General features: G+C 41.2%; 1 protein-coding gene across 3 annotated transcripts; it reads right to left on the bottom strand.

Annotated features, from left to right (window-relative positions):
* Positions 1–15006: 15006 nt before the first annotated feature.
* On the bottom strand, positions 15007–48314 carry PLSCR1 (phospholipid scramblase 1). Of its 3 annotated transcripts, none has more exons than XM_081329205.1 (9): positions 47807–48314; positions 39827–39857; positions 37508–37624; positions 23784–23926; positions 20482–20524; positions 18133–18353; positions 16604–16765; positions 15963–16121; positions 15007–15396 (listed from the first exon to the last, which is right to left on the bottom strand). In XM_081329205.1, exons 2-9 carry the CDS (start codon positions 39837–39839, stop codon positions 15337–15339), a joined length of 918 nt encoding a protein of 305 aa, XP_081185331.1. In that variant the 5' UTR covers positions 39840–39857; positions 47807–48314; the 3' UTR covers positions 15007–15336. The 3 variants fall into 3 exon arrangements, with proteins under 3 accessions (XP_081185331.1, XP_081185332.1, XP_081185333.1); XM_081329206.1 differs by lacking the exon at positions 47807–48314 and adding an exon at positions 39984–39999; XM_081329207.1 differs by lacking the exons at positions 23784–23926; positions 37508–37624; positions 39827–39857; positions 47807–48314 and adding an exon at positions 21004–21204.
* Positions 48315–54793: the final 6479 nt, after the last annotated feature.

The following is a 54793-nucleotide window of genomic DNA, read 5'->3' as shown; positions in this document are numbered from 1 at the left end:
ACTGAAATGTCAATTAATTCTTTATATATAGCAATGACTGAAAAGCTAGGATTAGGATCAATAGGATCTTGGATAGCTAAAAGAGATTTTTCCAGACAAGACTCTCCAGCTATGCTGGCCAGGGACTAGAGAAAGCATAAAAGGTAAAGGTAAAGGTTCCCCCGCACACGCGTGCTAGTCGTTTCCGACTCTAGGGGCCGGTGCTCATCTCCGTTTCAAAGCCGAAGAGCCAGCGCTTGTCCGAGGACATCTCCGTGGTCATGTGGCCGGCATGACTGGACGCCAAAGGCGCACGGAACGCTGTTACCTTCCCACCGGAGTGGTCCCTATTTTTCTACTTGCATTTTTACGTGCTTCCGAACTGCTAGGTTGGCAGAAGCTGGGACGAGTAACAGGCGCTCACTCTGTTATGCGGCACTCGGGATTCAACCCGCCAAACTGCCGACCATCTGATCGACAGCATAGTCCAATATAATTAGGGGCTATTAAATAGGGGAAAGAATTAGAATCTTATAATTTTCTATACTGATCAGGTAAAAGGTGCATGGGAAAAAATACCTGGCTTAAATATTCTCATCCTGGTGGGCATTTGGGAGGAACTGGTGGGGCTGGCATCCAAATCACAGGTACAGCTGTAGCAGGCACACTGGCAACTTGGAGAGCTCCATAAGACAGTGTATTAGGTTGAACTGCCAAGTTTCAAAAGAACAATGAGTACATTGTTTAGCAAATTCTTTTCCAAAATGCAAAGAATAACCAAACATTAACAAGAATTTCAAAAGGTTTGTGTTAAAATTTCAGTTAAAATATCTGCATTGGTCTATCAAATAAGAAACATAACCTTCTATGTTATATAGTATGGCATTATGTAAATATATGATTGGAGGTTATAAATATATATATATATAAATAAACAAACTTTTGGATTTTAGTCACATTACTTTGCTTGTTCCTGGTCTGCCCCACATTCTTTTCTGGAATGTTTTAGGAAATCAGTGGTTTTACACATTATTTTCATGTCACCCTTGAACGATTCCACATCTCCTCAGGTGTGAGCTCAGGGGAGGATGAGCCAATTCCTGGCACATCAGGAACTGAGTTGATTGATGGCTCTGAACCGTCTGGAAGGGATTTGGCAGAGGTACAGCTGGGGAAAGTTTGCCATGGCAGACGGCCAGCAAAGGTGTCTTCTGCACCTCATCTGAGGACATGTAAGGCAGAGAAAAGACAGGAACAGGGAAGGTCAGCCAGACTATTCAAGAGGGGAATGCCCCACCCATCTTGATGGGCTGCATAGGAAGCTGGCTGTTTATCACAGCAGACAGAAAGAGGCATTGCTGGGAACAATGTGTTTGTTTTCTAGCTGTGTTTTTTATCATAATTCCTGCTTCACTCTGGATTGACACCGTGTTTGGAATTGTGCCTTGGAGACTCTGAACTTTTCTTGCCCTGTTGTGCCTGGTGGATTTAAGTTTCTCTGGTGGAGTTATTTTGTTTGAGCAACTCTCAAGTGCTTTGTGGACTATTAGGCCATTGCTCTGTGGATTAACCTTGGTGTACTTGTGGCTTGACTTGATTGGGACGGTTCTGGATTTTTGGTGAAGGGAATTGTTGGGGAATATTAATAAATTCACTAAACCAGAGGTCCCCAACCTTTATGGTTTGGTGGTCCGGAAAGGGAAGTAGGCACTGTTATGCGTGAGTGCGCATGCACTAATGGGCTGTGCACAAGTGCATGCACATTTGCAAATGGGCCACATGCGAGCGCATGTACATGGGCAAGTGGGGCCGTGGGAGTGGGAGTGCCAAAAATGGGGCAGCGCTAACACCAATGGAATGCTTGGTATGGAGCAGTGCTAGTGCCGGCGGGATGCTCCATGCAGGGTGGCACTAGGGCCAGCAGGACACTTGGGGTGGCTAGCGCCAGTGGGATGCTTGGGGTGGCTCTAGCACTGGTGGGATGCTCAGGGCGGCACTAGTGCTGGCAGGGTACTTCGTGTGGGGCAGTGCTAATGCCAGTGGGACGCTCGAGCTGGAGCAGCGCTAATGCTGGGGGGATGCTCAAAGTGGCACTAGTGCCAGCAGGACTCTCAGGGCCCAGTGGTCCTAGTGCTGAGGGACACCCGCAGCGGCGCTAACATGAGTGTGGGGGGAGAGTTCAAGCACACATGCACATGCATTGGCCATCCCTTCATGTGACCTAGTGACCAAGAGGCCACAGCCCAATAGTGGGCCGTGGCCCACAGGTTGGGGATCCCTGAATAAACCACAGTGAGAAGGGCAGTACAATTATTCATTTTGGTGGGAGGGAAGAATTGGTAATTTATTTTAATATGAGATGTTTAATTTCAAAGTTTAACTCTACTACTTCCACCCATATACAGTGGACTCTGACTGGTAAACCTCGGGAAGCCATCAATTTTCAGTCTATCTAATGTTGCAGATGATGTAGTAATGCCATTAAAAAGATCCTATCAAAAGAACAACTAGATAGAATGTCACAAAACATAATTTCAACAATATGAGAAAAGGCAGAAGCCCTCTGAGGCTGTGTGGGTTTTATTCTTAGAAAGAAGCAGAAACCCTGCCTTTTAACATGGAGTTATTGGTGAGGGGAAGAGAGAGGTAAAGATTTACCCTTCTAGTCAGTCTTGATTCTGGATGATATTATTCACACCTACATTAGTTTTCTTGATAATAATGGTAAGCAGTTTCCCTTTGCCTTCTTCCAGGAAGTGTTTTCAACTTCCTACTGTAACCTACAGCCTTAGTATTTCCTAAAATGCCAAAAACCTTGAGCTACTGGAAGAAAAAGTCTAGATTTGGCTTTAATGCTGAGATTTTCTGTCCTATTAAGAACTATTGACTATTAAGGCAACAATATGACCAATTTTTAGCTGTGAAATTTTGAAGGTTTTTTAAATTAAAAAAGAAAAGCCACAATGAAAGCAGGAAGTTTCGTACTGGCATACCACTGGCATTTCCACTCTCAAATCCCCAACCCTCCTGTCAAATTTGGGAAAGAATAATTCTGATGATTCCCTGGAAGGAACATATGTTCAGATAACACAGTTATCTCAGGAACCCCTCTGTTCCTGGAAAGCACCAGGGAATCACCCAAAGCCACAAAGGGCATGCTTGGCTATGTCTGTACTTCTTTATCTTATCTACTGGGTGCCAGCTCCTCTTATGGGGAAAAGTTATAGCCAGTTATAAAAGTATAAATAAATATGTGTCTCGCTCTCCATTCATGGTTCTCTCTTGCTTTAAAGGGCCTGTTGTTATTCAGCTGAATAAAAGCGCATAGCTTTTCAAGGCAAACATCAGGACTCTGTCCTTATTGCACTAAGTCACACCTGAAAACCAGCAGAACACTTAATGGAAAAGTTTTTTTGAACCAAGAAAACTGGAGATACTTCAGTAACTTACCTGGCAAAGTTGGTGGAGATCTATATTGAAGCAATCCAGAAGCCTGCTGAGGAATTCCAACTTGGACCTCGGCACCTGGATAACCTGGGACAGCATATCCCTGGCCTGGATAATCTGTAGGTGGAGGTTGTTTAGCTAGAAGAACAATAAACATTTAAGCTAACGGATGGATGAAATGCTTAATGTCAGTCTACTGCCATAAGTAATCATAACCTTATTTTTTATTTGTTATTTATGTGATAAAGCAAGTGAGTTTAATTCCAGCAAAGCTATTCTTAACAGATATATGTATTTTCCATTTTCTACATGGGGGAAAAAACTGATAGCTAATAAACTAGTAAGAAAAAAAACCTACTGTAAAATCATATCTAACTAATATTTCTCTATAGAACCCTCTGGTATAATGTAATATTTTCCAACACAATTTAAATCACATATAGTGCTTTGTTCTCCAGACACACTTAGCTAAGATAATCTAAATGTGCATTTAAATTTTTGCTATTTCTATTTCTATTTTATAACAAATTATAAAAAAAGATTTCTTCCTATATTTTTCTTATATATGTTTTGCTTGATTATCATTTTTAATTTCAACAGTAATTCGCTTTTCATAAGGGCTGCCCAGAGGTATTTAGCCAGCTGCTATGTTGCATTCAGCTGTAGCACAAACAATCTCTTTTCTCTAATTAAAGCCCAATGCAGTATTATTATTATTATTATTGCTGAAGTTTGTTATGCCATAACAAGGCTAAAATTCTTCTTATATTTTTTGAAGTTTTAGTAATTAATTGCAGAATTAATTGCACATGACCTGCTATTTTATTTAACTTATAACAGCACTCTAAAGGTACATTGATAATTCAATGCTAACTAACATGTGATAGGACAAAACAATTTGTGTTCCTCAAGTTATTTTTGGTTATAACATCAAAACTCCTTGATGGAAGTCAAAGTACAATTCTATATACTACATTCCTGGGATAAGATACTGAGAAAACATCCTACATATAAAGATGGATAAATTATATAGAAAACAATTAAACGAAATACTCCACATAAAAAGTTATTAGTATCTTAGCATAGAAATATTCTTTACTTCATATTAGAATTTATTTTATGTACATATCAATCTGTATTGCAATATATTTCAGTAGACTTTAACATACAGATCAGTACTACAATGTTTTTCTAGTCTTCTTACCATTTCAGAAATTATTATATTGTATTTTCAAACTGTAAATGAAATTGCATTTACTGGGCTTTATTGATTAGTTAAAAATGAAGCAGATGGCTACATGTAATCTATTCGTCCACATGATGGACATTGCATGATTTTGCATACTATGACACTCATTAAAAGGTTAAACTTCATAGTTTAACTAAGGTGATTTTATTGATTTTAATGATATTCAAAGCAGTGCAGACTGCATAGACTTTATAGGACTCTATTGAAGCATATGATAAGGACAGTACAGGTAATCCTTGATTTACAACCATTTGTTTAGTGATGGAAATTACAACAGCACTGAAAAAAGTGACTTATGACCAATTTTCACACCTATGAGCATGGCAGCATCCTCATGGTCACATGATTAAAATTAAGATGCTTGACAACTGGCATGTATTGTCCCAGGGTCATGTGATCACTATCGTAATCTTCCCAGCTGGCTTCCAACAAGCAGATCAATGGAGGAAGCCAGCTTCATTAAATGACTGTATGATTCACTTAACAACTGCACGGATTCACTTTTGACAAAAAAGGTCATGAACTGAGACAAACTCACTTAAGAACTGTCCTGCTTAGCAACATAAATTTTGCCCTCAATTGTTCTCATAAGTCAAAGACTACTTATAAAAGAGGATAGATACATTGATGATTTACAAAGAAAACATTTCCAATTTTAAAAGTAGTTAAATTTTATTCACACTCCATTTTTCTTGATTATGTCTTCAATTCATTCTTAAAAAAATAAAATACAAGATGCTTCCAAGAACCAGTAGCAAAATCAAGTGTTATATTTGGCAAGACATTTTGTAATGAAGGCTGATATTACTCAGATTTTTTTTTACCTTATTTAGCAGTACTGAGCTCTCTTTAAATAAATATTTCTGAACTTACACAAATACAGCATTGCTCTGCCATTCCTTAAAGCAAACACTTTTTAAAACTTCTTAAAAGACTATGCAGCTGCTTTAATTCTGTGTTTGTGTAACTTCCAACTTACTTCCACAAGATTATTTTCAAGGATGCACAGACCTATTCTTCAGTTTTTCTTCTTACACCATGAAGTATAAACCTGTCATTTTTCTACATTATAAGGAGCACTACATTTTCCCTGTGTGTATATTCTACTAATTTCTATCCATCAGAATAGTAGATCATGCTATATCATGATTTTCCAGTTTTAGAAATCCACACACATTGTCTGGATTTGCATATTGATTTTCAAACCTCAGTGGCTAAATTCTTACAACTAGAGACAAAAAAAACAGCCAAGAAAGAATCAAAATCATAATTTAGTAGCATGCTTTGCCAGTAGTAATTCATGCTCAGATCATTACTCATTGGATTACTGTAAATTGCTCTCCATGGGGAAGTTTTTGAAGCCAAACCAATGTATCTAATTTGGATTTTAAGTCGCCCTTTTTTAATTTGGTAACTTTTTACCTAACCTTATTTTTGAGAAAAAAAAATATTTAGTAGCATTCCTTGGTGAGAGGGGATGGAGTTGATAGTCCAGCATTAATTTGTATGAAGAAGTGTCATGCACTTTTCCTAGAGGTTTGCAAATCTTTCCCAAGTGAAATTAGAGGGGGATTTAATCATGAGAGTTTCACTAAGGGATCTGAACTGAAGGTGTCACTGGGCTTTTGCATCTGTGGGAATGATCATTTTCCACTGGCATGTTTTTGCCTAGGTAGAAGGCACTGTTTTCCTAATTTCTTTATATAAATTTGAGAAGAGCTGAAGGTTTTATTGTGAATTAAATATTTCTAAACATCAGATGTTATAGCCACTAAAATTTAATTTTAATTATCATTCACAGCTAAGCTTAATCCTTGAGGTAGTTTTATTTTTTTTCATTCAATTATGTCTGAGTCTTGGAGTTTGCCTGCATAAGTCCCAGCTGTTTTCTGCCAAGGTTAGGGTTTGCCACAGTTCTTAAGTAAATTACTGCAGCTGTTAAGTTAGTAATGTGGTTGTTTAGTTAGTGAATCTAGCTTCCCCACTGACTTTGCTTGACAGAAGGTGATTACATGACCCTGGAACACTGCAACCATTATAAATATGAACCAGTTGTCAAGCATCCATATGTAAATCACATGTCTATGGGGATGCTGCAATGATCATAAGTGTGAAAAATGGTCATGTCACATTTTCAGTGCTATTGTAACTTTGAATGGTCACTAAATGAAGTGTTGTAAGTCACATATATTTAGAAATTTCCATTCTTTTCTTCAAATCATGCTCAGTTTCAGACTCCTCCATGCTTCTTTAGGAGCAAATTGAGAGAATAAGAAACTCCCGTGCCTTCAATACTATTCTATTTCAGTCTGCATTTCTCTTCACCAGCTTTCTTTTTAACACCTCTCCTCAGTTTTGCTATTTAACCATTGCATCAGGGCAATAAGAGTTAAGTCTAGCATTAAAGGGCAATTGTCAGTGGGCCCCAAATGGGTCATGGGGCAAGAATGATAGGCATTCATTCTCTAAAAGGTGGGAGGCATCTGCTATTAGATGTTTTCAGAGATTCCTTTCCCAGGCTGGGGGATTCTAGAAGCATTAGAACTATCACCCCCAGCCAAGTTAGAAATAAACCAGCTTGTTCATAAGAACTCGTACAGCAGGATACACAAGGCTTAAATGTTGCTAGCTAGTTTTGTCCCATTCATGGATTACTGCCTTGTCGTGGTGAAGGGGCTTGCGTAATTCAATGAAGCTATGAGCTATGCCGTGCAGGGCCACCCAAGATGGAAAGGTCACAGCAGAGAGTTCTGACAAAATGTGATCCACTGGAGAAGAAAATGGCAACCCACTCCAGTATCTTTGCCATGAAAACCCTATGGACAGTACCAAAAGGCAAAACAATATGACACTGGAAGATGAGCCCCTCAGGTCGTAAGGTGTCCAATATGCTACTGGGGAAGAGCAGAGGGCTAGTACTAGTAGCGCCAGAAAGAATGAAGTGACTGGGCCAAAGCCAAAAGGACGCTCAGCTGTGGATGTATCTGGATGTGTCTGGTGGTGAAAGGAAAGTCCGATTCTGTAAAGATTTTTTCTCCATAGGAATCTGGAATGTAAGATCCATGAATCAAGGAAAGCTGGACGTGGTCAAACAAGAGATGACAACACTGAACATCAACATCTTAGGTATCAGCGAACTAAAATGGACAGGAATGGGTTTTGGTTTTAGCAACCAAAAACATCCCAAAGAAAAAGAAATGCAAGATAGCAAAATGGCTGTCTGAGGAAGCTTTGCAAATAGCTGAGGAAAGGAGGGAAGTGAAAGGCAAGGGAGAAAAAGAAAGATATGCCCAATTGAATGCAGAATTCCAGAGAATAGCTAGAAGAGATAAGAATGCCTTCTTAAATGAACAGTGCAAAGAAATAGAAGAAAACAATAGAATAGGGAGGACCAGAGATCTTTTCAAGAAAATTGGAGAGATGAAGGGAAAGTTTAATGCAAAAATGGGCATGATAAAGGACCAAAATGGCAGGGACCTAACAGAGGAAGAAGAGATTAAGAAGAGGTGGCAAAATTACACAGAAGAACTATACAAGAATGAGCTTAATGTCCCTGATAATCACAATGAGTTGGTCACTGACCTCGAGCCAGACATCCTAGAATGTGAAGTGGGCCTTAGAAAAGCTGAGCAACAAAAAAAGCTAGTGGAGGTGACAGTATTCCAGCTGAGCTATTCAAAATCTTAAAAGACGATGCAGTAAAAGTGCTACATTCAATTTGCCAGCAAATTTGGAAAACTCAACAGTGGCCACAGGATTGGAAAAGATCGGTTTACATTCCAATTACAAAGAAAGGCAGTGCCAAAGAATGTTCAAACTATCACACCATTGCACTCATTTCTCATGCTAGTAAAGTTATACTTGAAATCATACAAGCTAGACTCCAGCAGTATGTGGATCAAGAACTACCAGAAGTGCAGGCAGGATTCCGAAGAGGCAGAGGAACTAGAGATCAAATTGCCAACATACGCTGGATCATGGAGAAAGCTAGAGAGTTCCAGAAAAACATCTACTTCTGCTTCATTGACTATGCTAAAGCCTTTGATTGTGTGGATCATAACAAACTGTGGCAAGTTCTTAAAGAGATGGGCGTACCAGACCATCTTATTTGTCTCTTGAGAAACCTATATGTGGGCCAAGAAACAACAGTGAGAACTGGACACGGAACCACTGATTGGTTCAAAATTGGGAATTGGAGTCCGGCAAGGCTGTATACTGTCGCCCTGCCTATTTAACTTATATGCAGAGCACATCATGAGAAAGGCAGGGCTAGATGAATCAAAAGTTGGAATTAAGATTGCCGGAAGAAATATCAACAACCTAAGATATGCAGATGATACTACTCTAATGGCAGAAAGTGAAGAGGAACTAAAGAGCCTCTTGTTGTGGGTGAAGAAGGAGAGTGCAAAAGTTGGCTTGAAACTTAACATTAGAAAATCTTAGAAAACCAAGATCATGGCATCTGGCCCTCTCAATTCCTGGCAAATAGATGGGGAAGAAATGGAGGTAGTGACAGATTTTATTTTCCTGGGCTCCAAGATCACTGCAGATGGGGACTGTAGCCAAGAAATTAAAAGACGCCTGCTCCTCAGGAGGAAAGCCATGGCAAATCTAGACAGCACACTAAAAAACAGAGACATCACCCTGTCAACAAAAGTGTGTATAGTCAAGGCTATGGTCTTCCCAGTTGCAATGTATGGCAGTGAAAGTTGGACCATAAAAAAGGCTGAGTGCCAAAGAATTGAGGCCTTTGAACTATGGTGCTGGAGAAGACTCCTGCGAGTCCCTTGGACTGCAAGGCGATCAAACCAGTCAATCCTAGAGGAGATCAATCCTGACTGCTCTTTAGAAGGCCAGATCCTGAAGCTAAAACTTAAACACTTTGGCCACCGGAAGGACTCACTGGAGAAGAGCCTAATGCTGGGAAAGATTGAGGGCAATAGAACTGGGGGATGACAGAGAATGAGGTGGCTGGATGGAGTCACTGAAGCAGTAGGCGTGAACTTAAATGGACTCCAGAAGATGGTAGAGGACAGGAAGGCCTGGAGGAATGTTGTCCATAGGGTCACGATGGGTCGGACACGACTTCGCAGCTAACAACAACAACAACAGCTAGTTTTGTAGCTGTGGTATCATATAATCCCTTTCAGGTTCAATACATTGTTCAACCAAGGTGTAGCTAACCATACAAAAGGCATGGAGAAAATTAAAAGAATATGCTATCCAGCAGATAGATCCTATTCCGAACACCAGGAAAGAATCATCAACTTCAGTTATGAGTTAACAAAACAACAGTGAAAAGCTTTTCAATCTACAAAGAGCTAGTCTACTAATGTAAGGTTGAGTAAACTTTTGGTGATCATGTGCCACACTTTTTGTGGGGGAGGGGGAGAAGAAAGACCTTCTGAATATTTTACAACACAACTACAGAAAGTTGAGCATTGTCCTTTGTTGGTTTTCTAGGAACTGTAATCTAGAGGCACTAGCTGCCTCTCCTTCACTCAGTTTTATCAGTTTAGTATCCTAGTCAAGAGTTCTAACCATAAGGAAAATCAGTACAAAAGCTAATAATTCTGTGCCATTTATTAGGCAAGCAAAACATTAGGTCATAGTTTATTAGTCTGCACATCCCATTACAAAAATACAAGGGGAAAAAATTGTGATTAATTAAGGACCTGAACTGCACAAACCTGAGATGTATCAAAGGACATCCCACACACAGACCAAGAAACAGCAACTTCTCCTCCAATCCATTGACAATAATTGCAAAAGGTGGAACTGAGACTCACTAGATCAAATACAGACCAATTATTTTTTTCCTTCATGAAGTTCCTCACCAGGCAACGTTCACTTTTTCTCTTCTCAAAACAGCACACACACACACCCTCCATCCTCCACACACAGCCTTAGGGTTAAAGAGCCAAGATTCAGGTCGCGCTGTTGCGTTCAAATACACATCATCCTCATCCAATGATACACCTGCTGAGGCTGACGGATGCTGCCCCTTCACCCCCCCCCCACCCCACCCCCATCTCTGCAGTTACACAGGCTACCCTTCATCTCTGGAAATAAAACTCCACGTTTTCGTGGCCTGGGGTGGAGGAAAAAAGTGGCTCACGAATGAAGGCAAATACACGCGTCCCGAGAAAGTATGCCAGGATACCGGGACCAGAGGTTTGGCTTTCGAGCTGGTGCTGGAGTCCATCGGCAGGAATTGAGGGAAACAGAATTCTCTAGCAGAATGGGAGAAGTTCCCTAAGGATGGGCTACAGCAGGGGTAGGCAACCTCGGCTCTTTTATGACTCATGGACTTCAACTCCCAGAATTCCTGAGTCAGCTGATTCAGGAATTCTGGGAGTTGAAGTCCATGAGTCATAAAAGAGCCGAGGTTGCCTACCCCTGGGCTACAGCACCAGTCCGAAAGTTCGAAAGGCTGAACCTCTGGTCCCGGTGACCGATTGGATCCTGCAAAAAAAGGTGGCTGCGTGAGCCCCCTTCAGTGCGCTGATTTCAAGTGCCCTGCCTCCTGAAGCGAAAATAAAGATTTACTACACAGAACTATAAACGCGTTCTAGGACTAGCGTTCTACTACTCTTTCTCATTCTGGAGAGGAAGAAGCGGTTGTGCCTGGAAGTCCGCATTTTAGAGGAAGAATCCGGCTTAATTATTCCTATGAGCTAAGCTAAGCTACTTCCCCGTTTTCTTTTCCATATGATAATGACTAAGTGCCAGGGAAGTCAGAAAGGAAGAGGAAACTTATCATGTTTCGAGAGCAAGTGAAAATCCAGTTTAGATGATGAGATAATTTCGGCCGCAGGTATTTACGGGAAAGGGATGCCTACCTTGGGAGATTCCGGCTTGACTTCGGCTTCGTTTCTTTACAGCTTAAAATGCTACACAATATGAGCGACTGCAACCGCCTTTGCTTTTCACGGATGAAGGAAAAGGAGGGGCAGAGGAAGGGCGAGGACCAAGAAACCAGATATGAAAGGGAGGGAAAGCTATAGGGACAAAAGGCTGGACTCTGGCTGAGACAAGAATAGGACTTCCGGGTATGTTGTCCACCTGTGGATGGTTACCTTCGTGACCTGGAAAAGCCCCTCGTTGTCTTCTACTACCAGTACTCTTGGACATTTTGAAGACAGGGAATTTGTTATTTTTGGAAAGTTATTCGAAGCCCCTGTCATGCCCTTATTTCTTAATTCATTGCGATACGTATTTGCATATAGCTTCCAGGATTGAGTTTTGCTCATTCAAACATTAGTCATATTCTCATTCTTTGTTACATAATTTTAGATTTGCCCTTAAGATATCAGTAAGCATACAAACCAATTTATTTTGAGACAGTCTATTTCAGAAAAAATGAGATGCATTTAAGTTATAACAACCATCTCTTCAAGTCAAGATATTTCATTTTTCAATGAAAAAGGGGGAAAATTAGATTCTTGAGATTAAATATGTACCATCCTGACTTCACATGATTTTTATATGTTATCTATATGAAATTATAAACAACAGATCATGTCTGTCAGTGCTGAGTATGCTCTAGCAATCACAGATCTTACAATTTTGACTTTGCCAAAAAAGGGATTCAAGACACAAATATCTTCATTTTTGTAGACGTCCATTATCCAGTTAACATCAAATCACAACATACATTGTCTACATGTCATGATACACCATAGAGCAGACCTGACATTTTTCAGACCTGACATTTACTGTGCAACTATGGCACAGATGCTATAAAAAGGAAGATTTGTTCACTTCTTTTATGTATTTGTTTGTTTTACTTATTAATATTTGTGTGTCCAGTTTTAAAAATGTGGTGACCTGCCTTATGACCATTACAACTTAACAACGGTAATGGCCAGATTCCATATGTCATGGACTACCTGTATTTTCTCTAAGCAGTGAATTGAACTTCAATTACATAATCAGAAAAATATGATTTCTTCCATATTTGAATATTGTATTCATTCATTCATTCATTCATTTATTCCTCACATTTCTGTACTGCCCATCTCACTCAAGTGACTCTGAGCTACTTACAAGAAAAACATAAATAAGAACCAAGTTAAAAACAAAGTTAAAACATCGGATTACATTAAAAGTTAAAAAGGTGAAGAGAACACCCTCACATCACCAACCATCCCCAGGGTTACATAACACCCTTTGGTCCCCATGCCAATTGACAGGACCTGTTCTTAACACTCTTTAAGAAAGCCAGAAGAGTGGGGTTCCACATCACCTTTGGAAGTAAGCTTCTCCAAAGAGAGATTTTTAAAGGAAAGTGTATGTACAACTTTTAAATAAGCAAATCATCTTGTTTTCATGATTTTATTGATAAAGGCTGCTAGTTTCTAAACATCATCATTACTGTGTAATACTTTGTGTAAACTGACTGGTAACTCAACAGAAAATAGCATTTATTGTTGCTCTGTAGATTGTCAGGTATGACCCATGAAGTGTGGTGGGAAACAAGAATTAAAGCAATTCTTAGGAGAATTCTTTGTGATAGCCTTCTGCAGGTTGAAGTAATTACACTTTTGATAGCTTCCAAAGGAAGCCTTAATTATTTATAGTTACTATGATGTGACAGGAGAGAATAATCCTTGTGGCAACTTATCTGTAATATTGCAACATGTTGCATTTCATGAGCAAAATATACAATATCCTATTTAGAGAGGAATAGAATAATCTTCAAATATGTAACTATTGCAGTCCAGGCTTCAACAAGACCCAGTCTTGTGGGGCTAAAATGTCATTTCTTGTCAGGTACAATTAAAAGTATGAAAAAAGCCACAGTAACCAGAATTTTCTTGCTTTGTTTTGTACTTGGTGCAAACAGTGACTAGAACTCATAATTTTATTTAAAAATCCATTTTAAATAAATTGTTATAAACTTTATAGCATTAATTGTGCTGGTCCCTGTACAGTATAAATTATTAAATAGGCCTATGCTTTTTAAACATCTAAAAATAAAACTATGAATAATAAATTTATTCATATTCAACTTATTGACAATTTATAAGGGCAATCTAATAATAAACAATTGAGAAGGTATGTGGAATGTACCACAAATAATATTTAATGGTTTTATAAACAATATTTAATCCTGAAGGACACTTGATAGTCATATTGGTTGTTTCAACTCCAGTGGGAGATGATCTAACTGCAAGTTTTCTTTTAGAGCATGGGTGTCAAACTTGCCACGTCATGTGACGTGTTGCGACCTATCGAGATTTTTTTTTTGCATTGCCAGCAATGGGGTGGGCGTGGCTTTGGTATGATGAAAATGGCCGGCAGTTTGACATCCCTGTTTTAGAGTATGCCAAAAATGTACCAACTGATGAGAAAAAGGTAGGTTTATCTGTCCCTATCTGTATTTTTTTCTGAGTGATTTCAGCCATTGAGAGAGGACAGTATTTACAAAATATGGAACTTTCCTTCTCCTTTTCCAGGAATTTCTATCCTGAAGCAAAAGTTGTGCTAGTAGAGGTAGTGTCATGGTTCTGATTAATGAGACAGTTATATCAATGCTGCAAACATTGACAGGTAGTCTGCACTGACTCACTCAAAATTGGAACAGCCCATAAATCCAGTAAAATAAAGAAGTAATAATAAATAAAATTTGTGGGATCAAAAGGTGATAAACAGTAACAAAAGAGAGTGAGAAAGGGACAATGAAAGGAAGAAACATTTTGATTAAGCAACTGAGTTGGAGCTTTCCTCCTAATCTGAACAAGGGTTGCCAAAGGGTTAATTATTTTCCAGATTCCCTTAGATTACCAGAAAGGTCATTTAGAAGATGAGTTATTAAGAAGCATAATGCACATTACTTTGATTAATAATAGAATTCTCCAGAAAATGGACACAACTCTGATAACATTAGGTTAGGTAGCTACCTTTTCCTTAAAATGTTTTATCATGACCCAGTCAAAAAGCAGATACAATTTAGAGGGAGGGTGCAAAGTCCATAAAATAATCTAGATTGGATTTTAGCACACAGAGCAACAATATGGTCTTCTTTCTTAAAAAATATATCAGTCATTGGTAGACTCTACATTCATTTACTAGAAATGATTAGAACATCAATACTCCATATCTCACATGGTAGGCATTATTCATATTGATGGTCTTTAAAACCTTATTAAGGAGCAATTCATCTTTTGCTAAAATTGTTCTTGAAACCAGAAATTTACCAACTGAAGGTTATTTAATCAAGTGAATCCTGTGCATATACACCTATTTAGTCTTGGACATTCTCAGATTCGATGTGTATTGTAACGGAAATGTGATCTATCTTAAAAGATACTCAAAACACAAAAACCTTATTTTAAAAGTCCACTTTATATATTCACTATGTACAAAATATAAATTTGATTACTACTTCAAGTTACAATACAAAATTTAACATTAGCACTATTTGAAAGAATGTTGAGGATACAGGAGTAAGTTCTCACTTTTAATATAAAAATATAATCAATGAAACTATTAATTCTAAAATAGACTTCATAATTTGGAAGTAATTTGAAACCTTATGATGTTGAAGGCAAAAGAAAAATAATGTTTAATGAAAATCTCTTATAAGAGACGTCCATTGAAAATAAAAATGATGAAACTGCTTCCCTGGTAGCTCCTACAATGAAGATTATACTCTGTTACCAGACCCCAGCACGTTGTTGCCGATTTTGTCCTGTATGTTCAAAAAACATGAAATCCTATTGAGAAGAAAAACAAACAAACAGAATAATTAAGAAAATTGCTTGCTAAAATTCAGACATTCTTCTATTTTACTTAGCAGTTTTCTTTTAATGAAAAAATCCTTATGGTAGGATTCATTGAAATCAACATACCACAGGATAACTTCCTCAAACCTCATGTTCTGAGGAATTATTGGGGCTATGGATGCCAATATCTCTAATCTAATGAGTGTTGAAGTTGGAAAGTGTAGAGAAGACTACAACATGTGCTGTTTCCATCCTTAAAACTGCAACTTTGTTGGCAGCCCATTTCATAGCCTTAAGAATTTTATCTAATCCAGTGTGCTTTGGTAATTTGGAAGTTTCTTTCCAGAACTGGCTAGCAAACTTAACACTTGAGATAATTAGATTGCCTCCTCTGGCAGTCAAAAGAATTTAGCAATTCTCCTGATGGTTCAAAAACAAGCTCTGTTCAGGCTCTTATAGTAGATTCCATTAGGAATTCCACTGGTATATTACACTAAAAACCTATACCGTATTACACAATTAGTGAATAATACAGCATCTGAGAATATTATACTTACTATAAGGAAGCAAGCTCCAAGCATAACAGCTTTCATTTTTACATCAAGATCCATTGGGAACTGGATTCCAAAGTTGTCAGCATCTGTAAAAGCCTCCCTGACAAAACCAGTCCACTGCTTGGAAATTTTTCCAACATTGTTTTCATCTAAAGATAACACCTAGTTTGGGGGGAAAATAGAGAAAATGTTTTATAATATGGAAAATTCAAATATCTTGAAGCAGATATCACTATTTCAAGTCAGTAAGAAAAATAGTGCAATAATGAAATAAATGTAAAGAAATATCTTCAGAAATCAAATCAATATTCAATAGTCCTAGGAAATGTTTACAATATTATTAAAACAATACTAGTTTTAAGATATTTTAAAACAAGTTAGTCTAAAATTCAGAAAGTTTAAAATATTCCTTGCTCTTCATTCCATTTTATCAAAAAGAAGATACTTTCTGAATATAAGCCATTCTATGTATGATTTTTCCCCCTGATGCAGGAAATTTGTCAACTAGTAAATATTCCATATAGAAGAACTATAAGATTTATACTATGCCATCAAGCCATTGTTCCAAGCAATAAAACAGGCAGGGTTTTATTGATTAATGTCTTAAAAAGTAGAATATGAACTTCTAGTGTTAATTAATTCACCTCAAAATCAATATCTGAACAACAGCTGCAAACTACACAGGGCCCAACAATTTTGAGTACATCTTCTTGGGCTTCATTCTGGATTACAAATTTGGGCAAACAAGGATCCCAGGTCTGTTTAACATACCCAACTGGTGTGCCCAAGGGAGCATGAACTTCAATCTTTATAAAATATAAAAAAAGATATAAAACAGTTAGGTCTGCATAACATTCATTAAAAAGACAATACATTTATAACAAAAAGTTTGTTCTTGTTCAATACACTTGCTCATAATTCTTTCTTGAAATCTTAAGTGACATACGGTCTTGGATGCAGACTCCTTAAGAAGGTGCTACCAAGTTTTTAAAACATGAGAATACCAAAATTATTAAATATGTAAGGACTACCTTATTTTTTAATTAGTTCAGTTTAATACTATGTTTAAATTTAGTTTTTGTCCTATATCTACCTATGGTTTAGAGTACACACCTAGTAACCAATTCAAAGGCCAGTATGGAAAACAAAACAAGCAATTTTAACACACTGCTTTACAAGGTACAGAAAGTCAGACAACTCCAAAGCACTGAACAGGCTGGACTCCATTAAACTTTTAAGCACCTAAAAATGAGGCTGCATCCACTGATCATGCCAAAAATTCTCCTGTATTTTTATTTCTGTTCAGCCTGAATTCAATGCACCAAGTGACAATCAATTCGTCACATACAGGTCTCCACCCAATCCAGGAACCTGATTTATGAAAATCAAAAGGCATTTTTAAACAATCCAGATATTCAAGTAAGAAGCAGAAATAACTGCACTGATGGGAGTATCCAGACAGAAGAACAGCAGGCAATTAAGTTTCATCATCAATGGTATTTAAGGCATGCCTGTCAGATTAAAGTCTTATATGGAATGTCTGAAGTCTGCAGCCACGTAGATTGGATAAGACAGTGTAAAGTTGTCCTTCCTATATTGGGTTTCTTTCGAGGTTTTTTTTTAACTTCAAAGTAGTATTGTCTACAATTACTTGTAGAACCAATTTGGTATAGTGCTCAAGGTGCTGACCTAGGAACCAGAAGACCACAAAAATATGTCATTGTTGCTTAAATAAGATCTTTATCTTAGAGACAGCACAAGATTATACCTTCATACTTATGATACTCCACATAAATTTTCCTTTCTCCAAATTACCACTGTGGAGGAATATTGAAGTCCATGATTGCTCCATTAAAGGGCAACTTTCATATGGCATCAAAAGGTGCTGAAACGAAGTTCTTTCATAGAAAAAGGGCCCAGCAAATATAGAATTTGACATTGAAAAGTCAAAGGCAATGTGACAACATAAAAAAGAATGAAGAATCATGAAGGAAATGGTGGCTTTTGAAGTAAACTTAAGAAAAACAGGGAAGTGGCTTAAAAGTAAATACAAAGTCTGTGTAAGAACTTAAAAAAACATTATTTTATTGGCTGTGTCCCAAATTAATATCCATTATTGTGAGGGTCTTAAATTGGGTTTGCCAAAAGAGGCATATTTCATCAAGGGAGTCACCTCCTGTAAACAGCAAGGAAAGCAGCAACTAGAACACCGCAGAGGTCGTATGAGGTTTATGACTTCCCGGCCCATATTGTCCATAATTTTCATCGTAAATGGTCGTGATGGTCCACAGCAGTTCAAAGTGCAACAGTCATTTTCTTCAGCTGCAAAATACACCCTTTGTCCCAAAGCATTTTTAATTTCATATTTGTTGGCAGTCTCAAAGCCAGTAATAACTGAAACAAAGAAACATACATACATAAAGCTGTTTGGTCAATTATATTTCACTGTTAAGCTATTCCTTTTTCCAATTATACTAATGTATGTCAAGTAAATAATCTGCAAAGTTCTACTTAAAGATATGGGACAGTGAGAAGGACAAACATAAAAAGAGAAATGATACCCTGCAATCATATTTCATATGGTATTATGCATGATACTAGGATGTTTTAGCTCCTAATACAATGTCCCAAAGCACCTCCAATCCCTTCATTAGAAAGTCACAATTTAAAGCAACAGACTTGCATGTGCTCCTAAAACCTCCAACTGCCCACTTTCCCCAAAATAATTGGACTTTTAATTTCTAATTTTTGATGTGACAAAATATATGAAATATGTGATCAGAGGAAAAATCATATCAACTATAGATAATTTCATTCCATTTATCTTTAATAACAATCACATTTAGTTCATGGAGTGCTTTGTGGGACAGGCAAAAATTTAGTCTAGCTTCCCTGTGCTGAAAAGGAAGATTTGAAGAAAATTCTTATTTCCTTTCACTAAACTTTGGTTAGGAATATTTGCAGAACTGTAAAGTCTCACTGCACAAAGGTTTCCACTGGCATTCAAGAAACAGGTCAATGAGAAAGCAGCTCATGGAGAGAATAAGGATGGTCCCGAGGAGGATGTTTGGGACTGAATAAACACACACGCTTATATACATGTCCATTAGCCATGATTGTATGTCTGGCAGGCCAGATTAGAAAGTCAATTTCTGGCTCACCTTTCTGGAACCAGAGGGAATTAATGGAACAAATACTCTCAGCTTTTTCCAGGACTCAGAGAACAAGATTAGAGTTTCCCTTCCCCAAGTCAATGCTGAGGCAACTAAAATAACTTATTTCCAATCTACGGTACTGTGGGGAAATAATCACTTTTTCTTCCTTCAAAGGGAACTTCACCTTTTTTTTTTAAAGTCCCAAGTGACAATATAGAAATAAGGTTGTTTTCATTTACAACAGTATGTCCCAGGACCAAAAAAAGTAAAACAATTTCCAGTGACCATACAGCATGTAATATACAAATAATATAAAATTATTCCTTTTTGAGTTCATCTTTTGGAGATTGGAAATTCTTGATTTTCCCCCCATGGATGTGGATAGTCTTTTCATTTACACTGACCACCAATTTGACTGGATTGGAACTCTTTGGTTATATATAATTCCATACATGGGGACATGACATAATGTGCAATCAATGTATATATCTGAGAACTTAAGAAGAAGATAACTGTATATAGCATTCTAATATATCTTTTTGCAACATGACTAAACATCAGGATTTGGAGAGCTTCTATAGCTATTGAACTATATGCAGATGTCCATGAATTCAATTTTTGGTGGTAGGTATGAAGCCCACAGAATATCATCTGGCTAAACACATCTGGGGGGAAAAAGGCAAATATGGGTAGTCCTCAACTTACAATCATTTGTTTAGCAACTGCCTAAAGTTACAACTGGTCTTCATGTTTACAACCGTCATAGCATCCCTATGGTCATGTGATCAAAATTTGGGCAATTGACAATCAGCAGGTATTAGGATGGTTCAGGTGATCATCACTTGCAACCTTCCCAGCTGGCTTCAAACAATCAAAGTCAATGGGAAAAGCCACTTAAAAACTACACAATACACTTAACAATTGTGGCAAAAGGTTGTAAAATCAGGTATGAATTATTTAACAATTGCTTTGCTTAGCAATGGAAATTCTGTTCCCTTTGTGTTTGTAAGTTGAGGACTATCTGTAGGATGAAACCAATCAAATTCTACCTCCTAGTGCTTAAGTGTAACTATACCTTACAACACAAGAAATAGCATTTTTGTCATCATTAGAGACTTTTTGCCATTAACTACTCAAGCTAAATAACTAGCACAACAGTGCAACACTTCTAACAAATAAGACAAACCAAATCAAAGTTAAGAATTATATTGTGCTTAAGCAGCTATTTTTATTACTAAATAGAAAATATATGTAGAAAATATATATAGTTATATTAATAGTTCTTACATATGAAGACTACTAAAGAAATAGTACATTCATCTGAATTTTTTCTAAGCCATGAATACCAAATAACATAAAATACCTACTTTCCAGAAGTTCAATTTGCTGGTGGATTAATATCTGATCAATCTGTTAGAAGAATGTGTTAAAAAATAAATATTAGAACTGAGGTATAATCAACCAAGAGGGATGCGGTGGCTCAGTGGGTTAGGACGCTGAGCTTGTCGATCGGAAGGTCGGCAGTTTGGCGGGTCGAATCCCGAGTGCCGCGTAGCAGAGTGAGCGCCTGTTACTCGTCCCAGCTTCTGCCCACCTAGCAGTTCGAAAGCATGTAAAAATGCAAGTAGAAAAATAGGGACCACTACGGTGGGAAGGTAACAGCGTTCCGTGCGCCTTTGGCGTCTAGTCATGCCGGCCACATGACCACGGAGATGTCCTCGGACAAGCGCTGGCTCTTCGGCTATGAAACGGAGATGAGCACCGGCCCCTAGAGTCGGAAACGACTAGCACACATGTGCGGGGGAACCTTTACCTTTTTATAATCAACCAATTCATTCTGAAACTAGTCTGTAAGTTATCAACCTCATGATTTAAGAGAAGTGCCTTACATGGAAACAAAATGAAGTTATTTTCATCTTGATAAAATTTTCAGAATTAAAGAGGAATCTTATTTCAGCATCTGCCAACTCTGATCCCCTCCAGATATGCTGGACCATCACTCTAAAATATCCATTCTTGTCAGATATGTAAACCACAGATTCGTTGTCTTCCATCACAGTGAGCGGTCGAATCGGAGGTGTCCAGATAACTGTGACTAAAGCATCAAACCATGTTAGAGAGTTACCTGCATCTGAAACACAAGCATGTCAACTGGAAATCCAAGATGTTGCAGGTCCAACACATTTAAAGCACACCAGTTTTGTCTGGTTTCTAATTGTCAATGTTAATAGTGTCACTGTGTTTTTTCTGCACCTGTGTTACTATCTGACTATGCAGAGTTATGTTGTTATGCAGATTCTGATTGGGCGAGTGACATGCAATCACGTAAAAGTACTTCAGGTTACATGATGTTTTTAAATGGATGTCCTGTTTACTGGCATGTGCGTAAAGAGAATTTTGTTTCTTGTTCATCTACTGAAGCTGAATATGCTTGTGTTTCAGATGCAGGTAACTCTCTAACATGGTTTGATGCTTTAGTCACAGTTATCTGGACACCTCCGATTCGACCGCTCACTGTGATGGAAGACAACGAATCTGTGGTTTACATATCTGACAATCGCTTTACAGGTTCCAGGTCTAGACACATTGACATCCATTACCAAAATAAAAGACAAGTAGTTAAACAAGGTTTTGCTAAATTGCAGTACGTGCCTACACATGACCAGATTGCTGATATGCTGAACAAACCACTTCCTACAGCTCAGCACGAGTATCTGCATAACAAGATGTGCCTTATCTGAGATCTGTGTGGCTGACAAAAGACGGGGATGTCACTGCGTTTTTTTTAGTTTTGCCAGCTTTGTTCATTGAGCCTTGGTGGAGCAGTGGGCTAATGCCTCCTCAAGTAACACCAGCTGCCTGCAATTAGTGCAGGTTCGCATCCCACCAGGCTCAAGGTTCACTCAGCCTTCCATCCTTCCGAGGTAGGTAAAATGAGGACCCAGATTGTTGGGGGCAATTAAGCTGACTTTGTAATAATGCCACTTGGGGGGTGTATGAAAGCCCTAATAAGCAGGCATATACATAGAATGAAGGCTACTGCTAAGCTTGTAAGCCGCCCTGAGTCTTCGGAGAAGGGCGGGATATAAATGGAATTAAAATAAAAAAAATAAATAAATTTCTGTCTGTACATTTTCCCCTGCTCTCTGCACCTGTGTTACTGTCTTATCATGTAACCATAGTGAATGTCACATGTTTCAGCCATGTTATGGTTTTATTCTGTTTTGTTCTCCTAAGTGTGCATGTCTACAAAAGTTTTCTCTCTTTTACTTTGTATTCTGTCTGATGAGAGATGTAGTCAGCTAGGAGCTTTTCTTTTGCTTTCCAAGTAAAGTTTTATATACAGTAGAATATGCCTCGGATTTCTTTCTTTGATGTTCACCATGCATCAAATGGACCACAGTTCGTCGCCCTCTGATAGGGGAGTAATAATCCTCCCCTGACAAATAGAAGCAACAACTTTCACAAATCAAACTATAAAAACAGAATCAGGACTAGTTCGTATAGAAGTCCTCTATACCATTCCAATCTTCTGGCAGCTTCTGATACACTATCAAATAAAGTTGTCCTTTCATTCCATTGTCTTCTCATAGCGATTCTTCGAAGCCTATACACCAGTGTTGTCATCTTTCTAAATGAATGGGACACACTTTAAGCAGTGTCATGAAGTGCAGAAACACTCCTGTTCTAGCTTTGACTTCTCAGGCTTCAGCACATGTTTTTGTCCTAGGATTTATTCTAAATATAACTAGGCTTATATTTAATATAATGAGTGCATGCCTTGCATTGAGGACTATTCAGGTTCAAATTTAAGCATCTTTATGCATAGGTGGAAAAACTCATATCCAAAAACTTAGAATAGGGGCTGCATTATTCCAGTGCCCTCTAGAAGGACATTCCCTTTGAGAGTCAAACATCCCCCCCCACTACTGATGTTTCAAAAGGCCCCGAAGACTTGGATATTTGCCCAAAATTTTGATGAGCATGATTGAAGTTCCCCCTTCTTTCTTTTCTCTGTTCCCATCCAGGTTTGTTATCTCTGATATCTTTATTCTTTTTTGGGTTGTGTCATTTTTTTGTTTTAATATTTAATCATTTACGGACTTCCCAGATTTGCTAGGAATTGGGCAGCATATAAATTTAATAAATCATCATCATCATCACCATAAATGAATGAATGGTCTATACTTTCAGTGACCATTCTTCCTTGAAAGAATAAAAGATAAATCTGAAAAAGGAAGTCTCTAAGGATTAAAAAAATATTTATGCTTATCCTTTGCTTTACAAAGGAAAATAAATAGCAAAGCCAAGAAAAAAATTACCAAAATTAATATTCTCATAAAAATAACTAAAATAGAAAAGTATATGTAAATTTATCTTAAACATACAGTTCAGTTTCCCTATTTTCCTCATAAATGTCGAAAACCATGAATTAAGTGGTGAGCTTTTTGTACAGTAAAAGTTAAGGGACTAAAAAAAGGCAAAATAAGACTTTTTGAAAAATAAATAACTCAAAAGTGCAGCCTTCTAAAATACAGTACTGTCCTTTATAATAAAGGACCTATGGTCCCTGTATTTAAAACTATTTATCAAGATAAGAATAACTGTTTTCACACATTTTGAAGAAATTCTCAGTTATACTTTATCAGGTAGAAGGAGAGGGAGATACCTGACTTAAATATTCCAATCCAGGAGGGCAATTTGGAAGAGATGGTGGTTCTGGCATCCAAACAGCGTGGGGAGCAGGTTGACCATAGGGTGATGGAGCTCCATAAGCAGTAGGAAATGCATACGGAGGCTGTGCAGGAGCACCTTTTAGGAAAAGATGTAACAAACAAACAATGTTTTTGAAAAAATATGCAGTGCATGCAGAATTTTTTGTTTTATGTTTGTGCAATTGGGTTTATCAAAGGTGCTTTTTCAGGAGTCAACTGAACTTTCTTGTTTTTCTTTGAAGATGTTTTGCTTCTCAACCAAGAAGCTTCTTCCGCTCTGACTGGATGTTGGGGAATTGAAGGATTTATATTCCTTGCAGACAGCTAGTCATTTGCATTCTTTTAGAGAGTCATTGAGGCTATGTGGAGGTTTAGCTGTGTCCTCAGGGTCACCTGAGTAGTACAAATGGGCGTGGAGTTTTCTTGGCTGCCCTGTGTCCCTTCACTGTTGAAGCCAGGTGCAGGCTGTTGGGGATGAGCTGTCTGCAAGGAATATACCGTAGTTTCCGGCATATAAGACTACTTTTTAACCAATGAAAATCTTCTCAAAAGTCAGGGGTCGTCTTATACGCCGGGTGCTGAAAATTTAGGGACAGGGCTGGCTGGAAAACCTGGAGCGGATCTCCCATTTAGTCTGCGCAGGGAAAGCGGGACCAATTGGAGAAGAAGCTGCAGTCTCTGATTTTTTACAGGCTGGGGTCTGGGCATCTTTCTTTCTAAAGATGAAGAGCAGCTGTAGTATATCCCAACTTGAAAGGCAGGTGGGGAAGGCAGCAGCCAGAGCAACGGCTTAGCTCTAAGGACACATTTGACTCAGGAACTGGGCGGGCTGGCTGGAAAACCTGGAGCGGATCTCCCATTTGGTCTTTTTTTTTTAAATCCCATTTATATCCTGCCCTTCTCCGAAGACTCAGGGTGGCTTACAATTTAAAGCACAAATCAATGTGCTTAGCAATAGCCTTCATTCTGTGTATATGCCTGTTTATTAGGGCTTTCACCCCCCCCCCCCAAGCAGCATTATTACAAAGTCAGCTTATTGCCCCCAACAATCTGGGTCCTCATTTTACCTACCTTGGAAGGATGGAAAGCTGAGTCAATCTTGAGCCTGGTGGGATGCGAACCTGCACTAATTGCAGGCAGCTGGTTTTACGTAAGGCTCTGTGCAGGGAAAGCTTTAGAGTGAATTAGGAAAAGTGAAAAAGTGAATTAGGAAAATAGGGAACGGTTGCTGGAATTGGGTATGTGTAGTTTAACGAAGAGAAGGGTGAGGGGTGACATGATAGCAGTGACCCAATATCTCAGGGGCTGCCACAAAGCAGAGGGAGCCAAGCTATTCTCCAAAGCACCTGAAAGAAGGACAAGAAGCAATGGATGGAAACTAGACAAGGAGAGAAGCAACCTAGAACTAAGGAGAAACTTCCTGACAGTTAGAACAATTAACCAGTGGAACAACCTGCCTCCAGAAGTGGTGAATGCTCCAACACTGGAACTTTTTAAGAAGAGACTGGACAGCCATTTGTCTGAAATGGTATAGGGTTTCCTGCCTTAGCAGGGGGTTGGACTAGATGACCTCCAAGGTCCCCTCCAACAACTACTTCTTCTTCTTCTTCTTCTTCTTCTTCTTCTTCTTCTTCTTCTTCTTCTTCTTCTTCTTCTTCTTCTTCTTCTTCTTCTTTTTCTTTTTCTTATTATTATTATTATTATTATTATTATTATTATTATTATTATTATTATTATTATTATTATTATTATTATTATTATTATTATTATTATTATTATTATTTAATCCACTTGCACTGTTTTATGTTTACATGTTTGATGACAAACAGTTCCCGAAACTTATAGTTTTGGGGGACTTCAATCTACCATCTCTGGGAGGATCATCTGAGTTGGCTCGGGAGTTCATGGCTTCCATGACGGCCATGGACCTGACGCAAGTAATTTCAGGACCGACTCATGAGGGAGGCCACACCCTTGACCTAGTTTTTCTATCTGGTCGGTGGTTAGATGATCTTGGTGGGGGCTCCCCAATTATTATGCCCCTGTCATGGACCGATCATCATCTCCTGCGGCTGGTCTTCCGCTTTGCTACCCCCCGCCGTGGGTGTGTGGAACCAGTTAGATGGTACCGCCCCAGACGCTTAATGGATCCCGAGAGGTTCCAGGCAGCACTGGGGTCCCCACCTGCCTCCCCCACTCACAGCTCGGCAGATGCCTTAGTGGAAGCCTGGGAAAGGGCAGCCACTGAGGCGCTTGACCGAGTTGTACCCTTGCGGCCCCTGACCCGATGCAGATCCCGTCGAGCTCCATGGTTCTCCGCGGAGCTCCGGGAGATGAAGCGTCGGAGACGGGGCCTAGAGAGCGGTTGGAGGTCCAGCCGATCCGAATCCGACCGATTGCGACTAAGAACCTATATTAGGTCTTATCTCGCTGCGATAAGGGTGGCGAGGTCTAATCACTTCGCTACTCTTATCGCGTCCGCAGATAATCGCCCGGCCGCCCTGTTTAGGGTGACTCGCTCCCTCCTTAATCAAGAGGTGAGGGAGGAACCCTTGCAGGGTCGTGCTGAGGAGTTTAACCATTATCTGTCGGACAAAATCGCTCGGATTCGGACCGGTCTGACGATCAGGACATGGGCGATCTTGTCGATATCACCTGGGAGGAGTTTGATTCTGTGACTCCGGAGGAAGTGGACAGGATTATGGGGAGGCTGAGCTCCACCACATGTTTATTGGACCCGTGCCCTTCCTGGCTGGTTTATGCAGCCCGGGAGAGGACACTCAGCTGGTTCCAAGCAGTTATATCAGCTTCTTTGAGTGAGGGTAGCTTCCCTGCCGTCTTGAAAGAGGCGGTGGTGAGGCCTCTCCTCAAGAAGCCTGCCTTGGACCCAGCTGTATTGAACAACTTTCGTCCGGTCTCCAACCTTTGCTTTCTTGCGAAGGTTGTTGAGAGTGTGGTGGCGCATCAGCTCCCTTTGGTCCTGGATGAAGCGGATTATCTAGACCCGTACCAATCGGGTTTCAGGCCCGGGCACAGCACGGAGACGGCATTGGTCGCGCTGGTGAATGATCTCTGGAGGGCTCGGGACAGGGGTCATTCCTCTGTTCTAGTCCTATTAGACCTCTCAGTGGCTTTCGATACCATCGACCATGGTATCCTGCTGCGGCGTCTCAGGGGATTGGGAGTGGGAGGCACGGTCTTGCAGTGGTTCTCCTCCTATCTCCAGGGACGCTCGCAGTCGGTGTTGACAGGAGGGCAGAGGTCGACCGCGAGGTCTCTCGTTTGTGGAGTTCCTCAGGGGTCGGTCCTCTCGCCTCTCCTGTTCAACATCTACATGAAACCGCTGGGTGAGATCATTCGTGGTTTTGGAGTTGGGTATCATCAGTATGCTGATGATACCCAGCTTTTCCTTTCGACCCCAAACCACCCCAGTGATGCCCTCAACGTGATGTCCCATTGCCTGGAGGCGGTTCGGGTCTGGATGGGGAGGAACAGACTTCAACTCAACCCTGACAAGACCGAGTGGCTTTGCATACCTTCATCCCAGGTCTATTCAGACATTCCATCTCTCTCTATGGGGGGTGAATTATTACCCCCCGTAGATAGGGCTCGCAACTTGGGAGTCCTCCTAGATTCACGGCTCACCTTGGAAGATCACATGGTGGCTGTGACTAGGGGGGCTTTTGCCCAGGTTCGCCTGGTGCGTCAGTTGCGGCCCTATCTAAGCCGGGATGATTTATGCACGGTCACTCACGCGCTCGTGACCTCTCGTCTAGACTACTGCAACACTCTCTACATGGGGCTTCCCTTGAGGACCACCCGGAGGCTCCAACTGGTGCAGAATGCAGCCGCGAGAGTTGTGTTGGGAGTCTCCCGATACTCCCATGTCACACCTCTGCTCCGTGAGCTGCATTGGTTGCCAGTTGTCTTCCGGGTGAGATTCAAGGTGCTAGTAATGGTGTTTAAAGCCCTACATGGCAGGGGTCCGGAGTACGTTAGGGAACACCTGCTGCCGGCGTCTACTTCCCTCCGCCCTGTGCGTTCCCACAGAGAGGGCCTCCTCAGGGTGCCACCGGTCAGAGAATGTCGACTGGTGGCCCCCAGGGGGAGATCCTTCTCTGTGGGCGCCCCGGAGCTATGGAACCAGTTACCGGTTGAGCTCCGGACGGCGCCCGATCTTCGCTCCTTTCGCCGCGATTTGAAAACATACTTGTTCGAGCAAGCCGGCCTGGCCTGAGGGGGGATTGGTGGGGTTTTTACTATTTTTATTGGGGTTTTTAGTATGTATTAACTGTATTTTTTAACTGGGCATGTATTTAATTACCTTTTATCTTTTGTAAATTTCTGTGTTTTATTCTTGCCCTGTACACCGCCCTGAGTCCTTCGGGAGAAGGGCGGTATAGAAATATTAATAAATTAAATTAAATTAAATTATGTTTATAAGTGACAGTTTTCCTACTAAGCACCTGCATGTCATAAGCATTTGAATTAAAATTACTATATTAAAATCAAATCTGATGTGTTTTAATTTTTATTTGGTGTGCGTTGGAAGAGGGGTAGTCTTATACGGCGAGTATAGCCCAAACCCTATAATTTAACAGGAAATGTAGGGGGTCGTCTTATACGCCCAGTCGTCTTATATGCCGGAAAATACGGTAAATCCTTCCATTTCTACCATCCAGTAAAGCTGATGAAGCTTCTTGGATGAGAAGTGAAATGTTTTCAAAGAAAAACAAGACAGACCAGTTGCCTCCTGAAAAAGCACCTTTGGGCAGCCATGATCTGGATGACAGAATCTACATAGACATTTAGGTTTATCAATGTCCAGGATGTATCAAAAAGGAAAGAAAAAAAGCATACAGTATATGCCTACGTAGAATTTGAAATGCAATGTAGTTCTTCTTCTCCCTCACCCTACAATGAGGCATACAATGGGTATCTGTTTGATATCTTATAATGATAAATTACACTAATATGGCACCATCTTCTCAATTACAAGCGAGGAAAGAACAGGATGAACATTATACCATATATGATGTATGTCCTTTTAAATGTCTGTAGTGTTTATATGTTTGTACTGATACCTAGAGAAAAGAAGACTACTATGTCTATATTGTATGCAGACAGGTTTTAGAAGATTTTCACTGCTTATTGATTTCTTTCCAGCATAAATTAAAGTGGTTTTTTTTTCTTTTGATTGCTCCTGCTTTTAAAAATTAACATGGCAGCAGGTAAAAAAGAGAAATTTTTCTGTGGTGACAATGCACCTTGATTATGAAGTTCTGTTCCAAAGAAAGATCATGCAGCATTTTGTTATTATTACCACTTATTCATCTAGTAGTGCTGACCTAGAGATTGTAAATTCTTAAGCATGAAAGCCATGAAAGCCAGTTTGGTGACTTTGGGCCAATCACATTCTCTCAGCTAAACCAGGTCAGAGGGTTGTTGTGGTGGGGAAAATAGGAGGTAGGAATATTAGGCACTGTCTTAAGTTATTTCTATAAAGGCAGATTGTTGGGGGCAATAAGCTGACTTTGTAATAATGCCGCTTGGGGTGTGTGTGAAAGCCCTAACAAGCAGGCATATACATAGAATGAAGGCTACTGCTAAGCTTGTAAGCCGCCCTGAGTCTTCGGAGAAGGGCGGGATATAAATGTAATAAAAATAAAAATAAATAAATAAATCATGATCTATATCATTTTTAAGCATTTTTTTCATCACATTGAGTAGTAGTGGTGCCTGCCTATCATGGTCATAACTTGTGACAGTTGTAAAGTGGGTTGGTCACATGACCTATCTCATTTTATGACCTTTTCTGTTGTAGCTGTTAAGCAAATGGGCACAGCTTTGTCAAAAACTGGAAGTAAATGCTAATTTCCAGCAAAACCACTATAAAATGCGATCACATCACTATAGGACACTGCAAACAGCCATAAAAATGGCCCCATTTGCCAAGCATGGGAAGTGCAGTCACATGACCATGGGGAGGGGTTCCCTCAAATCATAGTATTTGAGATCCAGAGACTGATTGGTTTCTCCTGTGCTAATCTACTGGAAGAGTGAGTTTTGTATGTAGTTAAGGCATGAGTTCTAGACCCATCTTAAGCACAAAACAGATGGTGACTTTGGGCCAATCACTTTCTATCAGGTCTAAGAAGGAGGCAATGGCAAACCAATTCTGAAATCTTTTCAAGAAATTGCAGGGACTAGTCCAGGCATTCACCTGGCAGTCACTGACTTGAAGTAATAAGGGGGAAACAATCATCAAGAAACAGGACTATGTTTCACATAAAAGCTATGTGACACTTCATGCAAAAATTGGACTACTGACACTATTTTCTTGAACCCAATTGCTTTCACTACATCCGACTAGGGACTAACTTGTAGCCCTTCATAAATTAAGACAGGTTTCCCATTGATGTTTATATACTGCACTTTGTCAAACTGGGTTTCTATTATTTTGTGTGAACCTAATCAATTCTAATTTATTGAAAAAACCTACATTAAAACAAAGCATGACTGGGCCTCATATGTAGACTCAGTCATGGTGTGCTTCTTCTTGGCACCTATTCCAGTTCTTTGTTTCATTTTACTCAAACAAAAAGAAAATCTATGTCTTCTCCTTTTCCATCAGCAACCAGATCAAATTACGGAAGTATGAAAGTTTGCTACAATCATTTGCTAAAATTGTTCTGACAATTATTTTCCAATCATGTGTTTTCTTCATGTAGGCCAAAAACATGTAAAATAGACCATCCAACTGGAAACTGAGTTGAGTGAAATTGAGTCCACTCAATTGTGATTTGCACTAATCTTTAATTTTACTGCTTTTGAGAGTATATTTTTTATTGACATTTGAAGGTTCAATTAATTTTTTTCACTCAACGATCTTCAAAAATATAAAGCCAAATTACATCATCTTTTGTCTTCCTTCTTCAATTTACTTTTCTTATCTCTACAATTATTTATGAAGTGAGCTAGTTCAAGAAAGACTGACTGATCCAAAGTCACATACTTCAGTTGTTGGCATACAATGTCTGATTTTGAAGCTAAACAGGATCAAATCTGGTTTTGTTGTTGTTGTTAGTTGCAAAGTTGAGTCTGACCCATCGTGACCCCATGGACAACATTCCTCCAGGCCTTCCTGTCCTCTACCATCTTCTGGAGTCCATTTAAGCTCACGCCTACTGCTTCAGTGACTCCATCCAGCCACCTCATTCTCTGTCGTCCCCTACTTCTATTGCCTTCAATCTTTCCCAGCATTAGGCTCTTCTCCAGTGAGTCCCTCCTTCTCATTAGGTGGCCAAAGTATTTGAGTTTCAAATTCAGGATCAGGCCTTCTAAAGAGCAATCAAGGTTGATCTCTCTAGGACTGACCGGTTTGATCACCTTGCAGTCCAAGGGACTCGTAGGAGTCTTCTCCAGCACCACAGTTCAAAGGCTTTGGCGCTCAGCCTTTCTCATGGCCCAGCTTTCACAGCCATACATTGCAACTGGGAAGACCATAACCTTGACTATACACACTTTTGTTGGCAGGGTGATGTCTCTGCTTTTTAGTGTGCTGTCTAGATTTGTCATAGGTTTCCTCCACAGGAGCAAACATCTTTTAATTTCTTGGCTACAGTCCCCATCTGCGGTGATCTTGGAACCCAGGAAAATAAAATCTGTCACTACTTGCATTTCTACCCCATCTATTTGCCAGGAATTGAGAGGGCTGGATGCCATGATCTTGGTTTTCTTAATGTTAAATTTCAAGCTAACCTTTGCACTCTCCTTCTTCACCCACAACAAGAGGCTCTTTAGTTCCTCTACACTTTCTGCCATTAGAGTGGTATCATCTGCATATCTTAGGTTGTTAATATTTCTCCCGGCAATCTTAATTCCAACTTTTGATTCGTCTAGCCCTGCCTTTCTCATGATGTGCTCTGCATATAAGCTAAATAGGCAGGGTGACAGTATACAGCCTTGCCAGGCTCCTTTCCCAATTTTGAACCAATCAGTGGTTCCGTGTCCAGTTCTTACTGTTGATTCTTGACCTGCATATAGGTTTCTCAACAGACAAATAAGATGGTCTGGTACTCCCATCTCTTTAAGAACTTGCCACAGTTTGTTATGATCAAAGGCTTTAGCATAGTCAATGAAGCAGAAGTAGATGTATTTCTGGAACTCCCTAGCTTTCTGCATGATCCAGCATATGTTGGCAATTTGATCTCTAGTTCCTCTGCCTCTTCGAAATTCTGCCTGTACTTCTGGTAGTTCTCGCTCCACATACTGCTGGAGTCTAGCTTATAGGATTTTAAGTATAACTTTACTAGCATGAGAAATGAGTGCAATGGTGCGATAGTTTGAACATTCTTTGGCACTGCCTTTCTTTGGAATTGGAATGTAAACCGATCTTTTCCAATCCTGAGGCCACTGTTGAGTTTTCCAAATTTGCTGGAAAATTGAATGTAGCACTTTTACTGCATCGTCTTTTAAGATTTTGAATAGCTCAGCTGGAATACTGTCACCTCCACTAGCTTTGTTGTTGTTTAGCCTTCCTAAGGCCAACTTCACTTCACATTCTAGGATGTCTGGCTCGAGGTCAGTGACCAATTCATTGTGATTATCAGGGACGTTAAGCTCATTCTTGTATAGTTCTTCTGTGTAATTTTGCCACCTCTTCTTAATCTCTTCTGCCTCTGTTATGTCCCTGCCATTTTGGTCCTTTATCATGCCCATTTTTACATGAAACATTCCCTTCATCTCTCCAATTTTCTTGGAGAGATCTCTAGTCCTGCCTATTCTATTGTATTCTTCTATTTCTTTGCACTGTTCATTTAAGAAGGCTTTCTTATCTCTTCTAGCTATTCTCTGGAATTCTGCATTCAATTGGGTGTGTCTTTCTTTTTCTCCCTTGCCTTTCACTTCCCTCCTTTCCTCAGCTATTTGCAAAGCTTCCTCAGACAGCCATTTTGCTTTCTTTCATTTCTTTTTCTTCAGGATGGTTTTAGTTGCTACCTCTTCTTCAGGCACTCCCTTATATCTGTCACCTCTACTGTATATTCAACAGGGATATGATTTAATTCATACCTGAGTGGCCTAGTGCTTTTCCCTACCTTCTTCAGTTTAAGCCTAAACTTCGCAACAAGAAGCTCATGGTCTGAGAGTGTTTGCTATGACCACTGTATTCACTTGACAAAATTCTATCAGCCTGTGCCCTGCTTCATTTTGTACTCCAAGGCCAAACTTGCCTGTTATTCTGGTTATCTTCCACTTTAGCATTCCAATCCTCCATGATGATAAGTACATCATTTTTTGGTTTTAGTTCTATAAGGTGCTGTAGGGCTTCATAGACCCACTCAATTTCATCCTCTTCAGCACTGGTGGTTGGGGCATAGACTTAGACTACTGTTATATTGAATGGTTTGCCTTGGATTTGAACTGAGATCATTCTGTCATTTTGTGGATACTGTATCCCACTATTGTTTTTCCTACTCTTTTATTGACTATGAAGGCTACTCCATTTCTTCTGAGGTATTCTTACCCACAGTAGTATACCTGATTGTCATCTGAATTAAATTCACCCATTCCTGTCCATTTTAGTTCGCTGATTCCTAAGATGTCAATGTTCAGTCTTGTCATCTCTTGTTTGACCATATCTAGCTTTCCTTGATTCATGGATCTTACATTCCAAGTTCCTATAATGAAAAAATCTTTAAAGCATTGGACTTTACTTTCACTACCAGATACATCCACAGCTGAGCGTCCTTTTGGCTTTTGCCCAGTCGCTTCATTCTTTCTGGCGCTACTAGTACTAGCCCTCTGCTCTTCCCCAGTAGCTTATTGGACGCCTTCCAACCTGAGGGGCTCATCTTCCAGCATCATATCTTTTTGCCTTTTGGTACTGTCCATGGGGTTTTCATGGCAAATATACTGGAGTGGGTTGCCATTTCTTCTCCAGTGGATCACATTTTGTCAGAACTCTCTGCTGTGACCTGTCCGTCTTGGGTGGCCCTGCATGGCATAGCTCATAGCTTCATTGAATTATGCAAGCCCCTTCGCCATGACAAGGCAGTAATCCATGAAGGGGCAAATCTGGTTAGGACATAGATAAATCCTAGGGGATTCCAGGGCTATAGGCTAAACATGGGATTTATAGCATTCTGGAAGGAAGTAGCAGCAAACTGGTTTCATAGCCTTGAAAATGACATGGTTGTGTCCATGAAGTCACCAAGAATTGGTAGTTTAATTTGTGTTTTTATTAAGGTTAGCTTTGTGCCTACATCTGTCCAGGCTATGTTCAACAAATGAATCACTTGGACAATTATGCAATATTCAATCCACGAAGCAACAGTGTATTATGTTATTATTAATTTACTTAGCTCAGTATTAACCTCTACCCAAGGTTTCAGATAGAGATCCTTTCCAAGGTTCAAGCTGAAATCTTATGCAAGCCAAGTACACTAAGATATGGTCCTGTACACTTTGCAATTTTTCCCCCACACCATTTTCAAAGCCCAATAAATTGTCACCATTTTTTAATGTAGACAAGGCCATGTTTCCACAATCTAAAAGCTGTATGCTTCTCCCCAAGGGCTTTTTAAATTCAAATGATTTACTGACTGCAATAGCTGGATGCATGCCTTTTCCAAGGGATAAGGGTATCTCTTTTATTATTTGAATATAAAAAACCATTCCATGGTTGCCATGATTCATATGAATGTCATTTTGAATTACTTGCCAGACCAGGAGAATCAATTTGTTTCAACAGGCTAACAAAACTACACCTTCTACTATTCTTATTGCTCTCTTTATTTACACAGCATCATTATCCTATGCAACTTAGTTTTACATAATGGATAGCAAAGAGTACACCCTTCCAGGAAGTTCCTGATAAATTGGGAGAAACATGCCTGCAGCACAGTATAATCAGTCCAATAAGGGATTCATATTAAGGTATCAGATCCATATATTCTTTATATTTTCTTCCTCTGACTTGTTAATTCCTACCTTATACTGCTTGGAGGTAGTCAAGGTATCTATCAACATTTTGAGGAATATTTGAGAAAAGATATTTTCACAAGTGATTTGCGTTCTCTTTCATGGCAAAACTACTATCTTTATCTCAAAAGAAAATAACTGAATTTAAGTCAGTAGGCAATCAATATTCACTAAAACAGATATAAATTCATATCAAAATCTTGCATGCTATCTTACTGGCATTTCTTTCCCTTAACAAGCATATTCTTTTATGTGTACATTGTTTTTGTGTCTGTATGTGTTGGAGAGTGCCAATGTAGTGGTTAAAATGTTGGACTAGGAGTGGGGAGATTCAGGTTCTAGTTCTGGATTATGCTCAGAAGCTAAGGCATGACTTCTCAGTCCTAGATTGAGACCCTGGAAAACATTATCCACAAATATACTTTATACAACATGCTACGTTACAATACATAACAATGAAGAGTACAGCAGTGGGTTGATTGATGGGTAGATATGCATTTACACACATGCCAATAAACAGAAGGTTAAAGACAGAAAATTAAACATGAATTGAATTAATGATACTGATTAAAATTAATGGGCTGCAAAATAAGAAAAAACTCATTTGTGAAATTGATTGATCCTCCATGTATACACATATACAAAACCACAGTCTTTTACATAAATGACTTTATTTCCTATAACCATATACCAAACCTCAACTTATGATCATAAATGAACTGCAATCAGTGTTCCATCCTTCCAACGTTAGTAAAATGAGGACCCATATTGTTGGGGAAAATAAGCTGGCATTGTAAACCTCTCAGTAAAGCACTGTGGAGCAGTACATATGTCTAAGTGCTATTGCCATTGCTACAACAGTCATTAAGCAGGACATCATGACTGCTTCACTTGAAGAATGTAATACTGGAACTCCCAGTTGCAGTTGTTAAGTGATCTCATGGGTCATTAAGTAGATGGAGTACCAGGAAAGGAGTGTTGGGTGCCTCAGCGAGGTGGGGAAGAATGTGGAATTCCTAATGCAGGCCTTGTATGAGTGTATTTATACTCAAGAGCTGAAAATCATTCCTGCCAAAATCCAAGCAGGATTTTCAGCACCAGAATGGAGAGACAATCAACCGCCTGTGCCAAGACTAAAAGGTCATCACCCACACCTGTGAGCCACTCCACACTCCTTATCTAACTGTTGCTTCTCCACTCTGGTCCTGAAAAATCGTCCCTGCAAGCAGGATTTTTAGCACCAGAGTAGAAAGACACTCTCACAGTCTATACCAGGCCTACCTGGGCACTTACTTTACTGTGCTGTCCTTTCTCCCTACTGAAATCCAAGCAGGAGTTACAGCTCCTGAGTTGAGACACACTCATCCCTGTGCCTCTGCCAGGCCTCCTTCACCCACCCATGACAACCCACACTCCTTACCTTATCCCACTACCTCTCTACTCTGGGACAGAACATCCTGATTGGATTTTGGCTCCCTGTCTTTGGGGGTTGGCTGAAAAAGCTGCCTGCCAAAGGATTTCTTATCTCCTCCATGCATGGAACTCAAATCATGACATTTTCAGTTCCATGGCTGAAGCTTGCCGAATAAGTTTGGCTAATCCTTTGGTGAGCTGCAAGAACAGGAAACCTTTGGAGTTTCTGTTCTGCTCCTGCAGCCTGCTAAAAGAGTTCAACTCTCCTCTGTGTACAGAGCTGAAATCTTGAATGTTTCAGCTCTGTCTTGAAAACTTTAGTTTTGTTCCTGCACTCCCAAATGATTTTAGATAATCTGCCACAGTCCCCTCCACGTGCAGAAGGAAAACCAGGTTTCTCAGTGGATGGACTATAAGCTCTTTATTGCAAAAATTCCAGAGGGTGACAAAAGGAAGATAGAACTAACATCTATTTAACAGAGATGACAGTAACTTCTCTCATTGACAGAACATACCTGTCTTGGATTGGGATATTATTGTTGGTTTTGCTTTTAATTATTATACAGTATGCTGCCCATAGCAATAATCTCATTAAGATTGTTAATAAGATCATAGGTACACTTAAATAAGCAAAAAAAATAGCCCCTCCCTGTCTTGGTTAATGTATTTATCGTCACTTCTGAAATCTCTGTAGCAGACTCCTAGTAAGCTGAATGAATTCTCTTTAACTGTTTTGATATGATGTTATTTCAGTTCCCCTTTTTTTCACCAGGAATCTTATACTTATTTTGCAACAATTTTATATCATGGTGATTGTTGAATGGATCTAACTGAACTTCCCCTTTCATATTATTAAACACAATGATAGACTTTTTAACATAGTAAAAATAATGCTAATGATGGCTTTTAACAGCCTACAATTTAGTTATTCTATTAGATAAAGTGTTCAGATTTAGATAAAATATCAAAGTGTAGTTTAGTCCAACCTTTAGCTTCTAGGAACTGTAACACCAAGAGTACCCAGCCCATGAGACTTTCCTTCAGTGTGAGAAAGGTTTTGAAAGCAGCAGAGGCTAATTTTTGCCAATGAAGAACTACTTCACTTTAAAAAGTGAAAATATAATATTAGAAGTTCAACACTGAAAATGTTGTGCAATGCTTTGCACCTGATCTCAATGAAATGCTTCAAAGTGCCTGAGGGTGTGGAAGCCATGCAGTGTACATGCAGCCCTAATAAAGGGACTCTTAAGTTTAACTGGAAATATTCCTACAAAATATTTACCAGGGAAAGCTTGTGGACCAGGGTAGGGAGCCACTCCAGGAGCATACTGAGGATAGCCATACTGTGCCTGTGGTCCAGGATATCCAGGAGCTACTACTACGGGTACAGAATTATTTGCTAAAATAAAAGAAAGGCAGGTCAAATATTAAGAAACCTTTTTTCATTTAGGTGTTCTTAGACATGTATAAATCAAATAAATATAACTGCTTTTTAACTTTTAAGAAATGCTATCTTATTGGGAAGTTGCAGAAATAATAATAAATTTCAACTCTGAAATACATAAAACATTGGACTGAGAAAGTTACAAGTCTACATTTCAGTGAGCCAATGCTTAACAGGCAAAGAATACTTAATGGGAAGAAGTATTTAACCTGATATTATGTAACTCATAACAAGTTTTCACAACAAGCTAATTAGATTGAAAGGAGTTGGGAATTTCAGTGTGGGAATCCAGCAAGTTGTAAGAACTTAGTCACTATGTCCATTTGCTATAGAGTGTATTACTTAGATAAATTATCTTATTTGAACAGAGCATATGTGCTTTGCTGATATGAGTTTAGTATGTTGTATGAACCCAATTCCTATATTCATACTATAGATATATATTTTCCATGTGTTGCATTGATATTTTTGCTTATCTTTTACCAAGGCTGATTATATAATTATCAGATGCAACTTGCCATTCTAATGCTGGAATGGACATATTTTATTTGCTAAAGGTGTACAGTAGCCTTGGGCACTACTCTAGATACAGAAACTCTAACAGGAAAAGATCTTACTTATGTCACATAGTTCCAACTAAACTATCAGCATAAAGCAGGAGTAAAAAAACTCTACAGCATTCTCAATCATGCTTAATTAAATCTCCATGCATCATTTGTATATCAACATACTATTTCCTCAACATTTAGTGCAGTATGTTTCCCACATCCTCAGGGGTCGGTTCTCTCTCCCCTCCTGTTCAACATCTATATGAAGCCGCTGGGTGAGATCATTCGTGGTTTCAGGGTGGGGTATCATCAGTACGCTGATGATACCCAACTTTTTCTTTCCACCCCGAACCAACCCAGCGATGCCCTCGCCGTGATGTCCCGTTGCCTGGAGGCGGTCCAGGTCTGGATGGGGAGAAACAGGCTTCGTCTCAATCCCGCCAAGACTGAGTGGCTGTGCATATCGGCATCTCAGGTCAACCAGACTATTCCATCTCTAACGATGGGGGGGTGAGGTGTTACCCCCCGTTGATAGGGCTCGCAACTTGGGCATCCTCCTGGATTCACGACTCAATTTTGAAGACCATATAGGAGCCGTGACCAGGGGGGCTTTTGCCCAGGTTCGCCTGGTGCACCAGTTGCGATCCTATCTGGACCGAGATGCCCTACGCACAGTCACTCATGCGTTCGTGACCTCCCGTTTAGATTACTGCAACGCTCTCTACATGGGGCTGCCCTTGAGGACCACTCGGAGGCTTCAGCTGGTGCAGAATGCGGCCGCGCGAGTTGTGATGGGGGTTTCCCGATACTCCCATGTAACACCTCTACTCCGCGAGCTGCATTGGCTCCCGGTTGCCCTCCGGGTAAGATTCAAGGTGCTGGTGATGACCTATAAAGCCCTAAATGGCTTGGGTCCGGGATATCTGAGGGAACACCTGCTGCCGGCATCGAGCTCCCTTCGTCCAGTGCGCTCCCACAGGGAGGGTCTTCTCAGGGTGCCACCGGTAAGAGATTGCCGGCGGACGACACCCAGGGATAGGGCCTTCTCAGTGGGGGCGCCTGCCCTTTGGAACCAGCTGCCAGTGGAGCTGAGGACTGCCCCCGACCTCCGTTCGTTCCGCCAGGACCTGAAGACCTGGCTCTTCGAGCTCTCTGGCCCAGGCTGAGAATTATTCTTAATTTTAACTGGGGTTTTATTTATGCAGGGACAAATATAATTTTTTTAAAATTTGTTTTTAACTTTTGTATCTTGGTTTTTTAATCACCCTGTAAACCGCCCTGAGTCCTTCGGGAAAGGGCGGTATATAAATGTAATAAAATAAATAAATAAATAAATAAATCAAAGAATGCTTATTTAAACAGTTGCTGAAGGACAGAGTTAGGTATATTCTCTGGACCTTCCTTGAGTCTGTTCCTGCAGCCTGCCAAAAGAGTACAGCTCCTGAGTCTTAGCTACATATTCAGCTACTTAACCCTAACCCTTACGCTCTGTACCAATTATTTTACTAGATTCCCCATGGCATACTTTTCACATTTTAATGGCAATTGTTCTACAAACACTGAGACACCCTAAATTACCAACTGAGAGAGAAAAATGAATAATACTCACCTTTATTCTCCATAGTTATATACACTTGGTCCTGAAAAGTAAACAAAAGCCTTTTAACTATAGTATATTTCCAATTATGCCTGTAAATCAGTTGCTAAAGAGGAAATATTACACAAGCTTAATGTCTCCATGTTTGTGCTTGAAAAAAATGTCTTACCTCCTCTTTCTACAGACTGCATAATCTTTAAAGCACAATTATACAACAGAGTCTTCCCTGAGTTATAGTCTGAAAGTGGGAGGGAACTTGGGGACTGACAGACCAAGCTATCTGGCCCAGATCCAATTAGTGTGGCTATACGCTTTTCAACTGCACAGTCATTTACATGTGAAGATGACTTTCCACAGAAGCTTAATTGTAGAACTTTTAATAAATCATTCCTACACCCATGCTTGGTTACACTTTTATAAGCTGTTCTAGAATCTCTTTTATTTCTCCTTACCAAGATAGCCTTTTCATTTAATCAGGTTTTCCTGTAATTTGATTTGCAAGAGAAAACAACTGAGGGCACAGCTGTGTAAATCTAAACGAGACCAAATATTTACCCTTGGGCAAAGCCAAGATAAAGTGTAAGTCACGTGCTATCATAGATCCTATGTTAGATGAGCAATGATTGGGTAGGATGGGCAAATATAATGGTGTGAAGGCAGTTCTGTATAATTATTTTTATACCCATGCTTGGTTACACTTCTAGAAGCTGAGAAGGCTCTCAGAGAAGGTTTTCTTCCTGAAACCCACCAGTTGAAATTCTTTAACTGAGCAGGCAGGAAACATCGATTATAAAGGGGCGAAACCTGGCCCACGGATTAGTATTTATTTATTTATTTATTTATTTATTTATTGATGGGATTTATATCCCGCCCTATCTCCTGAAGGACTCAGGGCGGCTCACAATAAAACATATAATAAGTGCATAAATCAAGATAAATGAAATTGAGAACATCAGTGCAATAAAAAATTAGAGAATTTAAAAATGAATTAAAAATACTAAATATAAATTAATTAAGATGCCTGTCAGTCTAGGTCAGCTTGGTGGAACAGGTGTGTTTTGAGGCCGCGGCGAAAGGATTGGAGGTTTTGGGCTATCCGAAGCTCAGGGGGGAGCTGATTCCATAGGGTTGGTGCTCCCACAGAGAAGGCCCTCCCCCTGGGGGTCGCCAGCCGACATTGCCTAGCTGACGGTACCCTGAGGAGGCCTTCTCTGTATGAGCGTACTGGACGATGGGAATTTGTTCCCGGCAGCAGATGGTCCTGCAAGTATCCCGGACCTAAGCCATGTAGGGCTTTAAAGGTAAGTACCAGCACCTTAAATCTCACCCGGAGGGCAACTGGTAGCCAATGCAGCTCCCGCAGGAGGGGTGTAATATGGGAGTATCGGGAAGCTCCCATCACAACCCGCGCAGCTGCATTCTGCACCAGCTGAAGCCTCCGGGTGGTCTTTAAGGGCAGCCCCATGTAGAGAGCATTACAGTAATCAATACGGGAGGTAACGAGTGCGTGGGTGACTGTACGTAGGGCATCTCGGTCCAAAAAGGGGCGTAATTGGTATATAAGACGAATCTGGGCAAATGCCCCCCTAGCCACGGTTCCAATGTGATCTTCAAAACTGAGTCGTGAATCTAGGAGGACGCCCAGATTGCGTGCTTTATCAATGGGAGGTAACATCTCTCCTCCTATAGTCAGAGATGGAACCTCTTGGACTAAACGAGATGACGGTATGTACAGCCACTCAGTCTTGGCCGGGTTGAGTCGAAGCCTGTTTTCTCCCATCCAAATCTGTACCGCTTCCAGACAACGGGACATCACATCGAGGGCATCACTGGGTTGGTTCGGGGTGGAGATGAATAGCTGGGTATCATCAGCATATTGATGATATTTCACCCCGAAGCTACGGATGATCTCTCCCAGCGGCTTCATATAGATGTTGAACAGGAGGGGCGAGAGCACCGAACCCTGAGGCACTCCACAATTAAGAGGCCTAGGGCTTGACCTCTGCCCTCCTGCCAACACCGTCTGCGAACGGTCCGAGAGGTAGGAGGAGAACCAACGCAGAACGGTGCCTCCCACTCCCAGCCCCTCAAGGCGACGCAGTAAGATACCATGGTCGATGGTATCAAAAGCCGCTGATAGATCTAATAGGACCAGGACAGAAGAATAACCTCTATCTCGGGCCCGCCAGAGATCATTCACCAGCGCGACCAATGCCGTCTCCGTGCTGTGCCCCGGTCTGAAACCCGATTGGTACGGATCTAGATATTCAGCTTCCTCCAGGTTCAAAGGGAGCTGTCGTGCCACCACGCTCTCAACGACCTTCGCAAGGAAGCGAAGGTTGGAGACAGGACGGAAGTTGTTTAAAACAGCTGGGTCCAGTGCCGGTTTCTTGAGGAGGGGCCTTACCACCGCCTCTTTCAAGGCAGCAGGGAAGTACCCTTCACTCAGTGAGGCATTGATAACTGCTAGGAGCCAGCCTCGTGTAACCTCCCGAGAAGCATAGACTAGCCAGGAGGGACACGGGTCCAACAAACATGTGGCGGCACTTAGTTTCCCCATGATCTTGTCCACTTCATCCGGAGTCACAGGATCGAACTCTTCCCAAATGTACTTGGCCAACTTCATCGTTTTCCTCTCGTTAGATACTGCCCAGTCAGAGTCCAGACCAGCCCGAATCTGAGCAATTTTGTCCACCAGATATTTACTAAATTCCTCAGCCCGTCCATGTAGGGGGTCCTCTCCCGTCTCTTGACTTAAAAGGGAGCGGACCACTCTAAATAGGGCGGCCGGGCGATTATCTGCGGACGCAATGAGGGTGGTGAAGTAGGCGCGCTTTGCCACCCTCACTGCCACAAGATAGGATCTAGAAAAGGATCTTAACTGTGTTCGGTCAGACTCGGACCGACTGGCTCTCCAAATGCTCTCTAGGCCCCTTCTCTGGCGCTTCATCTCCCGCAGGTCCTTGGAGAACCAAGGAGCGAGTCGGGACTTGCGCCGGCTCAGAGGCCGCAAAGGGACAACGCGGTCGAGCGCCTCCGAAGCGGCCTGTTGCCAGGCATTAACTAAGGACTCGACCGGGTTGTGGGAGAGGGAGGTGGGAATCGGTCCAAGCGCCATCTGGAATTTATCTGGGTCCATCAGGCGCCTGGGGCGGAACCACCTGGTCGGTTCCGCTTCCTGACATCGGGGGGTGACGTGACGGAGGCCCAACCGCAGGAGGTAGTGGTCTGTCCATGAAAGGGGTTGTGATGTTGGAGTAACCCCACCCAGCCCATTTAGCCACTGCCCAGAGACAAAAATTAGATCCGGCATGTTTCCTCCCTCGTGAGTTGGGTCCTGAGTAATTTGAGTAAGGTCCATGGCCGTCATGGAGGCCATGAACTCTCGGGCCACTTCTGATGCACTGCCCAGGGAAGGTAGATTAAAATCTCCCAGTACCATAAGCTTTGGAAATTCGACCGCCAATCCTGAGATGGCATCAGGTAGCTTGGGTAGAACCGTTGCTGTGCAGCTTGGAGAGAGGTATACCAGAAGTAGGCCCAACTGACCACCAGGACCCCACCTTAAGAGGAGGGATTCACATCCGTCTATCTGAGGGGCAGTGGCCTCCCGCGGATGGAGGGTCTCTCTGATAACGATCGCCACGCCACCTCCCCTACCCTGAGCTCGAGGTTGATGTAGCACACGGAAACCTGGGGGGGATAAATCAGTCAGAGGGACCCCTCCCTCTGGGCCCAGCCAGGTTTCCGTGATGCATGCCAGGTCTGCGCCTTCCTCCTCGATCAAGTCATGGATGAGGGGAGCTTTATTCACAACAGACCTGGCATTAAAATAGATCAGCCTGAGCTCAGGAGTCAGACCTCCCTCTTCCCCAGGGCAGCAAGCGGGAGCCAGAGGGTCAGAGCGCGCCACAGCAAGAAGATAGCGTGGGCGTGATCTCAGAATACGATATGACCCTCTGCTCCTCCATCTGCTGCCATTCCCAATTACTGTGGGGATCGGTATCCCTGTCCCATCCCCCTGGTTTACAAGACTCTCCATGGCCCTCATATTGCCGCGACCATTGGCCAACTTAGGCTGAGACAGGTCCGGTGGGATCTTCCCCTCGATTTGCTGGGCCTGACCCTCCCCCCTCCCTAACCCTTCAAAAAATTTTAAAAGAAAACCCAAGAGCCTCTTCTTGGCGCCATGCCACCTCTCGGGGTCCCAGGACCCGTCATTAAGGAAACGGCGGCGTAGGTCTGATGGCCATCTCTGAGAGAGTGGGGAAGCTCTCAGGGCAAGTAGCTCACTTCTGGTGTAAGCCATCAGAGGTGGAAATAGGAGTAAAGGACGAGCTGGTAGGAACAACTGCATATCAAGACCACAGAGCTGAAGTAGTGGCTCCTGAGAACATGGTCACCCTCTCACAGTGATCAGGATCTCAGGGGGTCACCATCCAGCTCCGGGTAGGTCGCAGGAGGAGAGAGAGTCCGGTGAATGCTAGCATAGTCTGTTGGTGGATAACTTCGTAGCTCCGGTGATGAGCGGTGGTAGTTCATCTATCTCCATGCCTAAGATGTCATCGCGACCGAGGGGCTGTAGTCAGTCTCCGGTGAAAAAATGAAGGAGGGATTATCTGGACTTAAAGTTATGATCCCGAGAGGATAACTGCTATCTCGGGGGCCTTTCGGCACATCCCACCTCCAAATAAAGCTTCAGGTGGTCCCTGGTGAATTCCGCCCTCCAGACCAGATATAGGAGGGTTTTAAATGGCGCTCTAGCCTACAGACGGTGGCCATCATCCCACAGACCTCTGTCGTGGGGGGGGAGCGCGAAGATCTTATAGATGGGCAGATGGGGGGCAGCAGCCACCAATTCTGGAGCCTCGCCGTCCAGGCTACCTTTGTAGGCAGCCCCAGGTCGTTACAGCTCCTCCGCAGGTGGCTGCAGGGCCGGACCGTTTGTCTATCGAAGGGAGATCGATCAGGTCGTTGTATGTCCGTTGCAGGCTTCCACATGCCGCGCATCCAAGCAGGCCGCTTAACAGCTGATTTGGAGGCCGCCGCAAGATCCCACCGGCAGCTGCCGGCTAGTATATGCTCTCTGCCGGTCTGAACGAGCCAGAAAAGGCTGGAAACTGCGCGTTGCAGCCCGCCCATCACCGGCCGCTTTACAGGCTGCCGCGGGGTGCCGCCGGTTACTCGCATCCAAGCTGGCCGCTTAACAGCTGATTTGGGGACCGCCGCAAGATCCCATCGGCAGCTGCCGGCTGGTATATGCTCTTTGCTGGTTTGAGCGAGCCAGAAAAGGCTGCAAACTGCACGTTGCAGCCCGACCATCCTCGGCCGCTTTACAGGTTGCCGTAGGGTGCCGCCGGTTGCTTTCGGCCGTTGTAATTCGACCGTCAGCCTGATCGAGCCGTTCCGCTTGGCCCCTTCGAGTCCGGGAGCCTTGCCTCCTTGCCGCTTCGCCATCCCTTTCCAATACCGCCCCGTTGTTACTACTGGCGCTCATTACGGGCTCCACCAAAGCCTCGGAGGGTCCTGTCACCCATCCGGGCTAGGGAACAGCAGCCCCCTGCAGGGCTCCATGCCAAACTCGCATCCTTTGATCTCCGCGATCAGCTGCGAGCGGCCATCTTCCAGGAGGCGTGGCAAAAAAAAATAATAATAATAATAATAATAGTAATAAACCAAAAATTCCAAGATTATCCATATAATTAAAAGGGATAAACCTGACCTTAGAAGTCTTTTTTATTTTCTTAAGGAAAAAGAAAAAACAACAACAACAACAGCAACATATTTACAGAGAAATTTCTGAAAGGTCATCTGTACCCTGCTTTAGACTGTGCAGTATGAACAATAAAATTCACCATCTTCTTTTAATGTTGCAGCAAGTTACTGATGACTAGTACATAGACACATTTATATGTTGACTTTGCAATGCAGATAGTAATTCCAAACAGATTTTAAAGTATTTCCCTATTGTTTTGTTTGTTCAATCCATACCACTGCCAAAGCCATTTTATGATGGGTGATTTAATTTCTGTCTTGTAAACCAAATATGAAACTGTCAAGTAAAAGTACAAATGAAATGAAAGGAAGTGGAAGCTAGAACAAGGGTGCCTCCTAGTTCAGTGAGGAATTTCCCTTTACAAAGGCCATAAGGCAGCAAATCAAAACGTCAGGAAGCTATTTGCTTTGCAGGGTTGGCATCCAATGAATTAATGTTACAGGAGGAACTGAAAACCACAATCAGTTCTAAATTCTAAAATGAGCAAGAAAAGAAAATCACATTGTAGTGCAAGAGTGGTTTTAAAAGAGAAGCCATGCGTGTAACTTATTCTATTGTATTCATATTTATCCCAAGGAGGGCTTCATACCATCTGGTTCCTGTTCAACTGCCGTTCTATAATTATATTCCTAAAAAGCTAGACACAGAAGCAAACAGAAGCACAACTGCAGTAGGGCTAGACTGTTCAGCTTTAATCTTTAACTGGTTATGGAAAATCTGGACTAATAAAACATGGAATGAGATAAAGGAAAAATGGAAGTGAAAAAATATTCCAGTGAAATGGTGTCCTATTACAGGATTCAATAGTGCTGAAGCAGCAAAATGGTGTCAACATGGGACCAAGCCCTTGATCACTCCCAAGGGGAACACAGAAGAATTTGGAAGTCAGCATTCATTGCCTATATATAAAAGTAAAAGGAAAGGGAAATCCCAAGGAAAAAAAAGTGCTGCCTATTACTGAAGTTTGATGACTCTGATCCATTTTAGTTCTTTTAAAAACAACATAAAAAGTGTTATTCTATCTGGGTTACAAGAGAATGGGGTGCAGGAGGAACTGCAAAGAAAGAAGCTTTAAAGAAAAGACAGTCCTTCCACTAAACCTGCCTCCTTCTAGCTGCTGTCCAATAACTGTAAAGAACTTTCTCACCAGCTGGTGGCTTACAGGAAAAGCAGGAGAGTGAAGCCAGAAGGATAGCCTTGCTTATTGTGTGCTGTATATTCCAGACAGCACCATTCAGCAGAAGTGGAATAGATAAAATAAAGGCACATTGGAAACTGGCAACAGGCACAGCAAATTTTATAGCTGTAGAGTTGTGTACACCTTAAAGAATATGACAGATGACACTCAATACGATAAAAATGCCCAAAGCTAACAGATGTCATGTGACTTCAGACCCTGGAGGTGTGGGACTAAGGTGGAAAAATGCTATATTAACCGTAGAACAGCTATAAATCATCCTGGATGGGATGGGGAACAAGATGAACACAATACCATGGGAACACGGCTGAGAAAAATCTAGTTCCAGGTACTGTCTGAGTTGTGATTTGGTTCAGGTGGATAAGCATAGAAGCCAAAATCGTAGGGACCTATGGTGAGCCCTTTTAGGTGACCATTTTGTCTCTTTCTTCACTTCCTTCAACCTGAGGCAACCTACAGTAGCTATTTGGGAGAAGGGCCCAAGGCAAAACGCTATAGCCGCCCTGCACTGAATGCAGGACGGGGATGATGAGCCTGAGGCACGCAGCATAGTATCCCATATTGCCCTGACAAACCCAGACACATCTAAGCTTTCGCTCCTCTCAATCGTACGCCTGACGTTCGGTCTACACAAATTTTAAAAAAAAAGTACCGTAAGGAATCAGCTTTATCATTATTCTTTCAAAGATCGAGCCGACAGAACGGGAGGAAGAACGAGCGTAAACAACGAAACCGAAACCATTTCGAGAATAGCTTTCATTTTCCTGGTCTTTACGTCCTAAATTCCCCCCCCCCCCCAGGCGAGGAAAAGCAACTTACCTTAGCTGGAAAATAACCAGACTCTAGGGAATATCCATCTACTAAATGCCCGATTCTACCACGAGAACACCGAACATAGCCAGGCTAAAGTTTTTTCGCAATCAGTTGTGCGTGCCCCTCCCCCCGCCCCCCGTATGTTTATCTTCCCCCATCATTTGGACAGCCGCCCTCCAGCATCCACTTCTGCTCGATTCATTACCTCGACCGGTACGCCGTTCAGAACCTTCCTTTAGTAGAACGGCGCAGCAGGGGAAGAGGCAGAACAGTCAACAGGAGACTCCTCGATCAACTTCCTTGGGTCAAAACGCTGGAAACCAAACACCCCAGAGCACCGGAGGGGTGCGTGTGTGTCTGTGTGTGACTTTCTTCCGAATAAATGCACGACGTAGGATCACGTGTTAGCCCTGCATCTTAGGCAAAAACATCAGGTAAGCCCTTCCTTTAGAAACAGGTCTGAAGACTGAAGACGATCCTGGGAGGAGAAGAAGAAAAGAGGGAATGAATCCCAACGCGCTATGAAGTGGAATATTTAACTCCAGAAACGAGGATTATCCAGCTTGGTGGACGGTTGCCGTCTAACTTCATTGAGATAGAAGTCTCACTATAGTTGGCCAGCTTTGTTTCTAGTGTTTGGAATTTCCGGCGCCGAGCTCGACTCAGCTTTATTCTTATCTTATCGCCAGAAGGGAAATAATTTACCATTGTCGTCTTTCTCAATATATTTTCAACTTCCCTGTTGGGGAGTGGAAATTCCCAAAAGAAACTCTCCGTTCATTGTCAAAAGAGTGGGGCTTACTAGAAGCTCCTTGTGGACTTTTTTTGCTGAAACAAGAAAAAAAATGAACTTGTGATTTAGGGACTTGATTCGAAAAGAAAAACTAAGGAAAAGAAGCAAATTATGTGGTAACCTTAGAAAGAGGGGTTAATAGGGCTCGCAACTTGGGAGTCCTCCTAGATTCACAGCTTTCCTTAGAATACCATATAGTAGCTGTGACTAGGGGGGCCTTCGCCCAGGTCTGCCTGGTGTGCCAGTTGCGGCCCTATCTAGACCGGGATGCCTTATGTACGGTCACTTACGCGCTCGTGACCTCTCGTCTCGACTACTGCAACGCTCTCTACATGGGGCTACCCTTGAAGATCACTCGGAGGCTCCAACTGGTACAGAATGCACCCGTGAGAGTTGTGTTGGGAGTTTCCCAACACTCCCATGTTACACCTCTGCTCCGCGAGCTGCATTGGCTTCCAGTTGTCTTCCGGGTGAGATTCAAGGTGTTGGTAATGACCTACAAAGCCCTACATGGCATGGGTCCGGAATACCTTGGGAAGCACCTGCAGCCGGCGTCAACTTCCCTCCGCCCAGTACGCTCCCACAGAGAGGGCCTCCTCAGGGTGCCACCGGTCAAAGAATGTTGACTGGTGGCCCCCAGGGGGAGGGCGTTCTCTGTGGGCGCGCCGGATTTATGGAACCATCTTCCGGTCGAGCTCCGGATGGCGCCTGACCTCCGCTCCTTCCGGCGCGATCTCAAAACCTACCTTTTTGAACAAGCTGGCCTGGCCTGATGGGATGGGGTTGGGTTTTATAAATCTGTTTTAACTTTTTTTAATGTGTACTAACTTATTCATGGGCATTGTTGTTTAATCGCTTTTAATTTTTGTATCTTGTTTTTTAATATGTTCACCGCCCTGAGTCCTTCGGGAGAAGGGCGGTATACAAATTAAATAAATAAATAAATAAATAAATATATAAATGTAGCTGCTGATAAGATCAGAAGCTGCTCCTTTGTAACTTTTCTTTTTCCCCCTCTCTTTTTCTTTCTTTTAACTTGCCCTGCATCTCCAGCCATCTCTCGCTCAGGCTTGTGTGGTGCTGCCACCGGTTCAGCTCATTCCCCTCCCCCACTACCACTTTTCTAGGATGGTTGGGTACCACCTGCCAGGTGCCAATGTACCACAGGTGGTACCCCTACCACTGGTTGAAAAGCCCTGCCCTAAAGCATCACAGGGAAAACCACTTCCTGTATGATTCTGATCTTTGTAAGTATAGACACAGCATGGCATGTGAACCTTCATAGCTACTTTAAACAAGTGTTTGTGGCATATTTTTGACTGTTTATAGACAATCCTAAAAAGCAGAATGTATTCATTACTTCAGTGTATTGAATGTCAGTTCCGAGGCTGGTTATTACTGAAGACATGTTGCCATCATTTTAGTGGTCTTGATGTTTAATCTTAGTCCTAGTTAGTCCCACTATGCTCCTTGATTCTAGAGTTCATTTGCATTTTCAATCATCTAAGTTGTATCATCAATGTAGTGCAAGTTATTGGTGTTTTCTCCTTCAATTTAAAGCTGTGCCCATTTTCTTCCAATCCAGCCATTGATAGAGATGAAACACATTTACAAAGCATTCAAAAGATACAATTGAAAACTGAGGAAAGAAAAAGACTAAAATAAAATAAAAATAAAAAGACATCCTCATCCAGTGGTCAACATGCAAATAAACAGGGATAAACACCAGATAAACAATCAAACAGGAAACAATGTCCAGTCATAGTACCACCAAGGAGGAAACCACACCTTCACCAAATCTTGCAGTGCAAACTACTGTATAAACAAAAGGCAACAAACCTCATCCTCATTTACCAAGTTGGATAATGAATATCTGGAAGCAAATCACCAGGAATTCCACATTAGTACTCTGAAAGATCTTCAGGTCTTCCTCAGTATCATGTTGAATGCCATCTGACATGTGGGGTGCAGAGAAACAGGGAGCCGACTTTGAAGACCATAGCCAAGAACTATTTTATAAGCAAAGAAGACTGAAATATTTGGAAGAGATTCAGACTCCTTCCTGATTCATTAGGATAGACTGTAAGAGGGAATAAAGAACAATCAGGCTTGTGAGGTTCTATAATTATATCCTGTTAAGTTTGTTTGCTGATCTGGTCTGCTCCCAAAATCTGACAAAGGCAAAAATCTGTCAACTGGCAGTATATGGTGAACCTCTTTATGTGGTATACTCATTAAATTTGGGGACATAGTGTTTGCCTTTTAAATGTGTTTCTGGTAGCCCATTTTTTATCCTGTCTTACACCTTAGCATTTCCCAAATCTAGATAATTGGGTTTTATTCAATAAACTGGGTTAAACCAACACAACTTGGGAACTAGTTCAAAATCATCAACCAGTTTTTCCTCCATTTTTAATTCTCATAATTTCCAATGAGCTTTATACCTCCCATGCATCAGATTGTGTTGTAAAACTGATTCCAATGATATTTTCAAAGGGAAATAAATTATTACATCTCTGAAAAAGGAAGAGGATAAAGAAAAATCCTCCTTGCATCATCACGAGTGGCAATCAAGAATGCAAAAGAGAAAAGGATATTGCTACAATTAAGCAATAAAATAAAAACCATACTTAAAATTTCCTCCTGCTTAACAAGCGCATGAGCAATGGACATTGTACAACAATCAGTGCAGCTATTATCTGTTAAGTACCATCCAGATGATAATATCACCTGTTTTTTATTATTATATTATTGTTTTTTTTTAAAAAAAAATTAGAAACTGGAAAAAGAGTAAACATACAGGGAGCCAGCATATTTTGTATGATGAAAGAGGAAGTTTGAGAAGACATAGAAACATAGGGCTGTAAGGGATCTTGAAGGTGTTTAGGTTCAGTCCCATACCCAAGAGAGGAAACACACTATCCCAGACAAATTGATGTCTAGTCTTTTCTTGAAAACCTCCAGTGATGGAGCACCCACAACTTTGGGAACCAAGCTGTTCCACTGATAAAATTGTTCTTATTTCTCCTTAGATCCAGATTTGATCTGTCTTCCCAACTGTTTGCATAATTCTGACAACCAGAATAACTATCCCTAAAGATGGATTTAATATTTATTGCTATGGCTGCAAATAATTAACTGTTCTTCAGGTTTATATTGGCTTACAAGTTTATAAGTTTACAAACTTTAAACCTTAACTCTTAAAATTTAGTTTCAGCTTTCCTAAAGTTGCCATGGTTGAGAAAAACTGGCTTACAGTGATGTATTAAAATCTTTTCCACAAGATTAAATTATTTTGTTCTCTTATTCTTGATTCAAGATCTTTTGATACATACTTCTTACTGGGTTTTTATACCTAGTACCTTCTTATCCAATTGAATAATTTCCATGCTAACTAATATTAGCAGACTGTCATTGCATCTGTACAATATGCTAACTAAATATGCTAAAATAAATAAAGATTTATTTTTAAGAGTAAACAAACTCACGTTCATGATTTAGGTCTCCACCCTAATTAGCATCCTTGTTAAATGCCAACCATTGGGTTCATTTTGCATCCAGTTTTTCATCTGCCTGCTGCTGTTACCCTTCACCAATGAACAATTCTTTCTAAGACTGGAATGGACCAGCTGGAGACATAAAATCCCCCCCCCCAATGGACACTAGAAAGAAGTTTCATTGGACTAATATTAGCTTGCACATTCATGCTGGGCTATAAACCATAGTTGACATATCATGTAATCATGATATACCTCTGAATAAACAGAATCTACTAAGTTATACACTTAGTAAATTTTATTTGGCTTAAGTATAACTGAGACTGGAAGAATCTGAAGTAGCAGAACAGTTTTTAGACATCTCAAAATGGATCAAACCCGCCTGCACATATGACATATGGACATTCCCAGCAATAATAATAATAATAATAATAATAATAATAATAATAATAATAATAATAATAATAATAATAATGATGATGATGATGATGATGATGATGATGATGATGATGGTGGTGATGATGATGATGATGATGTTGTTGGAAGGTACCTTGGAGGTCATCTAGTCCAAGCCCTATATCATTACAGACAAATTGCTGCCTAGTCTCTTCGTAAAAACTTCCAGTGTTGGAGCATTCACAGCTTCTGGAGGCAGGTTGCTCCACTGATTAATTGTTCTAACTGTCAGAAAGTTTCTCCTTAGTTCTAGGTTGCTTCTCTCCATGATTAGTTTCTATCCATTGCTTCTTATCCTGCCTTCAGGTGCTTTGGAGAATAGCTTGACTCCCTCTTCTTTGTGGCAACCCCTGAGATATTGAAATACTGCTATCATGTCACCTCTAGTTCTTCTTTTCGTTAAATTAGACATACCCAATACCAGCAACTGTTTCTTATATGTTTTAGCCTCCAGTCCCCTAATCATCTCTGTACTCTTTCTAGAGTATCAACATCTTTTTTACATCATGGTGACCAAAACTGGATGCAGTATTCCAAGTGTGGCCTTACCAAGGCATTGTAAACTGGTATTAATAGTTTACATGATCTTGATTCTGTCCCTCTGTTAATGCAGCCTAGCACTGTGTTGGCTTTTTTTGGCAGCTGCAGCACACTGCTGGCTCATATTTAAGTGATTGTCCACTAGGATTCCAAGATCCCTCTCACAGTTACTACTACTGAGCAAGATACCACCTATACTATACCTGTACATTTGGTTTTTCTTGCCTAAATGTAAAACCGTACTTTTTCACCATTGAATTTCATAGTGCCAGTGTTCAAGTCTGTCCAGATCCTCCTGTATCTTAAGCCTATCTTCAGGAGTGTTGGCTATTCCTGCCAGCTTGGTGTCGTCTGCAAATTTGATGAGTTCCCCATCTATCCCCTCAGCCAAATCGTTGATGAAGATGTTGAAGAGCAGTGGGCCTAGAACAGGCCCCTGGGGCACCCCACTACACACTTCCTTCCATGTAATAATAATAATAAGTTGGAAGGGACCTTGGAGGTCATCTAGTCCAACCCCCTGCTAAGGCAGGAAACCCTATACCATTTCAGACAAATAGCTGGCCAGTCTCTTCTTAAAAACGTCCAGTGTTGGAGCATTCACCACTTCTGGAGGCAGGTTGTTCCACTGGTTAGTTGTTCTAACTGTCAGGAAGTTTCTCCTTAGTTCTAGGTTGCTTCTCTCCTTGACTAGTTTCCATCCGTTGCTTCTTGTCCTGCTTTCAGGTGCTTTGGAGAATAGCTTGGCTCCCTCTTCTTTGTGGCAGCCCCTGAGATATTGGAACACTGCTATCATGTCATCCCTCACCCTTCTCTTCGTTAAACTACACATACCCAATTCCAGCAACCGTTCCCTATATGTTTTAGCCTCCAGTCCCCCAATCATCTTTGTTGCTCTTCTCTGTACTCTTTCTAGAGTCTCGACATCTTTTTCACATCGTGGTGGCCAAAACTGGATGCAGTATTCCAGGTGTGGCCTTACCAAGGCATTGTAAAGTGGTATTAGTACTTCATGTGATCTTGATTCTATCCCTCTGTTAATACAGCCTAGCACTGTGTTGGCTTTTTTGGCAGCTGCAGCACACTGCTGGCTCATATTTAAGTGATTGTCCACTAGGACTCTGAGATCTCTCTCACAGTTACTACTATCGAGCAAGGTACCACCTATACTATACGTGTGCATTTGATTTTTCCTGCCTAAATGTAGAACCTTACTTTTTTCACAATTGAATTTCATTTTGTTAGATAGTGCCCAGTGTTCAAGTCTGTCCAGATCCAGTTGCATTGAGGACTTCATGCTGAGTATGGCCAGTCAGCCAGCTATGAATCCATCTGGTGGTGATTCTGTCTAACCCACATTTTTTTATCTTATCAAGTAGTATGTTGTGATCTACTTTATCAAATGCCTTACTGAAGTCCAAGTAAATTATATCCACAGCATTCCTCTGGTCCACCTATTTGTCACTTGGTCAAGAATGCAATAAGATTTGTCTGGCATGATCTGTTTTTGACAAACCCATGTTGGCTTTTAGTAATGACTTTGTTTGCCTCCAGGTGTTCTGATTTGTTGTTTGATTATCTTTTCCAGAATCTTCCCAGGTATTGAGGTCAAGCTGATAGGTTTGTAGTTTCCTGGATCTATTTTTTCCCTTTTTTGAACTGTATCATCTCTTTTCCAGTCCTCTGGTAGTTCCCCAGTGCTCCAGAAACTTTGAAAGATATAGTTCACTGGTTCTGAGATCACATCTGCCAGTTCCTTGAGAACCTTGGGGTGTAATCCATCTGGTCCTGGTGATTTGAATTCGTCTAGGCTGGACAGGTGCTCACTTACCATTTTCTTGCCTATCTTAATTTGTGTTTCTAATCTGTTTTTTATGATACTGTTATTGATAGGTTGGACTGTTTT

This window comes from Vipera berus (genome assembly GCF_964194415.1).
Source record: "Vipera berus genome assembly, chromosome: 5".
Lineage (NCBI taxonomy): Eukaryota > Metazoa > Chordata > Lepidosauria > Squamata > Viperidae > Vipera > Vipera berus.
The sequence above is the reverse complement of the archived record's forward strand: the minus strand, read 5'-3'. Positions and strand labels throughout refer to the sequence as shown.

Bases quoted from the DNA above. Each gene is read 5' to 3' on its own strand.
- PLSCR1 (XM_081329205.1), bottom strand. The intron at 16,122-16,603 runs GTGAATTAATTA...CCCCCAAACTAG, and splicing joins GTTCAGATATTGATTTTGAG to GTGTTATCTTTAGATGAAAA. The intron at 15,397-15,962 runs GTAAGTATAATA...TCTTCTCAATAG, and splicing joins TTGGAGCTTGCTTCCTTATA to GATTTCATGTTTTTTGAACA.